The 52,438-nt window shown below is 34.1% G+C and overlaps 1 protein-coding gene across 1 annotated transcript; it reads right to left on the bottom strand.

Moving 5' to 3' along the window:
- Window positions 1-17,154: 17,154 nt before the first annotated feature.
- On the bottom strand, window positions 17,155-19,105 carry LOC124926982 (universal stress protein PHOS32-like). The gene is made up of 3 exons (XM_047467317.1): window positions 18,687-19,105; window positions 18,540-18,613; window positions 17,155-17,705 (listed from the first exon to the last, which is right to left on the bottom strand). The coding sequence occupies exons 1-3, from the start codon at window positions 19,015-19,017 to the stop codon at window positions 17,391-17,393; spliced, it is 720 nt and encodes a 239-aa protein (XP_047323273.1). The 5' UTR covers window positions 19,018-19,105; the 3' UTR covers window positions 17,155-17,390.
- Between the last annotated feature and the right edge of the window lie 33,333 nt (window positions 19,106-52,438).

The raw sequence follows: 52,438 nt of genomic DNA, 5'->3' as shown, positions 1-52,438 counted from the left end.
GAGAAGTTGGATACTCGATCTCAGCCTCACAAAAATATGGTTGCTCATTTAATTCCTCCCCAACATTCACCCCTCCTGCCCATATAAATCTCCCTAAATTTGTCATCTCATTAACTACCCTTTCAACATCCGCAAGGTTAGTCATAAGAATCCGATCAACGTAAAATGAGGTTCTTATTAACTCTCTTGTTTTATCTAATCAAAGTTGATGGCTCCAACATAAACATATTCAATGTGTTTGTTCCCGATGAAGGAGACACGTCAATAGGATGCTTAAACCATACCATCACATATTACACACGTGTTTCATTATCGATCAATACAAATTAATTATGGGTAACGAATATGTGAATTGAAGTGATGCACCCTCACTAACCCAATCGCTCTATAATAAATGAGTGTCCCATTAAACTAAATATATCTTCTAGAGACATTTGCGATCCTACTAAGATTTACTCGCACATATTTGTTAGAGTTCCAAACAATCGAATTCATTTACTCTCCCTATCTATGTCAGGTCTTATGATGTGTTTGGAAGCAATTACCTATAAATTCTCAATATTAATAGACCGATCATCAACAAGTCGTCGAATTCCTTCCTTGATTAAGGGTCTAATACACTTATGAATTGGCACAATAAATGTTGATTTAAATTCGTTCTATGAAGAAACATATTTTTCTCGAGAATTAAAGTCATACTAAAAGACGCCTAGATTAGGTTTGAGTCCAAGACCCTTCAGTTACAATCCAACGTTTGAAGAGCTCGACGTAATATCTTTAATAAAGTCTACCTCAATCACTCTTCATTTCCAATTCTTTATTTATGAGATAACTACAACCCCAAGGCACGCCTCTAACATTTGAAATTCAAATGATTTTAATCCGACATGAACCACCTTCGTTTAGTCTAATAAAACAGCCCACCTCCCGATGCCTACCACAACTATAAAGGTTTGAGCTTCGACCGCATGAGGTTTTGGTTGCACCACTCCTGGCCGAGTTTGATGCCTACGTTGTTTGTCAACTAGAGACCACTCTCTCATTTCGTTCTAGAAATAGAGTCTAGTCGATGACCGATCTCTTTCTGGAGCCCTCCTTCTACCACCATGACATTAATAGTATAACACATAGTCTCCTAGATCTGAACTCGCGAGGTACCCTTAAGGAGTGCTGAGAAAGCCGATTGAAAACTGATGGCCGATGTAACCCTTTGCTCCGACTAAAGGTCCCTTTTGTCTGTATCATCTTTGCCCTCTCACGATGTTTTGAGGGCACTACCCTTAAACTCACATGAGGTTGTCTGTCCACCAATCGGACCGCACAACCCATCTTTCTCACCAAAAACCAGTCATCCTATGAACAATAAACTTAACGAGGATATGTCTCCAATAGCTATTTTGAGAGTGACTTTACACATCCCACTCCCTCTCTTATCTTTTTATGTAAGTATTCTAGTTTTAAAAGTAGATCATACTTTAATGTTTATTTATGTCGAGAAACATATATCAACAATGACTCTACATAGACAACTTTTTTCTAAAAAGATAAAATTACTCTTTTAGTGACAAGTGACAAAATAATTAAAAAAATCTTGATTATGTTTTCAAAAAAAATCTTTATGTTCTAACTCTATCTCATTTTCTCTTCTTATTTTGTGAGTTGTCATTATTGGTAATGCCAATTGATCTGTCACCAGTTTTAAAGTTTACATGCCTATCTGTTATTATTATTTTTTGTTTAGGTGGAGTTGTTGCACTTTGGATGTAATATGTTGACTGAATTAGAGATGGTAACGAGTACCTTATTCATCGGGGGTAATGAAGTAGTTATCCCCGAACTCATCTTTCATTTGACTATCCGACCTCGATTTCGAACCTGACGTGTATTTTTATTTGTAACCCCATCCATTCGTCGGGTACCCGATTCCTCACGGGTATCCATTACCTTATTAAATATTTATAAGATTTTAGATATTAAAAGATAAGAAATATAATTTTAGAATTAATGATATTCAAATAAAATAGAAACATTATGAATTTAAGAAGAAACTAGAGAATAACGGTTAAAAAAAATTAAAAAGAATAATGTTGAAAAATTAGAAAGAATGATATTGAAGATGAGGAATTAAAAGAGGAAAATAATATTTTATTATTAAAAAATGTAAGGATGAATGATAATGTGTAATACTTATTTTGGTTGAAGGGAGGTGTAAGTAAGAATATAATAAATGATATATATTTATTGTATTGATTATAATAATTAAAATTTTGAAAAGTCACATTATTAATAAAATAATATATATATATATATATATTAAATATTAATGTAAACAAAATAAAATAAATTTATATATATATATTAAATATTAATGTAGTAGTGTACATGTTTGAGTTTGACACACTTCCAAGTTCTTATTCTGAATTCGATCGGGTAACCTTCTACCAATCTTATCCCAAACTGATCCCGATTTAAAATACTCGACTTCGACAATAGGATACTAATGAATATCAGATATATGGTTACTCATTACTATCATTAGCCTAAATAAAGTTTGTTAAATAGCTTTACAGCAGAAAATGTTTTATTTTTTAAAAACTTTAGCCTAAATAAAACTTTTTACTAAATATTTGATAAAGATTTTGAAAAATGTTATTTTAGTATAAGTAACATTATACGGCACGAGAATCAACTCAGGTAAAAAAAGGAAAGAGTAAAAATATTAATTTTTGCATATAATACATGATTGAATTTTATAATGAATGGCGTGAAATGTTGTCAGCTGTTGTAGGCTTGTAGCCCATAATCATGTTTTCTCAATGATAAGTTTTAATATACTGTCACCAGAGGCTGCAATAGTTTCACTGCCTATTCGCAACTTTATCCTATCAGATTGAAACTCCCGTCACATTTAACTTTAACAATGAATTAGATTGTGACATAGATACTGACTATGAAATGTTGATTTCCTAAAATAATGTCGTTATTAATAGATTAGCATTGATGCACTTAATAAAATTGATTCTCCAAGGAAGATACATAATTACTAGAGGGTATAGACATTACTAAATAGCTGTCGCTCACCACTTGTGTGATGTTAATATATATGACAAATTAATTGGGGGATTATTTAGATCCTATAATTTTACATCTCAAATTATTTTTTAAATAAAACCATTCTTTAAAATTTCAAAAAATATCACTAATTTGTCGATCTTAACCTTCTAACCAATATATATATATATATATATATATATATATATATATATATATATATATATATATATATATATTATCTTTAATCGTTAATTTTTATATTTTATATATAAATATTAAATCTCCTTTATATATATAATATATATATATATATATATATATATTTTAGCATTAATTTTTATATTTATATAATTGATTATTAAATCTCTTATTTATATGTATATAAATGATAAATTATCTTGATGACCTTCTAATTATTCACCTATTTTTAACTCTTGAATTATTTTTTAATATATTTGTTATAATATATAAAAGATATTTAATAATTATATATATAATTAATTAATAAATGATTAATGATAATATAAATTATATAAATTATTTTTAAAAACTTTGTATTATATATAAATATAGAGTAATGATATATACAACACCCTTATACAACCCTTATACAATACCTTCGCGCACAACACCTACCTCATTTAGAAATAAAGAGAAAATATATCTTAAAAAAATACAAAAGAGAAAAATATTTTCTCTTTCTTTCCAAATGTTAGGTGTTGTACGAAAGTGTTGTATAAGTGTATAAGGGTGCTGTATATATCATTACTTATAAATAAATAAATATAAATATTAATAATGAAAGATAAAATATATTATATAAATATTATATATATATATATATATATATATATATATATATATATATAAAATATTTAATAATTATATATAATATAAATATTAATGACAAAATATAATATATATACATAAGAACAATTATGTTTAACAAAATATGATCGAGTCATTGGTAATATTTTCTATAAGTTGAAGAAGCTTTGAAAGCAAGTGATAAAAGTTATTAGAGTAACCTACACCTATCATAATTTGCTCTACAATATATATATATATATATAAATAAATATTATATTAAATATTAAGATATTATTATATTTTTTTATCTTAATATGTATAATAATGTTTAAAAGTTAATATGCACCACAATAATTTATGTCATATCAAGTATAATTCAAGTATTTTCTTTTTTTTCTCCTATACCCTCTATTCTTAAATAAATTTTAAATTTTAAAAATTATAATATATTTTATCTTATATTGTTGTCTTTCCTAATTAATTTCTCCCTTGTTAATATATATATAGTTACCTTAGATATATTATATTTTTTTTATTATTAATTTTATATATATACGTTTTATCTTTTATTATATATTTTTCTCTCATTATATATATATATATATATATATATATATATAATATTTTTTTATTATTATAAATAATTTTTTTAATTAATATAAAAATTAACTAATTAATAATAAATATTAAATTATAATGTTTAAAATCCATATTCACCACAATAATTCACATAATTAATAATTCAAATAATTATGTATAGTTTACTATCAAGTTATTTTCTCTTTTTCTCTCTTCTACTCTCTATTTTAAATTTTAAAGATTATAAATATATTTTATTTTATATTTTTTTCTTTTATAATTATTTTCTCCATCATTATATATATATATATATATATATATATATATATATATATATATATATATATATATATATATATATATATATATATATTAAATGTAGTTACCTTATATATATTATATTATTTTTCATTATTAATTTTATATAAATACATTTTATCCTTTATTATACATTTTTTCTCTCATTATATATATATATATATAATATTTTCTTTACAAATACAAAATATATATATATATATAATAATAAAATTATTTTAACAATCTCAAGTGATTTATCGGTTAAAATCTTTTCAGATTTTCAAGACTGCATTATTGACTTTAATATATGGTGACACAACTTTTAATTAAAGAATACGAGTTATCTAAAAGTGTGAGGTTGAAATTAGTGGTTCGTTTGACGACCATTTGAAAATGTGAAGTCACGAGACGGAGGTCGGAGTTATTGGTTGGTTTGGTGAACATATGAAAGTGTGAGGTTACGAGATGGAAGTCGGGTGGTGAGTGATTTGTCGAGTGTGAGGTCGGAATTATTGGTTGGTTTTACGAGCATTTTAAAGTGTTAGGTCACGAGACGGAGGTCATGTGGTGTGTGGTTTGTCGAGTGTAATGTCGGAATTAGTGGTTGGTTTGACGATCATTTGAAAGTGTGAGGTCACAAGATGGAGGTTAGGTGGGTAGTGGGTGGTTTGTTGAGTGTGATGTCAGAATTAGTGGTTTGTTTGACGATCATTTAAAAGTGTGAGGTCACAAGATGGAGGTCGGGCGATGGATGGTTTGTCGAGTATGAGGTCGAAATTAGTGGTTGGTTTGACAAGCATTTGAAAGTGTGAGGTCACGAGATGGAAGTTAGGTGGGTGGTGTGTGGTTTGCCGAGTGTGAGGTCGGAATTAAGATTGGTGATAATTGAGCTTGACGAGAGATAAGAGATGTGTCATCAATTGAGGTCGACTAAGATTGGTGATTGAGTTTGACGAGAGATTAGAGATATGTCAATAATTGAGGGCGACTAAGATTGGTAGGTGGTTTCCCGAGAGATAAAAAGGTATATGAAAAAGTGTGAGTCACAAGATGATGGTCAATTGAGAGGTTAAGTGGGGTGGCGACGGATAAAATATATTTTAACATTAAATTTAAGATTAAACTTAATTTTTATAAACTAAAACCAATTTTAAATTATTCAAATTTGAATAATATTAATTTTATCTAAAATATTTATAGATAAATAATATTTTGAATATATACTTATTTGTATTTGTGTAAATGCACGAAATTCATATTAGTAATTATAATGTAATATGTATAAATTAAATATACATGTATAATTTGATATAGCATTTAATATATATATATATATATATGCAAAAAAAAACCGGAAAACCGGTAACCCAACCGAACCGATAGTTAACCGGTTTCATTTTAACGGTTTATTGGTTAACCGGTTCTAGCGGTTCCGGTTAATCGGTTTTTTACCGGTTAAACGGTTCGGTTTTCGGTTTCCCTATTTTTCTAACGGTTTAACCGATAAACCGGTAATAATTTAATTATATATTTTTATATTTTATAATTTGTATTAGTTATTTTATAAATAATTTTTATAGAATAATTTTTAAAAAACATTATAATCTATATAAAATTTTACAAAAATAAATTATAAACAAATTGAAATAATTTCATTAAAATATGTAAAATTATTTTTATTACGATACAATAACGTGAAATTATAAATTAACAAAATCAAAATAGTTGAGCAAATTAAAACATGATGTCTTTAAAGTTCAACCTTCATTTCATGTTTTAACTTTCTCTCCAACACGTCTAACACGGAAACACCTAAAATCAAAGTTATAAATTATAATTTACCGATTCCACTTCCCGTTCTATCGGTTGAGAAGGGGATTCAATCATATTCGCTTATACTTGGTTGGTCAAAAACTAATCGACATAATAAATTTGAATTTTCTCAAAAAAACATATAAAAACCTAAAAGAATAGCTATAAAATATATTATATTGTTACAATAAAATTATATATTATATACATATTCTTAAATATATAAATAAAATATATTATTATAATATAATAAAATATATTTATATTATATTATAATAATATAATATATTATAATAGAGACAAGAAAAGATGGAAAATAGTATAATAGGAAAATGCGAACAATAATTTTAAAAAAAATATTTTATAAGTTTATTACTTAATTTAAAAAAATTAAATTATCGGTTTCTAGTTAAACCCGGTTAACCGGCCAGAACCGACCAAAACCGGTAGAACTAAAACCGATAAAACCGATACTATTAACGGCCGGTTAACCGGTTTGTAAAATAAAAGCAAAAACTGGTATTAACCGGAACCGTTTAACCGGTTAACCGACCGGTTGAACACCCCTATATATATATTGTCACAATATTATAAAATAAATAAATAATGTGATAATATTATTATATTATTTTTTCATGAATAATTTAATATTTATAGCTTAAACATAATATATCTAATTTTATATCATATTTAAGAAAAAAAATTTCTACTTTTCTAAACTCTTAACGTAATATTATAATCAAAATTTTAATTTTGAGCATGAAAGTATTGTTTTTTTTTTATTGTTGTCTCCAATAATTATATCTAGGCGGTTAACGTTTAGGTTTTGGTCGATTTATATATCCAAATGTACAATCAAATCATTGTAGTTGGTTTGCCTAAATCATAAACTGTTTATTTTCATTTATAGTTTGGTTTCATCACTTTAACGATCGATTTAATTAGTTTATTCGGTTTTCAAAATTTAAAACATCACAGGAGTTCACAAAAAAAACTTCCTGAAAAGGCATTCATATGTGATCATTGAGCCTAAATGGTTTTAATCGATCTGCATGTCAAATTTGAAATAGATAGAATGTAAAGCATTGCCCACGAAAACATCGATTTTAATCTCTATTTTCTCAACCAATCTTCAACTGCAACTAAATCTCAATAAGCAAACACAACTCCCAAAACCGTATAACAATCTCATGCCGCTCCGGTCATTATTGTTTGGATAAACATGGGAAGAGATTCTTCCTAAAAATATATCTTGAAATTAGACTGTTCCAAGATACAATATCTATATCTATATCTTTGTCTCATTTTGTCAAAACACTTTAAGTGCACCCTCCAAATCGTGAATACATATCTATTAGAAAATTATTCAATATTTATATAAAAAGGTTTTATTAACATATCTTCTTTAAATATTTACACCAATATCTCTAGTATTGAAAATAAGTTCACACTAACGGTTTCACACTACTGAAAAAAACGAAAAAAAAAACTATTTGATATGACACAAGCCGTCGTTAAAAGCCCAATTACCGACGTTAATACTTATTATCGTCGCCGAACAAAGTCTTCAACACTAAAAAAATCGTCGTTAAAAGATTATTATCTTTAACCACGACGTTAGTGAAGAAGAGTTGACAGTTATAATTCTATTATTAACGTCGATGTAAGTTAGGATTACCGACGTTGTTAAGTATTCATATTAACGTCGGCGTAGGTGAAGAGAGCCGACGTTGATAAGAATTATTATTAACGCCAACGTTAGATGGAGAACCAACGTTGATAATGACTAATATTAACGTCGGCGTCAGATGGAGAGCAGACGTTAATAATGAGTACCGACGTTTATAAGGAATAATATTAATGTCGGCTCTCCTCACCTAACACCGACGCTAATAATCAATTATTATCAACGTCGACTCTCCCCTAACGCCGACATTGATAATCATTGCTCTCGAGTTGTTTGAACCTTTATGGTTCTCTTATTAATGTTGGCACTCCCTAACACTGACGTTAATATTGTTCTTTATCAACGTTGGCACTCCCCTAACGCCGACGTTAATAATGCTTGTTCTAGATTTTGGCATTGTTTTGAATTTTATAAAACCTGTTTCAATATTGTTGTATGAGGTTGCTTTAGAAAAAAAATACCATTCATAAATGAAAATCAATTCCAAGTTTCATCAAAAATCTCAAATTGTAATACAAAAATCTCAAATTGTATGTCAATACTAATCGGGGGAGGAGGGGGAATCCTAGACAAAAGCACCTAAATCTGCGCTTATAGAGCGTCATGTCGTACGTCCTACTGTGCTATCTTCTGCGCATCAGTGTCCTACCATGCGCGCATCTACTCCATCTCCTCTTGTAGCCGCTCAAGCATCACAGTCTACAATTATTTACATAATTAATGTCAGTAATTTTAAACTTAGACATGTAAACTAAAACGATAGAAAAAATAACAATTTACGACGGCCTGCTGAACTTTCGAAGAAGGCACGTGAGTCGTATCATCGGCTGTCACTCTCATAGTATGTAGTTTTAGGAAGAAGTCTACTTGACTAAGGGATGTCCCATTTCCCTCTCTTGTACAAATAACTTACATATCATCTGTTACATATTATTAAAATTTAATACTCTTACTAAAACTTACCATATGTCGTTCCATTTGCGAAAATGGTTTACTGCCAGTGTGGTGGGGGTATACCAATTTCTCTCTTTTATCGACGTTGGTCTAAATTTTTTTCTACAATTATAAGATAGTAGTTAGTTAATAGTCAAAAAAACATTTAATGAAGTATAAATGACTACGTACTATAGCTTAAATTCAAGCGTGAAGTAGTGACAGTCAAGTAGATAATTCCAATCTTCGAAAAATAAATTCATGAGGAGGGTTTATTATGATTCTGTCACCGTCCTCAATATATGGCTCGATGTAATACCTCTTGTTCGCATATCTCCACATATCACATGCTTTTTTTGTTTGTGGCATCACCTTATCTCTATAGGAGTCAATTAGAATGGTTGTTGAAGACTCGAAAGGATCATAAAAAATAAAACATATTTTAGGATTGTGAAAGTTTCAAATTATAAGAAAACACGTTAAAAAATATTAAACTCACAGAGATGGACTGCCATATATGGTTTAATTGGGATTGGGACATATCAGACCAACTTTTGAAACGACGTGGCACCTTTTCAAGTTTCCGGACAACACTACCAATATGGATAGACCAATAGAAGGCATTATCGCTTATAAGCTTTCCATCCAAGTCCCTGAACTCCAACCTCATATTCTCCCTAGTTGCCATTTTCGCAAGAACCGTATTTTTGTTCTTCCCCCGTCCCCTCCTCAATGAAGACCCTACAAAATAACATTAAAACGACATTTGTTAAAATTTATATAATCATTTAAATATCAAGTATAAGTTATTATTAACTACCTATAGTCTCGGAAACGGGAGAATCCACCTCCGGGGTGACAGACTTCTCGAGAATGCTAAAATCTTGATCATCCAATCTCTCAATATCATGAAGTTGTGATCCCTTAAAGTGCATATGATCACGGACTCTACATCATCTGCATGAGCTTATAGCTCGTTCAAATGTCTCGATAGTGCTCGTCTAGTACCCCATTTAGGTGCCATGATATCTGAAAAAAACAAATAAAGTTAAAATTTTTAATAAGTCATCATATTTGACACACATAAATAAAAACATGTCTAGATGTTTGAATACCGATGATTTATCTTTGTGACAATTTTTCATCCATGTTTAGATGTCATATCCGTAGCATAAAAAACCTGGTGTGCTTGATTTGTCATTACAAACGGATCATGACTTTGAGATCTCAATGTCCTATTCACATTAACATTTATAAACCCATATTTATCTACTTTTATACCACGGTGTTTGGAATGTACATCAAACCATCTATAAATAACATATACTTATCAAACAATCTAAATCAACCAACTAATTAAATATATCAAACATTCAAACATAAATCACAATAAATCAAATAACCTATAACTATCAATAAATCAAACTTATCATACTTATCAAACCTAAATCAAACTTAAATTAAAATTAAAATCTAAACATTAATTGTTACCCGGCAGACGAACAGCGGGTTAAACAGAGAAGAAAGAAAGATGAACGAACGGCGGGCGGCGGAAGAAGAAAGAAGGCGGACGTCAACAGAATGATGAGAATCGCGCGCGAGAGAGGAGAGAATGCGACGATGGATTCGAAGAAGGAATAAGGGAAAAAGAAGAAGTGTAGGGTTTTATGTAAAGAGATTATCAACGTCGACGTTATCATGTGCCGACGTTAATATTCATTCAATAAATATTAGTGTAGGCGTTACCTAAAACCGACACTAATATTACATTACATTACATTAACATTGGCGTTAATTAAAACCGACGTTGATACTACTTTCCGTAAACATTTCGAATTTAACAGAAACTAAAGTTTATCAACATCAGTTTTATCATAGCGAACACCGACACTAATACTCATTTCCAAAAATTTAACATATTAGTGTCGGCGTTACCTAAAACTGACACTAATATTACAATATATTAATGTCGGCGTTCCTTAAAGCCGACGTTGATAATTCTTTCCGAAAAAATGTTTCGAATTCGGAAGAAACTCAAGTATATCAACGTCGATTTTATCATAGGGAACGCCGACACTGATACTCCTTTCTGAAAAAACTTAAAATTTGGAAGAAACTCAAACATATTAGTGTAGGCGTTACCTAAAACCGACACTAATTTTATCCTAATTAACGTCGGCGTCCCCTAAAGTCGACATTGTTTCTATTCTATTAATAAAAATGGAATTGTTTTTAAATACTGAAATTTGTGAAATATTGAAAAATTTGTGATCTCTCAATCCTCAATTATTTGTTGAATATTATAGATATTTCAAATTTAAAATATAAGAGTTTTGTTGAATATTATAGATATTTCAAATTAAAAATAGAAGAGTTTTGTTAAATATTTCAAGATCAAATGTTACTAGTACACCTCAGAATCCTCAATTATTTGTTTTGGAATCATAATTAAACACTTGATGGACGACTTGAATAGACAATTAGGCTCATCTGTGATATCTTCATCTTCATTTTCAATGGACACTTTATACAACTGAAGATGATCGAAGATATCTCAGATGAGATTGAGAAAATTTCTTCAGGAGAAGTGAGAGAGGAGCGTGCTACGTGACTGCAGTAATAGGTTTTTCCCTTTGATCTACAACTAACGTGCCTCTAACCAATAAACAATTGGGGCCTTTTAAGAAAATTTTAATTTCCTTTTAAAAAATTGAAGATAGAGACATATCAGAAGAACCCCGATTGTATATTGGTCAGAAGGAAATCAATAGCTTAGGAGAATCTCAAATTCTTTATGGAGAAACAAAAGAGGAGTGTGATATTTATAGGCCTTTAAAATTATTTAGAAAAGACTATCAGCGACGACAATGATTTCCCACAAGAGATTGATGATCATTTAGAAAATCCAACCAATGTGCTTCTAACCAATAGACAATCGTGCTCTTTTGATAAAAAAATCTTCAGTTTCAATTTCTTTTTAACCAATTGAAGATGGACGTATATCATTAGAAGAGATTGAGAAGAGCCCAATTAGCTATTCGTTGAAAGAAAATCATTAGTTTCACTTTTAGAAAAATCTCTAAATTCTTAAGGAGAAGCGAGAGAGGAGCGTGCTATTTAAATGTAATAAAATTTATTCGGAAAAAAATATCAACGACGACGTTTGTTATTGGTCGTTGATACTATTATTAGGGATGAAGATAGCATAATGCCATGGATAATAATCTATAATATCAGTCACGACATTATGTTATCGTCGTGGCTAGTAATTTAGAATATTAGTCACTGCAATAACATAATGTTGTGGCTGATATTATAGTTTATTAGCCAAAGTATTACACTATCGCCGTGGCTAATAATCTTTTTAAAAATGGCGGAAAAATCTGACTTTTAGACACGGCGTTTATACTGAAAACCGTCGCTTATAATAATGGCGGGAGAAGAGCGAGAAAGCCAAAATATTAGCCACGACGCAAACAACGAAAGTCGTGGCTGATATTTTTTTATTAATCACGACGTCACTTCACCTATCCTAATAATATTTATTAACCACGAAGATTTAGTCGTCGTCCCTAATAATAATTTTTTAACCACGACGAGTGTTTGCCGTCGTCAATGTCAATGTGGTCATTAAAAACCCTACCAATAGACCGACTAAGATAAATTCCATCAATGATCACCTTAAATTTTTCTGTCAAACTCAGGATGTACGAAAGATTAATCAAAGGAGAGTGTAGAAAACAATTTGTTTTGAATTTAAATAAACCCTATTTATGTATGTCCTCCGCTTCGTCCGTCCCTAGTTAATGGCGCGATTATGAAAGAAGTCGAAGAAGAAGAGCCCTTCCATCCACTGGGTTGATCAGCTTCGTCGAAGTCGAAGCATCGCTAGTGAGAAGATCTGCGGAGCATTCATTCCATTTAAATTGAAATACAACCAGCCGGTTCGGTAGGTGGTATACTAAACCAAATGTGTTCGGTTTAATGTATTTTGGATCGTGGATATCTCGATTTCACTGATTCGATTCGTATGCGGTTGGGTTAGCTCTAATTCGATCGGTTTACTTGTAGGCCTAATTCTAGCTAGTAGTCTATTAATGTATTCTTCCAGTAATTTTTGTCTTTCTTTAAGTTGATGGTGAAGTTTCTATTTCTTTTAGTTATAATAACTTCGTAGTTATATTTAGTTAACAAATTATGATATATATTGTTGGTTTTTCCAGTCAATAATGTTATTTTACCATCAGCCATATCTTCTTTATTGAAATAGTATAACTATAGATATGATTTCGTAGTTGATGGCTTATATATGACGAACTTTGTGACTATTATGGTTTCATTTATGGCAGAAATGAATCAATGTTAATTATCTATCATTGTCAAATTTAGGGGTGAGCAAACGGGTAAACCCAACCCGTATTACCTAACCCATATTCAACCCAAATTAAATTTACCCAACCCATAATTCAACCCATATTATTTACTAATATGGGTTGGGTAACCCAAATTATTTTATTTTTATTTTTTTATTTAACATGTATTTGACTCATTTAACACATTTTTATTCGTTTAACACGTTTTTGACATTTTTAATACGTTTTTCACACGTTTAACACGTTTAACACGTTTTTGACACGTTTAACACGTTTTTGGCACGTTTAACACATTTTTGACACGTTGAACACGTTTTTCATGTTTTTGGCATGTTTAACACGTTTTTAACACGTTTAACACGTTTTAGCACGTTTGACACGTTTTTGACACGTTTTTTCACATTATCGACACGTTTAACACATTTTGACACATTTTTGGCACGTTTAACACGTTTTAACACGTTTAATACGTTTTGACACGTTTAACATATCTTTCACATTTTTGACACGTTTCACACGTTTTCACATTTTTGGCACGTTTTGACACGTTTAACACGTTTTCCACGTTTTTGACACATTTTGACACGTTTAACACGTTTTCGACACGTTTAATACGTTTTTCACATTATTGACACATTTCACACGTTTTTCACATTTTTGCACGTTTAACACGTTTTGACACGTTTAACACGTTTTGACACGTTTAACACGTTTTCCACGTTTTGAGACGTTTAACACGTTTTTGACACGTTTTGAGACGTTTTCGACACGTTTAATACGTTTTCGACACGTTTAATACGTTTTCACACATTCAACACGTTTAACACATTTGACACGTTGGACACTATTTTCATGTTTTGACATGTTTAACACGTTTTTAACACGTTTGACACATTTTTCACGATTACAACACATTTAACACATTTTGACACATTTTTCACGTTTTGGCACGTTTAACACGTTTTGACATGTTTAACATGTTTTTTCACATTTTTCACATTATTAACACGTTTAACACGTTTTTAACATGTTTAACACGTTTGTAACATGTTTAACATGTTTTTACACGTTTTTCACGTTTTTGACACGTTTAACACGTTTTGACACATATTCCACGTTTTTGGCACGTTTAACATGTTTTCCTCGTTTTTGGCACATTTTGATACGTTTAACACGTTTTTGACACGTTTAACATGTTTTTCACATTTTTGACACGTTTAATGTCAAACGTGTTAAACGTGACAAAACGTGTTAACGTGCAAAAAAAAAATGTTAAATGTGTAAAACGTGTTAAAATGTCAAAAATGTGTTAAACGTGCCAAAAACGTGTTAAACATGTTACAAACGTATTAAACATGTTACAAACATGTTAAACGTGTTAAGAATGTGAAAAACATGTTAAACATGTCAAAAACGTATTAAACGTACCAAAATGTGAAAAACGTTTTAATGTTTGAAAAACGTGTCAAATATGTCAAATATGTCAAAAACGTGTTTAACATGCCAAAACGTGAAAAACATATTAAATGTGTGAAACACGTATTAAACGTGTGAAAACATGTTAAACATATCAAAAACGTGCCAAAAACGTGAAAACTGTGTTAAACTTATCAAAAATGTGTTAACGTGTTAGTTAAGTTAAAAATGTGTTAAACGTGCCAAAAACGTGTTATATTTGTCAAAAACGCGTTAAACGTATTAAACATGTCAAAAACCTGTTAAACATGTCAAAAACGTGTTATTAGTATGAAAATGTGTAAACATGTCAAAAACTTGTTAAACATGCCAAAAACATAAAAACGTGTTAAACGTGTGAAAAACATGTTTTAAGTGTAAAAACGTGATAAAAATATGAAAAACGTGTTAAACGTGTTAAACATATCAAAAACGTGTTAAAATGTCAAAAACGTGTCAAAACGTGAACATCGTATTAAACTTATCAAAAACGTGTTAAACGTGCCAAAAACGTGAAAATCGTGTTTAATTTATAAAAAAAACGTGTTAACGTATTAAATATGTTAAAAACGTGTTAAATGTGTCAAAAACGTAAAAACGTGTTAAACTTGTCAAAAATGCGTTAAACGTATTAAACATGTCAAAAACGTGTTTAACGTGCAAAAACGTGAAAAACGTGTTATTAGTGTGAAAATGTGTTAAATATGTCAAAAACGTGTTAAACGTGTCAAAAACGTGAAAACGCGTTAAACGTGTCAAAAACGTGAAAACGTGTCAAAAATGTGAAAACGAGTGAAAAACGTGTTAAACGTATGAAAAATGTGTTAAACGTGTGTAAAACGTGTTAAACGTGTGAAAAACATGTTATAAGTAAAACGTGTTAAAAATATTAAAAACGTGTTAGATGTGTGCAAAACGTGTTAAACGTATGAAAAATATGTTAAACATGTGAAAAACGTGTTCGACTTAAAGTTGGAAGATGATTAGTTTATATTGGATTAATAATAGAGAATTAAACTAAATTTATATAATTTGGGTAATTTGGGTAACCCTAACCCAACCCAAATTAAACTCAACCCATACTCAATCCAACCCATACTCAACCCAACCCATATTAACCAACCCAAATTAATATTTTGGGTTTGGGTTATGATTGGGTTTGGGTAAACCGATATTATGCTCACCCCTAGTCAAATTGTAGTTTTTTTTGTTTGCATTTACTCCTCAATAGTCATTTTTAATTATGTTTTCTTATTTTAGATAAATTACAATACTATCAATTTATTTAATTCAAATAAGATATATCATCAACATTTAATAATCATTCCATGTTGAAAGATGGAGTGTTAACTTATATAATAGATATATTAAAAATCTTAAATATTATAATAATATATTAATACTAATATTATATTATGTTTTATGTATAATTTAATATTTATAAGGTAGACATGCATGACAAATATATAATTTTATAAATAATTATATTTTTATTTAAAATTTCTATCAGATGTTTTTTTTCATGGTTTTGGTCTCGTACCTATCTTAGACTTGGCTGGGTATTCTTTCTGTTTGTTTTTCTATTTTTAACTATCTTTACAAAATATTTTCTTTTAATTCTTAATAAACAATTGAGAAAAAGCATCAGAGGCCATGTGCCCTTATTGAGAAGGTGTACCTAAAGAACCCTTTAGTGAGTATATTGGCCCTAGTGTTCCCTTATCATTAGGATGATTTTTTTTTTAATAATTACCGTTTTCTAAATCTCAATAGAAAACGCAATAACTGATGTAGCTGTGTTTGTTTTCACAAAGTAAAAGGGTTGTTTGATGTTATTTATTTTTTATTTAATCCAAATAAACAAACTTATTATAAATTAATTCTTTCATCCAAAACTTATTTATTAATATTTTAAAAGTATTTTGATGAGTATAATTTATTTTGATTTAATACAAATAAACCAACATTAGAGTTAACAATAGTTTATCCCATCAATTTGATTCAATTGAAGTATAATGATAGTTATACTTATTATTTATAATAATAAAAATATTTTAATTATTCATTTTGAGAAAATAATCCAAATAAACTACTTTTTACAATATAAACAAAATCCAATTATTTCAAATAACCCCTATAGCAATCAAGCCAACAGTTAACAAACTTTGGTTAAATATTATTATAATTCTCAATTCACTCCTCAATAATCAATCCACATTCTAAATGCCAATGTTCACTAATAATTACTATTATGTACAAATAACACAATAGCCCACCAATCACATCATGTCTATAATAAAAATAAAATAGCCTCAACATTTCTCCATCATATAATCACATAAAATTATAACCCACAATCAATAATTATTATTTCCTAAACAGTGTTGTCAAGCCAAGAGCCAAAAATCTTTGTGGCGCTTTGTTGTGATCAAGTAACCACCAGCTTTTTTGCTTTTCCTCCTCACTGCTATGGCCATGCAAGTGGCATTTTGGATACAATATTCCACCATTGCTCCTCCTCCACCGCCTCCGCCAGCTGCCGCTACCCCTGCCCGATTACCCATCCACATCAGCAACAACCTCCATGTGGTGGATCGCTTCTTTTGACCTAGTACTAGTAGGTCCACGCCTAGCTTTTTCGCTTGCTCCACTATGGTTGGACCTTTGTCAGTCGATTTAGTAACCGTGGCCTCGAATTGGACCTGTCCATAGTATATGCATGTTCATTTCATCATCAATAGTAACAGAAACATTGCTTCACACCACAAACTATTGCCAAATAACATGTTTAATTTAATTAACATTTAAAATCTAAAATCTATCAAATAAATAGCTCAATTACTATTTGATACTCTAATTTGAGCCATGTTTTACCATATGAGATTCATAAACATTTAATAACGTCATTCAAGACTAACATTACTATTTTTAGCCCTTTTCAGACTCTTCCATTAAATAGAAGATTCATGTAATTCATATTTCTTTTTTTACACTAATAAAATATTTGGCAAAAAATGTCACTATTTACGAGAAAAATTTGAAATATCTAAAAATGTTAATTAATTCGAGCATCAAATAGCGTTTTGATTGTCATATAAAAAAACAAATTAAGTTAAAAGTGATAGATAAAGATAAATGAGACGAGACGTTATTTCAAAACTTTTCAATTAATAATTGAATTCTTTTTACAATAAGTATATATTCGAAAATAAAAAAATTAGAAAATGATATTGTCAATAAGAATTAAGAGTTATTGTGGATGACTTGAGATGTTCTTTGAGTTTGATGACAAAGTGATTATTCAGCTCAATAATTAGTGTAGTATACTTAAAATTTGATATTGTTGCAATATGTACTATATATTTTGAAGTACAGTGACCTAGCTAACTCCTTGTGATTTGTATTATTCTATTGTCTATGTGCACGAATTTTGTTAAAGTCTATAAAAGAACAAAAAAAACTGTAAACTATCAAGTCTAGGACTAGATCAAAGTAGCTAACCATTTCAGTCGAGTCAAAAAGGGGGAGAAGTTCACCTCAGGTCTCTTCAGCTGGCACATATTCTTCATAGATTGAAGAAATTGAGGCATCCGTGGGCCAATCTCATCACCTTCAACATTAAAAAGTACAAATATATTATTGGGATTTCAATTGTAAATCCATATAAACTAACACCAATTAACCTTGGCGTTTGGAAGGCTTGGAGACATGGATTAAGATAACTGTATCTTGACTCTGGATAGTGTGAGTCAATGCCCAATTCACAGCCCCTTTTGCCTCCATACTCGAATCAACCACAATCATGATTCTCCTCCCAATCGTCTTTGTCACATCACAGCCGTCGCCTCCTTTCTCTGCCGCCTCGACATCCAAACCGCAACAATCGTTCTCGTTGTCGACCACCTTCGAAGGTTTAAGGTCTGGTTTGGTTTGTGTTGTGGGAGATCGAACTCTGGCCCGTGGCTTCATCCTATTCAGACAGAAGGTCGGCATCCTCACAGCAGGACCGCCCATTTTCTCGGTAACCGGAGCTTAATTGAGAAGGAAAATTGTGGGTGGGGTGAAGGGAAGATGCTAGCAATGCCTATATGAAGTGGGAGATTAAAAAAAAGGGGAAGAAGAGTGGTTAGAGTTAGTCCTTCCTATGTTAACTGGAAAGACAAAAGTTTGAAACATGATGACCCTTGTTTATTCATGGGCCATGACTGAATTTTCTCTTTTTTATTATGTACCTTTTTGTTGAGCAAATCATTTTGGTTTGGCTAGGGGAAGTGGGGGCTGTTATTGAACGTGCTTGTCATCATCAGTTTGTAGGTCCAATTTAAAAGCTAATCTAGCTAGAGTAGTCTTCAAGCTATATATATTTCTTCAAAGTACCTTCTTGTTATGTGTAATATAGAATAATTGTTATAGATTAAATATAATTGTTAAGGATTGAATACAATTAGTTAAGAAGTAATTGATATCGAATCTTCTTCTCCATCTTTCTCAATCATTACATTCTCTAATCAATAAAATTATGACACGTTTAATTAATTGAATAAAAATGGATATGTGACACTTATAGAGATATTCATTTTGGTAGAATATCACTTTTATAAACATAAGAATCCAAAATATATTTGGAAAAAGATTGAGGGGAATTTTTACAATTAAAGATGAAATGAAAAAATATAAACGTCCATAGTATAATATCTTTATCTTGATTTTAATTGAATATTGAATGATAGATGATTTATTCAAGGGGATAACATTCACCATGCCACAACCAGAATCCAACCATTACTTTTCACATTGCCTTTGATTTATTCTTTGAATCTCCACTTCCATTGCCACCACTCTCCAATAATTCCTAGAATTCGGACGAGTTCATTTGAGCACATTTTTCTATTCCCAAGTTCAGCTCAATCTTATCCACTTTGAATTTCTGTGACAGCACTAAACAACCCAAGACCTCCATTTTCACTTGTGAATTTTCGAAATTTCTTATCGTTTAAGATCATGATTCTAATAAAACAGCATGTAGATGAGCTTGTACTAGTTGAGACAATGTTGTATATACACTCATCAATACTCAAGTATTTTTCAGATTTTTGTTCATCAACACTTTTTTCATCATCACTTCTTACTTCTAGAGCCCACTGTCCTCTCAAATTAATTCTTTAGTTGCCACATTAGAATTCTTCTTCCAATCCCATCCCAGCACCTATCTTCCTCAAAAACAATATGTTTACTATCCACAATTTTCCTTATCCATGGATCAAACAATCTATAAGTCTTGTACTCTTTGCTAACTCCAAGAAAAATGCAAGTACCAGTCCTGTCTTCAAGCTTTATCCTCTTTTATTTTGGTATATGTACATGACTAATTCTACCAAATATTTTAAAAGTAAGGTGGTAGGACTTCTTTTCAAATTATAGAAACACCATTAAGTTACTTCCAACCAAAATTTCTTTAACATTTGTTTGTTTGACAACATACATCTTAGTGAGTTCAAGAGAGTCGTACCTTTTCTTTTAGCTACTGATCTCATTTACTGTAGATCCTATGCAACAATCTTTCATTCCATTATTTTCACAAAACTAATTGAACTCATGAGAGGTAAATAAGTAAAAAAAAAATGTTGATCTCCATTGTCAACGACCTTCTTTGCATTAAAAACGGTTTTCAGTATTTTTTTTTACATTATTTAGAAACTTCGTAACTAAATTTGCAAGCACACATAAACATTGCAAATAATCTAAATAATCTAGTTATAAATTTGCATTAGTGTTTAAAATAATTATTTGAACATCATTTACACTAAATTCAGATGAAATGTAAAAAATATATTTTCTCTAAAACTCTAACTAATCATGATTAATATATATTTGCAATATCTTTTGCAATATATGTTTTATTAATAAATCCGTTGTTACTCAATAGAAATTTCAATACGATGAATCTATAAAATAATAAAAATATATTAAAGATAAACTGCAATATCTTATACAATTATATAATACAATATTTTTCGCAATATTCAATGTAATGAATATTTGAAAATGAAATAATAAACCTTGCACATTTTTATGTAACCATATGTACAATATCTTTGCAATACCTTATTAAATTACGTAAAGCAATACTCTTCAAAATATCTATATTTATAATTTGTATTATTATTTAAAAATCTATATGTAATTTTATTTGTATTATTTAGTTTCAAATTTTATTTTATATCATCCAATAATATTTTAGTATATTATAGCGTTATCATTTGCATTATATTTATGTAATTGATCTACAACTTTTTTCGTATTGTCACAGCTAAAATTATATTATTATTAATGTTTCAACTATGTCTACAATTACTTTAGTCATAACTTTGCAATACTATTATTAACAATAACTTATACAACTTTATTTACATTATTGAAAACATAATTTTATATAATATATTTTTAAATTTTGCATTATTTTAAAAACTAATATTACAATTTAATTAAATTCATTTTCAAATGATTCCCTGTTTGATATATATAAATAATAACTAAAACAAGCATTAATTATATAATCAATTCTTTGTAAACTAACCTAATTCATTACAAATTTATAAAATACATTTATAAATTAAATTTATCAAGTACTAATGTTCAAAATAAAATATGAAAAAACAGGCCAAAACATTACACAAAATAAGATTTCCAAAATATTTCACTCCATCTATTAGTATAGATGTCCATTTTTCACCCCATCCAATGATATTTCAAAAAAATAAAATAATTATTGTTATATCTTTATTTCTGTAAACTTATATACAATCAACAAATAAATAATTAGATTTAATATCTATATTATTTATTAAACATATTAATATACAATACTAATTTTCTTACTATTTAATGATGCATTCTCCAATAACATTTGACAACATTAAAGAACTCAAATATTGAACATAAAATATAAACTAAACCACTTGAAAACTTATGTATTTGACAAATCAACATGTTAAAAATATTAAGGATTAAACATGATCTTACTAAATAACTATAATATTTTTTTCATCTACCTATTAATTATTCAAACATATAATTCAACATACTTAGATCATTATGATTATAACTAACATTAATAATATTCAATGATAATATCATACCCTTGCATTTGAATATGAAACATATTAACCAAATTAAAGATTGAATTACTAACATTCTTCGTAATCCATCCGAAGTTGTAAAGGTTGGGCTCATTCGTTGCCTTGAGTTGTTCCATAATGCTAGGATATTGTCAAAATTTTCATTTAAAGACTATACTTGTGTTTGAAGAACAACTTCTTCTTGAACTAGTTCAACTTGATTGGACTCTAACACTTTAATTCTCTTTTATTATTCTTATTCTATATATACTTTATCTTATATTTATTAACTTCTTATTTTTGAAGTGTATTTTTTTTCCTTCTCAGAATTTATCATTTGTAAAGCACTTGCATGTTTTTTAAGGGTATTTACCTTCAAACATAGTTGTGTGATGGATTCCCATTTTCGAATACGCATTTTTGGCCCATGTAGCCTATTCCACACACACACCCGCTTTGGAATTCCCTGTTGCCTCCATCCACAACTTAATTTCAGATTTTTGTTCATTGTTATCCAAAGTATCATGAATTTCTATAGTTGAGTAAAAGTATTCTACATAACAAAAAATACAGTTAGTTGTGTATAAAAATTAAATCTTAACCTTTTAATGAACATAAACATTGATACTTAGTAGTGTGTAACACATACCATAACTTCTACTGCCCTATTTCCACTCCATGTACCATCCTTTTTTTTATGTGTCTTTTCAAATATTTCAAGAATGGAATGTTGTTTGTAATCCCCGGAAAAACCCTTTAGTTTTGGCTCTGTGGATAAGCCTGAGGTTCGAGAATTTCAACCATGGTTTACGTGTCAAAAATCTTTTTTAAAATAAACAATTATTTTAAAAGATTTCAAATAATTTCTGAAAGATTTTTAAAATTAATTATAAAAACAATTAATTTTGTTTAAATTTGATTAATTTGGGTATATGTGTTTTAATCAAATAACAATTTAATTATTAGAAAATCCGTTGTTTAAATTAATTAAACATAATTAATTTAAAGAATATTATTTATTTGAAAATAGAGTCGCCAATTGATTTTTGAAAATCAATAAAAAAAAGTGGCGTACGTGTGCAAACGTATTGGCCAGACTTTTATTTAGTTCGTAGTGTGGTAATACCGAAATTCGTGCTTTATCCTTCGTACCCATTTTAAAAACGGTCTCTACATATAAACTTAGTTTTTAAAAATCGGTTGTATGACATTTTATTTTTAACCAATTATTTTTCCGGTCCTAAACATATATTATGTTTGTGCATTATTTAAAGAATTGTAAAAACAATTATTTAAATGCTGGTACCTATTATTGATGATAACTTATGGAGGAAAATACCTAAAAATATCAATCATTCAAAGACATTATGGTTTAAACATAAGTTCCAAAAAGCCTTATAAATCAAAATAATTTTTGTGGAAATATCCTAAAATATTTTAAAATCATTTTCTAATATTTCGGGATTTTTAGAAAATGGGAGGTTCCAAAATTACTTTTGTAATTTTGGATTTTAAAAATAAGGACCAAACAGGCATTATGACCGATTTCCAAGATCTTGGGTTCGTTTTCTTAGTTAGGGTTGAAAAACTCTCAATCCAGGTTGAGGAGCATCTCGATCGAGGCTTGGGATCTTTGGTCAATTTGTCAAAGTCTCTCAGTAGAGGTTCTAAGGGCTCTTGTTCCTTGGCTGGAATCCTCGGTCGGGATGTAAAAACCCTCGGTCCTGGGTTAGCTCGAGGCTGACTCCCTCGCTCATAGGTTCAAAATTCTCGGTCAGAAGTTGAGATTCCTTAGTCCTATGTTATAACTTTCGGTCATGGGTTGGACCTCTTCGTCCTTGATGTAAAAAATTATCGGTTGGACCACTCGGTTATATTGAAGAACACCGGCTGGACCTCTCAATCCTAGCTGAAGAACACCGGTCGGACTTGTTGGTCCTATTAAAATTCTCGTTCTTGGGTTAAGATTTTTCAATCGGACTTCTCAGTTCTCGATCGGACCTTCTAGTCCTCAAGAACATAAAAAATTGTAGGTTTTACAATTTTGATGGAGGCTTGGATTCTTCGATCCAAGGGCCTAGGTAACTTCACAAAACACTTAAGAACATTTAGAACATCACCCTAAGGTATCAATCGACCTAAATGATGATCATATTTTTCAAAACAGTTTGTAGCCAAAAATCGAGTTTTAGTTTTAAAAATATTTTAAAGTGAAGGATCTAGTCAATAATTTTCTTATACCTTATATACTTGATTGATACTAAAATAAGAACATTGGTTGTTCGTATGGACCAGTTTAAGAACTCAAAATTTTCAATTATATTGAAATCTTGATTTTGATAAAAAAAAAAAAAATTCAATTATTTGTCCAACATCATTAAAATCATGTTGGGAAGCATTCTAGGGTCTTGATATTTAAATATTAGTCCATGAACAACAAGCCAATTTTTTTAATTTTATAAATTCAAATTTGGGTTTTCTTTTTAAGACTGATTGATCGGTTCTAGTTTTCACATAAAGTTTATAAATGATCATAAGATAGATTTCTAATCATCAATCTCAAGAACCAAACAACATATAAACTTATGAAAACTAATATATAAAAATTACAATTTCAAACTGGAAGTATTAATTAAAGAATGATGGGAAGTTTACTAAAGATTGGAGAACACTCCTTAGACCTTAGGGAAACTTTTTGGATGCTTGGATCCAAGCTTTAGAGGCTTATTTAGAAAAATCGAAAAATCCAAAGCTTCGAGCTTCAATGGTAGATTTTTTATTTCTATTGATTTAGGGATTGAGATGTTATATCTTCTTTTCAGAAGTGTTGAGGGAGACTATTTATAGCCTTCCTAAGTTGGTGGAGGCTTTAAGTTGATCGAATCAGCCAAAAGCCATTAATGGTATTTTGGCTATTCTTCATCCCACTTGTCAGAATAAGGATGAATCGTCCCTATTGATGTAGGTGAAATGAACACATTGGTAGGGTGATCATATCACCTTTTGAATAAGCTGATTTGGTTGACTATGGAGAAAGTTCCACTTCTGGAAAATCAAAGGATGAGACAACATACTTATATTTTCGACGTCACAATGAAGATGTTGGTGGCGGTCGAAATAAAATTGTTTCATGCGCGTTTGCGCATTCCGTCAATAATCTGTTAAGCGCCATTGGCATCTTTTCTAATAAACATTAACCAATCTAGTGAAGTGCAAGTGCATGCTCCTTTAGTTACAACTGGCTACGTGTGCGCGTCTGGAGCGTTGGATGACAATTCAATGCTCATCCGATGGTTCTGGTCTTTGCTGCAGCCAAATTTCGTAATTTCGGCTATAGAGGATTATAAATTTTATTTTTTTATTTTAAAGATTAAAGATTTGTTTGAAATTGATTTTTCTTTCATCGTTTTGGCTTTAATTTTAATCTTTTTAAATACACAACTTATATCGCCAATTTATTTTATTATTTATTTTTGTATATTTTAGGAAAATAAATTATTTTGTACCCATTTCATCTTAAATTATTTATTTTAATTACTTGATTTTTTTTAAAAAAATATTTGAAGATAAAATGAGTACAACATATATCCAAGTAATTTTATTTTTTGTTTTGGCCATTTTCCTTAATTAATTAGTCTTTAATTATCATAATAATTAATCTAATTAATTGTTTAATTGATTTTTTACCATGTGGTTAATTATTTTAATTTTATTTATTTGAAAACAAATCAAAATATTTTTTATATTATAAATTAATGTGTAGATTTTTAGTGTTTATAGAGTTCCCCTCTCGAATATAACACTAAGTTATCTTGTCCAATTTATAATTAGGGTTTTAAAAAATATAACCTGTAGCGTGCTGATATTGGAGTGACATGGTGATGCTGTATATAGCAATTTATCGAGGTTCTTCCAAGAGTTGTTTTAGGGATCTTTCTTTGACGATTATCCTAATAAGGATAATTCTTGTGAATCTTATTTTACAGATCTTAAAAAAGTACCCGTAAAATCTCTGGGATAATGATATAGAGATCATCATAGGTATTGAAACATCAATCCTTATCTAGCATGAGTATCAACACATTAATCATGCTTTAGTCATATATAAATGGCTAAGGTTAAAGTTATGAGATATGAAGGGAACATGAAAGCTTTAGTAACTTTCATGTGAGTTGCTAACATGTAACACTCATGGTGATCATATGTGTATGATCGTGAGATTATCAACACATAAGTCTCAGTGAAAGCTCAACAAGCTTGCCTATGGGGGTTTACTAACAAGTAATGCATTTGAGAGATCATATACAAATGATTACAGTACTATCAAAATATAGATTGGACGCTAGAGCTGACGAACTTGCCAGAAAAGTCAATCACAAGTGAGGTAGAAGATGATCAAGTATAAATGAACGTGACGCTATCAACAAATAGAGTTTCGTGTTCGGGAATCGGAAGGAGAATACCCATTGGAAGATATGGTTTGGTTTGAGTACTTATTGAAAGATAGGATTCTGTAGAGTACCTATCGAAGGATAGGATTTCGAATACCTATTCGAGTGATAGGATTTTGTAGAATACCTATCGAGGGATAGGGTTTTGAATACTTATTCGAATGATAGGATTTTGAAGAGTACCTATTGAGGGATATAATTTTGAGACCTATTCGGACGATAGAGTTTGGATACCTATTCGGACGATATGGTTTGAATACTTATTCAAACTATAGAGTTTGATAAGATCATGTACATATGATCATTGTGCTTGTTGATAAACAAGGCTTAGATATCTAAGAGATGGAGTTTTTGTTGGATACCTAGGGAGATATATGATTTTGCTTTTGAGAAACTTAGTCTTAGTGATGTTGAGAGAGGGAACACCTATCGAGAGATAGGGTTTTAGTGGAATTGTGTACAAACGATTAGTGCACCTATAAATATATAGGTTTTCTAATGGAATCACATACAAATAATGTCTCGACCTATCGACAAATAGGGTTTTTTGACGGAATCTTGTACGAAAGATTAGCGCACCTATCAACAAATAGCGTTTCTAGCAGAACCATATACAAATGATATCTCGACCTATCGACATATAGGGTTTTCAGACAGAATCACGTATGAACAATTAACACACCTATCATCTAATATGGTTTTTAACTAAATTATATATAAATAATGTCTCGACCTATCAACATATAAGATTTTCAAATAGAATTGTGTATGAACGATCAACACACCTATCAACAAATAGGATTTTAACGAGGCCATATACAAATGATGTGCTGACCTATCGCCATAAAGGGTTTTCAGACAAAATCGTGTACGAATGATTAACGCACCTATAAACATATATGGTTTCTAACGGAATCATATACAAACAATGTCTCGACCTATCGATAAATAAGATTTTCAGAAGGAATTGTTTACGAACGAATAACGCACCTATTAATAGATAGAGTTTCTAATGAAAACATATACAAATTTTGTCCCGACCTATCGACATATAAGGTTTTAGATGGAATCATGTACGAACGATTAACGCACTTATCAATAGATAGAGTTTCTAATAGAACCATATAAAAATGATGTATTGACCTATTGATAAATAGGGTTTTCCAATAGAATCGTATACGAATGATTAGCGCACTTATCAACAGATAGGGTTTCTAACATAATCATATACAAGTGATGTTCCGAGCTATCGACAAATAGAGTTTTCAGACGGAATCGTGTACGAACAATTAGTGCACCTATCAACAGAAAGAGTTCCTAACAAAACCATATAAAAATGATGTCTCGACCTATCGACAAATAGGGTTTCAGACATAATCATGTACGAACGATTAACACACCTATCAATAGATAGAGTATCTAACAGAATCATATACAAATGATGTCTCGACATATCGACATATAGGGTTTTCAGATAGAATCATGTACGAACGATTATCGCACCTATCAACATATATTGTTTCTAACAGAACTATATACAAACGATTCTCGACCTATCGAAAAATAGGGTTTTTATACGGAATCGTGTACGAATGATTAGCGCATTTATCCACATATAGGGTTTCTAATGAAATCATATAAAAATGATTTCTTGACTTATCCAAAGATAGTATTTTCACTAGATCATGCACGCATGATTTCAGGTCCTTGTCGACAAACAAGATTGTTAATGGATAATCTTAAAAATGATATATATGCTTATTAATAAACAAGGCTTACAACGAAATTGTGTACGATCGATTTCTCATACATTTTTGATAGATAGAGTTTAGATATATAAATATAATTAGGGTTTAAAATGGGATCATGTACGAACGATCTCACGTACCTATCGACAAATAGAGTTTTAAGGATACCTAACTACAATGAGAGTTTATATGGGATCGTGTACGAACGATCTCACATACCTATCGACAATTAAGGTCTCTAGGATTCTGTTACGGTCTGCTCATCAAAAACCTCGGTCCTAAAATATTTCCAGCACCCGTCTCTCGGCCCAAGTGTGCATATGGGCCAATTTATGTTTTTTATTGAATAATTATGTTTTGTTTCCTTTCTCTCTTATTTCTCTTAAAAACGAATTCTGTTATTTTTAAAGTAGTTGTAACCGAATACTTTTGGGTAATTCAGCCTCTTTAAATGCTGATGCCCACCCCACTTTTTGGGGCTATGAATTGAATATTTTGGAACTTGGTGCTCTAAGTTATCTCTCGGCCCTCATCCCCCTTCTTGGACTACTAGGTGTATTCTAGTGGTATTCTCTTCTCACATTCGACTCTTCTCTCCTTAACCTCGAATTCTCTTCTCATTCTATGTCCGCTACGCTTGAGTATTGAATTCCACCATCGGCCACGATCATCAAGAACCCGTTTCTTGAATTAAAGAACTCGAAAGGCTCGGTTATAGTTTAAAGCTTAACATATTGGTATCAGAACTGACCGATTCTCAACATGGTAGAAACTCGCCAGCAATCAGAAATGGATGCGCTCAAGGCCCTTATTGAAAACCTGTCCCAACAAACAGCTACGATGCAAGCTTCCATAGACCGAAGATTTGATGTGGTTGAAGAACGTATGGCTGCCTTTGAGAGCGGGGCATCTAGAAATGTGCAAGAACCCCGCCGCAGACCCTATGATGATAATTCTTGCCACGGTCCTTCACCATTTAGGCCCCCGCACCCTAGCCAGAACCGCGACCAACACTATGCTCCTCCCACTCGGCTAACCAATGTCGATTTTCCTCGGTTTGATGGGTCCGATGTCGAGGGCTGGCTAATATCTGCCGAGCAATTTTTCAGGGTGGACAAAACTAAGGATGCCACCAAATTAGAAATCGCCCCCATTCACTTTTCTGGCGAAGCAAGAATGTGGTACGGGTCATATCTTCAAAACCGAAATCATATGGAGGCCTTATCTTGGGACGTGTTCAAGAAAGACCTTATGACTCAATTCGGGCCCTCTATACATGACACACCAATGAGACAACTGATGAATTTAAAATAGGTTGGGTCGGTTCAAGAATATAATCTGCGATACATGTCGATCTCACAAAAACTCTACAGCATGCCAAGGGAGTACGTCATAGATTGCTACATGTCCGGTCTAAGGGAGGAAATTGCAAACTGCATCAGGTTGCGATTCCCAGATTCTTTAAACGAATCCATGGCCATGGCTAAAGTCCAAGAAGCAACATATCGGTCCTTAATGAGTAGTGGTAACTTGTACAGCGCTGAAGCACCAATGCTGCCCACGCCATCCAATATCAACATAGTCGGGCCGAGCACCAATACCGACTTCAAGAATTCATCATATGGGTCTTCTTCAAATGCAAACCAGGGCCATGTTAAGCAATTAGACCCAGCCTCAATGGATGAAAAGCGAAAGAAGGGCCTATGCTACTATTGCAATGAAAAATGGCAACAAACCATAGGTGTAAATCAAAGTTATTCATGGTCTCGGCCAATCAAGAAGACCAAGAAAACCCGACCAAGAACCTGTTTTGGATGATCTACCTTCATTGCTCGGCCCAAGGGATGAACCAGCCATATCTTTACATGCCTTGACCGGCTCTAAAGCTTTTCAAACGCTCCAGATTCTTGGCAAAATTGGGAATCTGCCTGTAGTGATCCTGATCGATACAGACAACACCCACAATTTTATCAATAGCAGGATTTTGGAGAAAATAGACCACAAAAGCATAGAAACCAGGGTGCAATCGGTTAGAGTGGTCGATGGGTCTAATGTGTTATGTTCTAGTGTTTACAAAGACTTGAAATGGACGATGGAAGGCAATGAATACCAAACAGAAATGAAGGTAATTTCCATGGACGGATATGATATTGTGTTGGGAATTGAATGGTTGATTACTCTAGGCCCGTCATCTTAGGACTTTGAAAAGCTGACCCTATCCTATGAGAAGCAAGACAGAACCACGGTCCTAAAGGGGATTCCTCGGTCGCAGGCCAGTTTGATGCATGGAAACCAGCTGGAAAAGACCTTAGATGAATATAGTGTTGCTGCCAAAATGCAAATAAAGAGTAAGCCCGAAGGCCAAACTGTTTCACTCGCGACAATGACCTTGGAAGATATTTCTAACGATCTAATTAGAAGCTATGGCTCCTTCGATGCTGATGTTATGCTGGTTCGGGAAAAAGACATAGCTTGGATTTTTTAGCCAAGTATGGAGTTTAATAGAAGTTGGAAGAAATTATTTTTGCATCAGGCGCTGGAGACATTGCAGCAACCAAGGCCAGTTCTAAACACTGAAAAACTCGACCTTGGGTGCACAAAAATTCCTCACATGGGCGGAGTGGCAAGCGACCCGGCACTGGAAAAGACCGCAAGGACCCAACCAGCTCCACTAATGAAACGATTCTGCCGAAAGATTTTTAAGAAGACCGGTCCTTTGCGGCGAACCTTGCTGAACATTTTGAAGCCCGACCGAAGCAATATTTATGAAGTTTGAAGATGCGCATTAGAGGCTGACCAGTCCATATTCTTTTCGTCGAGGGCGACGAACCTCGAAGGGGGAGATTATGTTACGGTCTGCTCATCAAAAACCTCGGTCCTAAAATATTTCCAGCACCCATCTCTCGGCCCAAGTGTGCATATGGGCCAGTTTATTTTTTTTATTGAATAATTCTGTTTTGTTTCCTTTCTCTCTTATTTCTCTTGAAACTGAATTCTGTTATTTTGGAAGTAGTTGTAACCGAATACTTTTGGGTAATTCAGCCTCTTTAAATGCTGATGCCCACCCCACTTTTGGGGCTATGAATTAAATATTTTGGAACTTGGTGCTCTAAGTTATCTCTCGGTCCTCATCCCCCTTCTTGGACTACTAGGTGTATTCTAGTGGTATTCTCTTCTCACCTTCGGCTCTTCTCTCCTTAACCTCGAATTCTCTTCTCATTCTATGTCCGCTGCGCTTGAGTGTTGAATTCCACCATCGGCCCCGATCATCAAGAACCCGTTTCTTGAATTAAAGAACTTGAAAGGCTCGGTTATAGTTTAAAGCTTAACAGATTCCTAACTATAATTAGAGTTTAAATAGGATCATGTACAAATGATCTTACGCACCTATCGACATATAGGGTTTAGGAATAACTAACTACAATAAGGGTTTTTAGCGGAATCGTATACAAACGATCCATCGCACTTATCAACATATATAGTTTTGGATATCTAATAAAAATAAAGGTTTATACGGATCGTGTACGAACAATCTCACATACCTATCGATAGATAGGGTTAGGAAATACCTAACTACAATTAGGGCTTTAAATAGGTTCGTGTACGAACGATCTCACATATCTATCAACAAATAGGGTTTGAGAGACTCGATTTTGCTTATTTATTTTTACAGTATCGGTCATGGCTCTATGCCTATTAAGGGAATATTTCAGAAGAATCATTGTTTCCATTTCTTGACCTTCACAACTAATTTTTAAAAAAAATAACTAACTCTTTTAAGGTCTTATTTATGGATAGATGACTCATGATTTTGGATAAATGATAATTTTTTATTCCCTCAATTCCTATCCTTGTTTATCACATTTAGTTTTTCCCTCGACTTTTGTTTGGATTAATTTAACGCCAATTTAGGGTTTAAAATTAATCAAAATATTCTTGATCACATTTTAAATTCGTTACATGGGCGCCTAGACTAAGCATGAGATTTCATGATTTGAAATTTAATTTGGCCCTAATCATAGATGTTTTCATCTTAAAACTATTTTTTACAAATTATTTATTATTTTATTATCTATAGATCTGGATCTAGTATTTTCATTTGTAACTCAACTATATATTATATTTAGACTAATAATCCCCATTATCACTAAAAAATGCCTAATTAGTAACGCATAATCACCGACGTTTAATAACGTCAAAAATATGCAACGAATATTTCGATGATTTAATCCACGAAAAACAATAACCGTCACAAATATTAATGAATGAAAAAAATTTCATCGCAAAAAATAAATATATTTACCTATGATCAATCATCGTCACTAAAATAAAAAGTAAATTCGTCAGAAATTTTCGACATTATTTTTGACGTTATGTTCAACTTTATTTTCCACGTTTGTTTTCGTCATAATTTCCATCGCAAAAACCAATCATTTAGGGTACCATTTTTTCATCCGTTTCACCTCAATTATAGCCGCATAAGCCAACAACATACAATGATAAATGCATTCATCGACTAGTTATTGCTTTAAACACAACTTTTGAACACAACTTCAATCATTTTTGCGGTATTTATCTCATTCTCGTCAAAATGTAATCTGGATTGGATTGTGTTTTCCATTTTATCTCAAAACTTTGAGTTTGAACTACACTTTTATATAGGTATGTTGAAGTTGAGAAAACCTTTTTTATTTAATTTTCAAGAATGTGACTAAATTGGTTACTGCATTTAAAGTGAGTGCTGAAATGAAATGAATAGATAAATGTACCCACTTACCCGATAGAGATAATACACTGAACTAATGTCTCAATTTATTTAAATAAATAATATAGATTATTATTTTAAGAATAATGATAGGGGCAGCGATTCACCCCCAACGACTCCCCCGTGGCATGCCAGCGTGGAAATTATTTTTTAATTAAATTCATTTCCAAATATCGGAGCGCTCCATGACATGACAGTTCATATTCCTATTAACCCTGGAACCCAGAAAACACACAGAATCCAAAAAAAACTATTGCGCGCCTTACGTCCAGAGATTCAAATACTAGCCATCGTTTGTTCACTCATCGTCGAGAGATTTTGACGATGATAGAGATAATACACTGAACTAATGTCTCAATTTATTTTAATAAATAATATAGAGTATTATTTTAAGAATAATGATAGGGGCATCGATTCTCCCCAATGACTCTCCCGTGACATGCCACCGTAGAAATTCTTTTTTAATTAAATTTATTTCAAAATATCAGAGCGCTCCATGACATGACGCTTCATATTCCTATTAACCCTAGAACCCAGAAAACCCAAATAATCCACAAAAAACTATCGCGCTCCTATCATCTGGAGAATCCTAGCCATCGTTCATTTTCTTATTGTTGAGAGATTTTTTTATCGTCCAATGATTCAAAACCGTAACATTCTTCCAGTTGTATTTCCGTTCTACATCAAGTTTAGTTAACACTCTTCTAGTTGTATTTATGTTCTACATCAAGTTTAGTTAACACTCTTCTAGTTGCATTTTCGTTCTACATCAAGTTCCGTTCTTCAATCTCGAAATGGTAAGAAATTACCATTCTTCTAAACTACTTGAGTATAATTTCTTATTTAACTTGTTACCTTATATGATGTTTAGGATTCAGAAAAACAAATTGTGGTCTTTGATATCTCGAAGACACTAAGAACCAAGAAAGGAAGAGTCTAAACAAAACAAAGAAGAGTCCGAACAAATCAAGGAATAGTTAGAACAAAGCGAACAAATCTAAGAAGAGGAAGTTCTCTAACAACGCTGAAACTGAAAGGTAACAATCGATTAAAATATTTTAGACATTGAAATAAATAATAGAAATGTTAGTTAGTGACTATTAGAAATGTTAAACTTCAAAAGTTAGAAACACATTGCAGTTTAGGTTATTATACATTACATTTTAGGTTATAAGACATTATATTTTAAGTTATAAGACATTATAGTTTAGGTTATAAGATAATATAGATTAGTTTAAATGACATTACAGTTTAGTTTAAATGAAATTATAATTCAAATTAAACGATATTACATTTAATTTATCAGACATTACATTTTAGTTTAAATGACATTACATTACATTTTAGTTTATTAAATCTTTTTTTAAGCTTAAAAGTATATAAGAGGAAGAAAGCTTCCTCTAAGAGGAAGTCTAAACCCCTGCCCCCGCTTCTTTTATTCTCGTTTATTCCATTCACGCTTCATCCATTCTCGTTTCTTCCATTCATGCAAGGTAACAACTGTCATCTTCTCAAAAGTTCATTGTAATGTTCTAAAAACTGGATTATAATTTTCTTTCTTTTATAGATGCAAGGTATCCTATATAATCCTACATATGAGCCCTAAGAAACTACTATTTTAATTCACGAGCTCGAGGAAGATCTAATAATGCATGAGCCACATTATATGGAAATGCGTGATCATCTTCAAAAATCAACTCACTAAGAAGAGAACTCCACGTCCATGGAGAAAACAACCCACACTACTAGCGAGGTTGAGATCTCCATTTATGACAGAAAGGCTAGAGGATAAAGCTAATGCCAATAAGTTTGTCTCTCTATAGTAGAATTTGAATGAGACCCTTTACTCAATCAACCACTTAAGCATAACTCGGAGGATGTTGCAGGAAATGAAATAAGACAAGTGGCTCGATGACAATATCATTAACACATGGGCCATAAAATTGAACAAGAATGCACAAAACCCCTCTTCCTCTTCCAACATTCGCCAGATCTTCTTCTCAACATTACATAATGTAAGTTATACTCCCTCTTACAACATAATAATGTCATTTCTTTGTTGCACCTATAGTTTTTAACAATTTGTTCATGTTACACAGTCCGTGTTCAATTGTGAAGAGTCTATATATAATGATGCCCTCAACAATGAAGTCAAATAATTCGACATTACCATTCAAGATCTTGATCAAGAGCACATTGTAAGTGTGCTTATAAATACTGAATTTTATGTGCCTAAATCTAAATTGGCATCTATTTTTGTGCATATCTTTTTGCCTCTATATGTAAGTAATCATTTTTACTTAACCATTTGCAACAAAACAGATAGAAAATCGAAATAATTGACAATAGGAAAGTCCCCAAGGGTATTAACTCTGATGAAAAATATTTATAGTTTCTGGAGATATTGATGAAATATATTGATTTTTTGCACTCCATGAAGTCTCCCACAACTAATTTTCTCTCACCTACAAATTGAAGTTGTTATCCATGCCATGGAAAGATAATACAAACTATTAAAATTTTGGAGTGTATCTCATGCATTATATGGAGACCTATTTTATAGAAGAAAATAAATGGGAGTGTGACATAACCTTAAAAAATTCAAAGAAGAACTTAATTGGTTGAGGTGGCACTACATCTCCCAACTACTTCACTCAAAACCAACCCATCTCAGAACTCATATTATTTAATGTAACTCTTTGTTAATTATACTTGAATATCATTGTTATTGTAACTCATTGTGGATACCATTAATTATACATGAACTTGTAATGTTATGTTTTTGAACTTGAAATGTTATGTTTATTAACCTGAAGTGTAATGTATGATACTCTAAAGTGTAATATCTGATACACTGAAGTGTAATGTTATTTAAAATAAGTGTAATGTCATTTAAAATGAAGTGTAATGTCTGAAATGTCCACCATGACCTTGTCCACAATATTGCCACTAGTTTTACCGCCAGCATTTCTTCAACGACCCTTTCCTTTTGAAACTCGAGAGTCGCCACCTTGAGGAGCAGGATGTTCAAGAGACGCCGAATACTTAAAAGCGTTTTGAGTCGACCTTCCTCTTGGTGAAGCAGGAACAGAGGCAATAGCAAAACCTTCGCTTCGACGTAGTCTTTGTTTGGAGCGAGAGCTTTGTTTTTCTTGTTGGATCGCCATTTGGTCTATGGTCAAATTGTCTTCATCAGCTTCAGCGGTTTGTTTAGCAGCCTCATCAGTTGCATTTTCTTCATCCTGAAAACGTTGTGCAACCGCCTCGACCTTTCTCAGTTTTTCCCCATCAGTAGCATTGTAGGACTGGTCCATTTCCATTATTTGGGACGTGAGGACCTTAATTGACGACCTGGTTTTTCTTTGGAGGTCGAGGATTTGTTGAATAAATATTCCACCTTGTTTAACACTTGTCTCATTCGATACATTTGTTGATTGTTTGTCAAGGTTGGCGTCTGAAGCTGTAGACGAGCTTTCTATTTGGTCCAACCTTGAGATGATATTTTGAAAATTATCATGCCACAGATCCATAGCCTCCATAACTATGCGTCGAATATTCTCATTTTGAAGAGACTCTTCCTTAGAGTGAGAAGGAGTGGATATATGAGAGCCAATCGGAGCACATTGTAGAGGTCTAGCATAATGGGAACTAACCTTGAGAGACATTTCCGACCCTATTTGACCAACCGTATCTTCGAGAGTATCATCTCTAATTTTACGGGTACGGTCTGAGGCTTCTTTAGTCTTAGTGGACATACTCGAAATGGAGTGAGCAAGAGTCGGCTGCTTGGATGTTTGAACTTCAACTTCAGTTTCAATAATCGCCCGTTCTAGAGGAGGAAGCTCACTATCGGTCGGTTCAGGGATTTCAACTTGACGAGAGGAAGAAGGTCCTTTAACGACTTTAGACGATGGATTCGAACGAGCTTTATCTTGCTCATCCTCTTTATTATTTCCTTCAGACTCTGAGGAGAAAATACTTTATGCTATTTTGTTAGCAGAGGTAATTTCCAAAGCTGCATTAATGTGCTCCCAGTCTTGCCTTGGCACACAATGTTTCTCTTTAGAACCAGGCCCCTGCACCTCAGAACCATGGTACAATTCTCGTTCCTCTGCACTACAATTCTCGTTCCTCTGCACTGGTCCTCTCTTGCTCAACCAGATGTGTCTTCGATGTGACATCTTCTTCATCTAGCATCTGCTCAGTTCTGATAGTTTGAGTCCTGCCTTGAGAAGTAATCATATCCTCAACGAAGTCTATAGGCTCATTCTCGTCATCATGATTCAGATCGATTCGAGGGGAGGGAATTCCAAATTCTTCTGAATTGGAAGTTTCACCACCATCCACATACTTAAGCGTGGTAGAAACATACTCCTCTAAATTCTAGTTTAAATGATTAATGACGTCCGCGTCCGTCTTTGTAGTATCAACAGATGGATCAAAGTTCTTTCTATAGTTTGAATAGTACGTGAAAAGAGTGTGGCCTCTTGCATAAGCTTCAATAAATTCACTCCTTTCGAGGGCTTCGTTAACATATTTAGTTTTAGTTAAGGAGAATATCACCTTTTCCATATTCAGAAATTCAGCCCACTTCTCATCTTCTACAACATTTGGAAGCACATCACTGAAGTTGGTGTCAAATCTGATGCCCACCCAAGTGTTGAACATATCGATCTTCAGTTGTGTCGCAGCTTTAGCCTCTTTCAAAATCAAGTTAATAGATGTTTAACCATCTGAAGAAACGTCAATAGGCGAGGCAAAAGGGGGGTCAGCATGACTTTTTCAAGCCCCTGCAACTTCAGCGCGTTTAAGACTCGGAATGGGTTCTCTTAACTCGATTCCCATCACCGTTCTCATTTGAGCAAAAGAAGAGACTCCCATTGGAAGTGTTATTGCTGGAGCTGTATCTGTGACATTTACCACATCTACGTTGATAGCATCCAAAGAATACAGGATGGAATATGAATAAAGTTTTCATTAGTGGCTACAACACCCACCTTGTCAACACTTTGACCTGTTGAGGAGACCACAACCGGAGTTGGAACCTCCTTCTAAGTGACTAGGAAAAAATCAAGTTGACCGGTTATAGCAGCTTCTAGCTGGCCAGTTTGCAAAGTGTCAAACCGACTAGTTTGGGCAGCCATTGACCATGCGGATTGGGAATCGTCCAACCGATCGGTTTGAAATGCATCATCTAGTCGGTCGGTTTGAGAGACTTCCAACTGATTGGTGGCAGCAGAATCGACTACCTTGTTTGTAATATCAATAACTCCCGATTGAACCTCTAAAACTGCAGGCTCAATCGGAGTGACAAGAGACGTTAAGCTTTGCCTTTGAACTGGAATATTTCCCTGCACAGAAGAGACATTAAGGACATGCTTGGTACGTGGTTTTTGTACTCAGGAATGGGAAAGGGGATGAAATGAGATGTTTGGTTGGTGGTTTTGATTCTAAAATATTGATTTGATTCCCGGATACTCAGGAATCATCCAATCCTCTCTAAATTGGGAGGAATGAATCTCATTCCGGAACGATACACTTTCTCTCTCATTATCTCCACTCTCCTATTTTCTCTCTTATAATTATAATTATAATATCATATATATTTTATAATTATATTATACGTTATTTTATAATTAACATAATAATAAATTTTATTTATTTTTAAATAAATAATTTCAATTATTTAAATAATATTAAGGAATCATTTAAAATAAAATTTTAGTAATAATTACAATAACTAATGATAATGTAATTAATTTTATATAATTAATTTTAAATATTATATATTAATAATAAAATTAAAATAAATTAATTAAAATATAAAAATATAAAACTAAAAATGAAATAACAATTTTATATAAAAAAATATTAAAAAATTAAATATTAAATATTTTTAAAAAATTATTATTAAAAAAATTATACCATGTTATAATACATTATTAAATAAAATATTATATTTAATTTAAAGTATATAATATTTGAAGGACTTTGTCTTATATTATATATATTTAATAGATAATTATTTATTTATAATTAGTAAAAAAATTAAAACATTCAACATTTTTTTGTTATAAGTATTTTTATTTTGAAAAAATATTAGATGTTTATATTTTATTAAATTATGTCACTTAAATATTTTATATATTTTAAACTATTATGTTATAAAAATAAATATAAAAATATTATATATTTTTAATTTAATAAAATTAAATTAAAATTAATCATAATTTTAATAACAAAATTATATTTATAACTTTTTTCTTATAAATCCAAACGTTATCAATGGTAATGGGAATATGATTAAAACTCTTAACCAAACACTACACTTCTATCAATCATACCCATTCTCATTCTACACCTCTATCAATCCCAATCCTATTCTCATTCCTTTATTTGAACCAAGCACCCCTAAATAGTGGAGGAATAGGGATGTTTACCTCAGGCTGAGTTCTCTTTCGAGATGAGGTGATTTCACAAGTTTCTCCAGGTCCTGTTCAAGCAATGTGTTACGGTCTGCTCACCAAAGCCTCGGTCCTAAAATATTTACAGCACCCGTTTCTCGGCCCAAGTGTGCATATGGGTCAGTTTATGTTTTTTATTGAATAATTCTGTTTTGTTTCCTTTCTCTCTTATTTCTCTTGAACTGAATTTTGTTATTTTGGAAGTTTGTTGAAACTGAATACTTTTGGGTAATTCAGCCTCTTTAAATGCTGATGCCCACCCCCTTTTTGGGGCTATGAATTGAATCTTTTGGAACTTGGTGCTCTAAGTTATTCTCTCGGCCATCAACCCCTTTCTTGGACTACTAGGTGTATTCTAGTGGTATTCTCTTCTCACCCCAGTTTCTTCTCTCTTTAACCTCGAATTCTCTCCTCACTCTATGTCCGCTGCATTTGAGTATTGAATTCCATCCTTGGTCCCAACAATCAAGAACCCGTTTCTTGATACAAAGAACTGGAAAGGCTCGATTATAGTTTAAAGCGTAAGAATTGGTATCAGAGCTGGGCGATTCTCCAAATGGTAGAAACCCGCCAGCAAACAGAAATGGAAGCACTAAAGTTCCTAATTGAAGGATTGTCCCAACAATGAGCCGCTACGTAGGCCATTTTGCACCAACACGTGACTAAATCGGCTGCCTTGCATGGTGCCCTTAAACAGCAGCTGGCCGAACTAAGCAATAATATAGACGGAAGATTCAGTTTCGCTGAAGAAAGACTTGCAGCAATTGAAAGTGTTGTGTCGGGTAAGGGCCAAGATCCCCGCACTGGCCCTGATGATCAAGATGAGCCTTCTTGCCACAGTCCTCTATTTAGGCCCAGCACCCTGGCCAGAACCGCGACCAACATTATGTTCCTCCCACTCGGCTAACCAAGGTCGACTTCTTTCGGTTTGATGGGTCGGATGTCGAGGGATGGTTGATATCCGCCGAGCCATTCTTCAGGGTGGACAGGACCAAGGATGACATTAAATTAGATATCGCCCCCATTCACTTTTCTGGCAAAGCAAGAATGTGGTACGGGTCATATCTTCAGAACCGCGACCAAAAGGAAGCATTGTCATAGGATGTGTTCAAAAGAGACCTCGTGGCTCAATTTGGACCCTCTATACATGACACTCCAATGAGGCAGCTGATGAATTTGAAACAGGTTGGTTCGGTGCAAGAATATATAATCTCCGGTACATGTCGATCTCCCAAAAGTTATTACATATGCCAAGGGACTACGTCATAGATTGCTACTTGTCCGGTCTAAGGGAAGAGATTGCGAACTGCATCAGGTTGCAATTCCTAGATTCTTTAAATGAAGCCATGGCCATGGCTAAGGTCCAAGAAGCAACGTATCGGTCCCTAATGTGCAGCGGGCACTTGTACATCGCCGAAGCACCGTTGCTGCCCAAGCAATCGAGTATTAACACAGCCTGGCCGAGCACCAATACCGACTTCAAGAATTCATCATATGGGTCCTCTTCAAGTGCAAACCAGGGCCATGTTAAGCAATTAGACCCGATCTCAATGAATGAATGGCGAAAGAAGGGCCTATGCTACTCTTGAAATGAAAAATAACAACCAAACCATAGGTGTAAATCAAAGTTATTCATGGTCTCGGTCAATCGAGAAGACCAAGAACCCGATCAAGAACCTATTTTTGATGATTAACCTTCATTGACCAGCCCAATGGATGAACCAGCCATATCTTTACATGCCTTGATCGGGTCTAAAGCTTTTCAAATGCTCCAGATTCTTGGCAAAGTTGGGAACCTGCCGGTAGTGATCCTGATCGATACCTGAAGCACCCACAATTTTATCAATAGCAGGATTTTGGAGAAAATAGACCACAAAAGCATAGAAATCCGGGTGCAATCGGTTAGAGTGGTCGATGGTTCTAATGTGTTATGCTCTAGTGTTTGCAAAGACTTGAAGTGGTCGATGGAAGGCAATGAATATCAAACAGAAATGAAGGTAATTTCCATGGACGAATATGATATTGTGTTGGGCATTGAATGGCTGATTACTTTAGGTGCCTCAATTTGGAACTTTGAAAAGCTGACCCTATCTTATGAGAAGCAAGACAAAACCACGGTCCTAAAGGGTATTCGTCGGTCGCAAGCCACTTTGATGCATGGAAACCAACTGGAAAAGACTTTAGATGAATGTAGTGTTGCTGCCAAAATGCAAATAAAGAGTAAGCCCGAAGGCCAAACTGTTTTACTCGCGGCAATGACCTTGGAAGATATTCCTGAAGAACTAATTAGAAGCTATGGCTCCTTCGATGCTGCTGTTATGTTGGTTCGGGAAAAAGACTTGGCCTGGATTTTAGAAGACACTATAGAGTATAATCGAAGATGGAAGATATTATTTTTGCACCAGGCGCGGGAGACATTACAGCGACAAAGGCCAGCTCTAAACATAGAAAACCTCAACCTTGTGTGCACAGAAATTCCATACATGGGCGGAATGGCGAGGACCCGACCAGCATCACTACTGAAACGATTCTGCCGAAAGATTTTTAAGAAGACCGGTCCTATGCGGCGAAGCTTGCTGAACATTCTGAAGCCCGACCGAAGCAATAGTCTTTTTTGAAGTTTTGAGGATGCGCATTAGAGGCTGACCAGTCCACGTTCTTTTCGTCGAGGGCGACGAACCTTGAAGGGGGAGATTATGTTACGGTCTGCTCACCAAAGCATCGGTCTAAAATATTTACAGCACCCGTTTCTCCGCCTAAGTGTGCATATGGGTTAGTTTATGTTTTTTATTGAATAATTCTGTTTTGTTTCCTTTCTCTCTTATTTCTATGGAACTGAATTATGTTATTTTGGAAGTTTGTTGTAACCGAATACTTTTGGGTAATTCAGTCTCTTTAAATGCTGATGCCCACCCCACTTTTTGGGGTTATGAATTGAATCTTTTGGAACTTGGTGATCTAAGTTATTCTCTCGGCCCTCAACCCCTTTCTTAGACTATTAGGTGTATTCTAGTGGTATTCTCATCTCACCCCGGTTTCTTCTCTCTTTAACCTCGAATTATTTCCTCACTCTATGTCCGCTGCGTTTGAGTATTGAATTTCATCCTTGGTCCCAACAATCAAGAACCCGTTTCTTGAATCAAAGAACTCGAAAGGCTCGATTATAGTTTAAAGCGTAAGAATTGGTATCAGAGCTGGGCGATTCTCCAAATGGTAGAAACCCGCCAGCAAACAGAAATGGAAGCACTAAAGTTCCTAATTGAAGGATTGTCCCAACAATGAGCCGCTACGTAGGCCATTTTGCACCAACACGTGACTAAATCGGCTGCCTTGCATGGTGCCCTTAAACAGCAGCTGGCCGAACTAAGCAATAATATAGACGGAAGATTCAGTGTCGCTGAAGAAAGACTTGCAGCAATTGAAAGTGTTGTGTCGGGTAAGGGCCAAGATCCCCGCACTGGCCCTGATGATCAAGATGAGCCTTCTTGCCACAGTCCTCTATTTAGGCCCAGCACCCTGGCCAGAACCGCGACCAACATTATGTTCCTCCCACTCGGCTAACCAAGGTCGACTTCTTTCGGTTTGATGGGTCGGATGTCGAGGGATGGTTGATATCCGCCGAGCCATTCTTCAGGGTGGACAGGACCAAGGATGACATTAAATTAGATATCGCCCCCATTCACTTTTCTGGCAAAGCAAGAATGTGGTACGGGTCATATCTTCAGAACCGCGACCAAAAGGAAGCATTGTCATAGGATGTGTTCAAAAGAGACCTCGTGGCTCAATTTGGACCCTCTATACATGACACTCCAATGAGGCAGCTGATGAATTTGAAACAGGTTGGTTCGGTGCAAGAATATATAATCTCCGGTACATGTCGATCTCCCAAAAGTTATTACATATGCCAAGGGACTACGTCATAGATTGCTACTTGTCCGGTCTAAGGGAAGAGATTGCGAACTGCATCAGGTTGCAATTCCTAGATTCTTTAAATGAAGCCATGGCCATGGCTAAGGTCCAAGAAGCAACGTATCGGTCCCTAATGTGCAGCGGGCACTTGTACATCGCCGAAGCACCGTTGCTGCCCAAGCAATCGAGTATTAACACAGCCTGGCCGAGCACCAATACCGACTTCAAGAATTCATCATATGGGTCCTCTTCAAGTGCAAACCAGGGCCATGTTAAGCAATTAGACCCGATCTCAATGAATGAATGGCGAAAGAAGGGCCTATGCTACTCTTGAAATGAAAAATAACAACCAAACCATAGGTGTAAATCAAAGTTATTCATGGTCTCGGTCAATCGAGAAGACCAAGAACCCGATCAAGAACCTATTTTTGATGATTAACCTTCATTGACCAGCCCAATGGATGAACCAGCCATATCTTTACATGCCTTGATCGGGTCTAAAGCTTTTCAAATGCTCCAGATTCTTGGCAAAGTTGGGAACCTGCCGGTAGTGATCCTGATCGATACCTGAAGCACCCACAATTTTATCAATAGCAGGATTTTGGAGAAAATAGACCACAAAAGCATAGAAATCCGGGTGCAATCGGTTAGAGTGGTCGATGGGTCTAATGTGTTATGCTCTAGTGTTTGCAAAGACTTGAAGTGGTCGATGGAAGGCAATGAATATCAAACAGAAATGAAGGTAATTTCCATGGACGAATATGATATTGTGTTGGGCATTGAATGGCTGATTACTTTAGGTGCCTCAATTTGGAACTTTGAAAAGCTGACCCTATCTTATGAGAAGCAAGACAAAACCACGGTCCTAAAGGGTATTCGTCGGTCGCAAGCCACTTTGATGCATGGAAACCAACTGGAAAAGACTTTAGATGAATGTAGTGTTGCTGCCAAAATGCAAATAAAGAGTAAGCCCGAAGGCCAAACTGTTTTACTCGCGGCAATGACCTTGGAAGATATTCCTGAAGAACTAATTAGAAGCTATGGCTCCTTCGATGCTGCTGTTATGTTGGTTCGGGAAAAAGACTTGGCCTGGATTTTAGAAGACACTATAGAGTATAATCGAAGATGGAAGATATTATTTTTGCACCAGGCGCGGGAGACATTACAGCGACAAAGGCCAGCTCTAAACATAGAAAACCTCAACCTTGTGTGCACAGAAATTCCATACATGGGCGGAATGGCGAGGACCCGACCAGCATCACTACTGAAACGATTCTGCCGAAAGATTTTTAAGAAGACCGGTCCTATGCGGCGAAGCTTGCTGAACATTCTGAAGCCCGACCGAAGCAATAGTCTTTTTTGAAGTTTTGAGGATGCGCATTAGAGGCTGACCAGTCCACGTTCTTTTCGTCGAGGGCGACGAACCTTGAAGGGGGAGATTATGTTACGGTCTGCTCACCAAAGCATCGGTCTAAAATATTTACAGCACCCGTTTCTCCGCCTAAGTGTGCATATGGGTTAGTTTATGTTTTTTATTGAATAATTCTGTTTTGTTTCCTTTCTCTCTTATTTCTATGGAACTGAATTATGTTATTTTGGAAGTTTGTTGTAACCGAATACTTTTGGGTAATTCAGTCTCTTTAAATGCTGATGCCCACCCCACTTTTTGGGGTTATGAATTGAATCTTTTGGAACTTGGTGATCTAAGTTATTCTCTCGGCCCTCAACCCCTTTCTTAGACTACTAGGTGTATTCTAGTGGTATTCTCATCTCACCCCGGTTTCTTCTCTCTTTAACCTCGAATTATTTCCTCACTCTATGTCCGCTGCGTTTGAGTATTGAATTTCATCCTTGGTCCCAACAATCAAGAACCCGTTTCTTGAATCAAAGAACTCGAAAGGCTCGATTATAGTTTAAAGCGTAAGAATTGGTATCAAAGCTGGGAGATTCTCCAAATGGTAGAAACCCGCCAGCAAACAGAAATGGAAGCACTAAAGTTCCTAATTGAAGGATTGTCCCAACAATCAGCCGCTACGTAGGCCATTTTGCACCAACACGTGACTGAATCGGCTGCCTTGCATGGTGCCCTTAAACAGCAGCTGGCCGAACTAAGCAATAATATAGACGGAAGATTCAGTGTCGCTGAAGAAAGACTTGCAGCAATTAAAAGTGTTGTGTCGGGTAAGGGCCAAGATCCCCGCACCGGCCCTGATGATCAAGATGAGCCTTCTTGCCATGGTCCTCTATTTAGGCCCCAGCACCCTGGCCAGAACCGCGACCAACATTATGTTCCTCCCACTCGGCTAACCAAGGTCGACTTCTTTCGGTTTGATGGGTCGGATGTCGAGGGCTGGTTGATATCCGTCGAGCCATTCTTCAGGGTGGACAGGACCAAGGATAACATTAAATTAGATATCGCCCCCATTCACTTTTCTGGCAAAGCAAGAATGTGGTACGAGTCATATCTTCAGAACCGCGACCAAAAGGAAGCATTGTCATGGGATGTGTTCAAAAGAGACCTCGTGGCTCAATTTGGACCCTCTATACATGACACTCCAATGAGGCAGCTGATGAATTTGAAACAGGTTGGTTCGGTGCAAGAATATATAATCTCCGGTACATGTCGATCTCCCAAAAGTTATTACATATGCCAAGGGACTACGTCATAGATTCCTACTTGTCCGGTCTAAGGGAAGAGATTGCGAACTGCATCAGGTTGCAATTCCTAGATTCTTTAAATGAAGCCATGGCCATGGCTAAGGTCCAAGAAGCAACGTATCGGTCCCTAATGTGCAGCGGGCACTTGTACATCGCCGAAGCACCGTTGCTGCCCAAGCAATCGAGTATTAACACAGCCTGGCCGAGCACCAATACCGACTTCAAGAATTCATCATATGGGTCCTCTTCAAGTGCAAACCAGGGCCATGTTAAGCAATTAGACCCGATCTCAATGAATGAATGGCGAAAGAAGGGCCTATGCTACTCTTGAAATGAAAAATAACAACCAAACCATATGTGTAAATCAAAGTTATTCATGGTCTCGGTCAATCGAGAAGACCAAGAACCCGATCAAGAACCTATTTTTGATGATTAACCTTCGTTGACCAGCCCAATGGATGAACCAGACATATCTTTACATGCCTTGACCGGGTCTAAAGCTTTTCAAATGCTCCAGATTCTTGGCAAAGTTGGGAACCTGCCGGTAGTGATCCTGATCGATACCTGAAGCACCCACAATTTTATCAATAGCAGGATTTTGGAGAAAATAGACCACAAAAGCATAGAAATCCGGGTGCAATCGGTTAGAGTGGTCGATGGGTCTAATGTGTTATGCTCTAGTGTTTGCAAAGACTTGAAGTGGTCGATGGAAGGCAATGAATATCAAACAGAAATGAAGGTAATTTCCATGGACGAATATGATATTGTGTTGGGCATTGAATGGCTGATTACTTTAGGTGCCTCAATTTGGAACTTCGAAAAGCTGACCCTATCTTATGAGAAGCAAGACAGAACCACGGTCCTAAAGGGTATTCGTCGGTCGCAAGCCACTTTGATGCATGGAAACCAACTGGAAAAGACTTTAGATGAATGTAGTGTTGCTGCCAAAATGCAAATAAAGAGTAAGCCCGAAGGCCAAACTGTTTTACTCGCGGCAATGACCTTGGAAGATATTCCTGAAGAACTAATTAGAAGCTATGGCTCCTTCGATGCTGCTGTTATGTTGGTTCGGGAAAAAGACTTGGCCTGGATTTTAGAAGACACTATAGAGTATAATCGAAGATGGAAGATATTATTTTTGCACCAGGCGCGGGAGACATTACAACGACAAAGGCCAGCTCTAAACATAGAAAATCTCAACCTTGTGTGCACAGAAATTCCATACATGGGCGGAATGGCGAGGACCCGACCAGCATCACTACTGAAACGATTCTTCCGAAAGATTTTTAAGAAGACCGGTCCTATGCGGCGAAGCTTGCTGAACATTCTGAAGCCCGACCGAAGCAATAGTCTTTTTTGAAGTTTTGAGGATGCGCATTAGAGGCTGACCAGTCCATGTTCTTTTCGTCGAGGGCGACGAACCTTGAAGGGGGAGATTATGTTACGGTCTGCTCACCAAAGCATCGGTCTAAAATATTTACAGCACCCGTTTCTCCGCCTAAGTGTGCATATGGGTTAGTTTATGTTTTTTATTGAATAATTCTGTTTTGTTTCCTTTCTCTCTTATTTCTATGGAACTGAATTCTGTTATTTTGGAAGTTTGTTGTAACCGAATACTTTTGGGTAATTCAGCCTCTTTAAATGCTGATGCCCACCCCACTTTTTGGGGTTATGAATTGAATCTTTTGGAACTTGGTGATCTAAGTTATTCTCTCGGCCCTCAACCCCTTTCTTAGACTACTAGGTGTATTCTAGTGGTATTCTCATCTCACCCCGGTTTCTTCTCTCTTTAACCTCGAATTATTTCCTCACTCTATGTCCGCTGCGTTTGAGTATTGAATTTCATCCTTGCTCTCAACAATCAAGAACCCGTTTCTTGAATCAAAGAACTCGAAAGGCTTGGTTATAGTTTAAAGCGTAACACAATGCTATTGGTATTAGCGGTAGAATCAACCCATGATATGAGTCTTTTTGCAGACGAGGCACGGGTGGAGGAGTTTATGCGCTTTGAGCCGCCCATCGATTTTCTGTCTGTCGATTTTTCATCGGCCATTTTACCGTCAGTGGACTGTTGTCTGGAGGCCTTGGAGTTAGACTCCTTGGCTTTCTTACTCCTGGTGATATATCGAGTAATAGTTACAGAGGGCATGATCTTGTTAGGGTTCAAAGGTGTACCTGGACTGGTAGATACATACAAATGCTTCAATATCCACCCTATCTGAACTGAGAAACCCAAACTTCTTTTGGTGTGGGGAGACACCATTTCGCATAGAACGTTGAACAGTACGTATCTCCAATTGATTGCTTCACCCCTGATTATAATAGCCATCATTTCGAATTTAGACTGGGTGATTGAATCTTAAGATCGTCCTCTTCCCTGGAGCGCTTTGGCAGAGATATCGCAAAGTATGTAATACTCGCACTTTAGATCCCTTTTCTTTCCACTGCAGCTGACCGGAATATCGTTATCGAATAAATGGAATTGCATTATGGAAAGTACATTTGATGGAAACGACTTAGAGAAGTCCATTCCCTTTGTCGGGAGATTCAGAATCTTAGCGAACATTTCTTTAGTAAGAGTGAACTCCGTATCATTCACCTTGCATGAATGGAACTGTCGACTATTTTCGCTAAGTTGAAAAATGCCCGTACCGCTTCATTGTAAGTTATAAAGGGACCTTCCAAGAACTTTCTAAGACGGAAGCTTCGATTGATCTGAATAGCGTCGACATCTCCGGTATTCCTAATTCATAGATGGACTTGAAATCCACTTGCATAACATTATTAAAAAAAAGCATTATATTTAGCCTTGGCGGTAATCTTAGAAGAACAAAAGAAGATGAAGAGTATTTCTATAGAGAATGTATAGCAAAAGAAAGTTTAGGGTTTGTAGGGGAATGTGAATCTAAAATATCGGCATGCACTATGTATTTAAAGAGAACGTGTTTCAACCGTTCAATAGAAAATGAACCGTCACTTTTAATAGCGCGTGTTTCCCAAAAGCTATTAAAAGGGAGAAAATGACGCCATTTTGAAAAACAAAGAAAATATATATTTCCATTAAAAACTTATTATGATTTAATGTATTAATCGTTAATAAGTCATAAATTAAAATATGATTTAATAAGGCAAATACTACTTAATAACACATAACTTCATTAAAAGGAAATTTTAAATAACGTGTTGGGTCAAATTATTTTGACTAAGTGTTGAAATAGTTTGACTATTGGAATTTTGATGATGAAATGATTTATGCGCTTTGATGCAGGTGTATCAACATCATATTTCATGAGACTTGGCTTTAATGAGGCTCATTAGACCAATCTAACATTAGATGCAAAGAATTAGACGTGGAGTCTAACTCGTGGAGTTAGACGTGCATTCTAATGAATTCCGCAATTAGACGTGCAGTCTAACTAAGTGGAGTTAGACGTGCAGTCTAATGTATACGGAATTAGACGTGCAGTCTAACTCAGTGGAGTTAGACGTGTAGTCTAATGTATACGGAATTAGACATGCAGTCTAACTCAGTGGAGTTAGACGTGCAGTCTAATGTATACGGAATTAGACGTGAAATCTAACTCAGTGGAGTTAGACGTGCAGACTAATGTATACGGAATTAAACGTGCAGTTTAACTCAGTGGAGTTAGACGTGCAGTCTAATGTATACGAAATTAGACGTGTAGTCTAAATCAGTGGAGTTAGACGTGCAGTCTAATGTATACAGAATTAGACGTGCAATCTAACTCAGTGGAGTTAGACGTGCAGTCTAATGGTTAGTGAATGATTAGACGTGTAGTCTAATTAGTGAATGTTAGACGTAAGTCTAACTCCTTCAAACAAGTCTGAAGTAGAACCGGAATTAGACGTGCAGTCTAACTCAGTAAGTTAGACGTGTAGTATAACTCAGTGGAGTTAGACGTGCAGTCTAATGGTTAGTGAAAGTTAGACGTAAGTCTAACTCCTTCAGATTAGTCTGAAGTGATTGTAATTAGACGTAAGTCTAATCCCATTAGACTAGGCGGTCTAATGGATTCTGCTCTTAGACGGGGATGTTTGATTTCATTAGACAAGGGCGTCTAACTGAAATACGTCTAATGCTCATCTTAAGAAGTATGTTTGAAGCTAGCACTCGCATACCCACGTGCTATAGTTGTACCCTACTCCTGCTCCACTTTCTAGTGAAGATTAGTACGACAGCTATATGCAACCAACCAATGAATGCCACGTAAGACAATTTCCCTCATATTACTTGTTTTGCAGGTACATCTAATGGAATATGCGGTGCCCTACCAGCTGTACATCTATATGCAACCAACAGCTAATGGAATATTCGGCGCCCTACCAGTGGTGTACGACCTCGATCCTTGTGCTCAGAACCTTCTGTGTACAATGGAGGCTTTCCAATGGAAGATGCCACGTATCATTCTTAAAGATTCGACCGTTAGCTCCTGCTCAGTATTTAACAAATCTAAAGGATAACGGACAATCTGCCTAACGAACAAGCATCATACAACGAACAAGCAATCTGATTTTATAGAGAGAGAAACTACTCAAATAATGTGAGGAAAATTATCTTACGTGGCATTCTTTGGTTGGTTGCATATAGCTGTTGTACTAATCTTCACTAGAAAGTGGAGCAGGAGTAGGGTACAGCTATAGCACGTGGGTAGGTGAAATGCTAGCTTCAAGCATACTGCTTAAACTGAGCATTAGACGTATTTCAGTTAGACGGATTGTGAAAATCAGTCTAATAAAATAAAACATTTCCTTTTAATAACCGAGTCTATTAGACGGACTGGTCTAATAGAATTAGACTACACGTCTAATTGCAATAACCATTAGACTGCACGTCTAACTCCACTGAGTTAGACCTACACGTCTAATTCCGGTTCTACCTCAGACTTGTATGAAGGAGTTAGACTCACGACTAACTTTCACTAATTATACTACGTGTCTAATTATCCAACAACCATTAGACTGCACGTCTAACTCCACATAGTTATACTGCACGTCTAATTCCGGTTCTACCTCAGACTTGTCTGAAGGAGTTAGACTCACGTCTAACTTTCACTAATTAGACTACGCGTCTAATTATCCAACAACCATTATCTGCACGTCTAACTCCACTAAGTTATACTGCACGTCTAATTTAGGTTCTACCTCAGACTTGTTTGAAGGAGTTAGACTCACGTCTAACTTTCACTAATTAGACAACGCGTCTAATTATCCAATAACCATTAGACTGCATGTCTAACTCCACTGAGTTAGACTACACGTCTAATTCCGGTTCTACCTCAGACTTGTCTGAAGGAGTTAGACTCACGTCTAACTTTCACTAATTAGACTACGCGTCTAATATCCAATAACCATTAGACTGCACGTCTAACTCCATTGAGTTAGACTACACGTCTAATTCCGGTTCTACATCAGACTTGTCTGAAGGAGTTAGACTCACGTCTAACTTTCACTTTCTATTAGACTGCACATCTAACTCACTTGAGTTAGACTGCACGTCTAATTTCGCATATATTAGACCATCCGTCTAATTACAAGTCTATTAGACTACACGTCTAACTCCGATGAGTTAGACTGTACGTCTAATTTCGAATACATTAGACTTACGTCTAATTCCCTGTATATTAGACTACACGTCTAACTCCGATGAGTTAGACTGTACGTCTAATTCTATACATTTATTAGACTACACGTCTAACTCCGATGAGTTAGAATGTACGTCTAATTCTATGCATTCATTAGACTACACGTCTAACTCTGATGAGTTAGACTGTACGTCTAATTATATGCATCTAATTCCCAAAATCAGTCTAATGACCCTCATTAGAGCCAAGTCTTATGAAACATTTTTTTAATACACCTGCATCAAAACTCATAAGTCATTTCATCATCAAAGTCTTAATGGTTAAATTATTTCAACACATAGTCAAAATAATTTGACCCAACAATTTCCCCCTTTTTGATGAAGAAATTGAAAACCTGCATATATATCAACACATGCATTCATCATATAAATAAACAAAACCCTTCACATGCACATTCAGCATACAAAAATATCATATTAGTAAACAACCAAACATGAGTGTTTTCAGAAGAAACACACAAAACATTGTTCAAAGTAACCACAGTAAGTTCATCACAAAAACAACATCTAAATATTCAAAATAAATTTCATAAAGAAATTTAAATTCTATTCTTCTTCTTCTTCTTCCTAGACTTTACTTTGGAAAGGATAGACTTCAACCTAATAGGTCTCTAAGACTGCAGTTAGAGGGGAGTTGGAGTCTTCTCTTTTCCTTTTCTT

This window comes from Impatiens glandulifera, chromosome 2, assembly GCF_907164915.1.
Source record: "Impatiens glandulifera chromosome 2, dImpGla2.1, whole genome shotgun sequence".
Taxonomy (NCBI): Eukaryota; Viridiplantae; Streptophyta; class Magnoliopsida; order Ericales; family Balsaminaceae; genus Impatiens; species Impatiens glandulifera.
Note: the sequence above shows the minus strand (reverse complement) of the source record. Positions and strands in the feature narration are given on the sequence as shown.

Coding starts and splice junctions, on each gene's coding strand:
- LOC124926982 (XM_047467317.1), bottom strand. CDS start 19,017: ATGGGCGGTCCTGCTGTGAGGATGCCGACCTTCTGTCTGAATAGGATG. Junction 18,614..18,686: donor CAAGCCTTCCAAACGCCAAG/GTTAATTGGTGT, acceptor TTAATGTTGAAG/GTGATGAGATTGGCCCACGG. Junction 17,706..18,539: donor GCCAGCTGAAGAGACCTGAG/GTGAACTTCTCC, acceptor TACTATGGACAG/GTCCAATTCGAGGCCACGGT.